The sequence below is a fragment of the Lonchura striata genome, chromosome 14 (assembly GCF_046129695.1).
Source record: "Lonchura striata isolate bLonStr1 chromosome 14, bLonStr1.mat, whole genome shotgun sequence".
NCBI classification, from domain to species: Eukaryota; Metazoa; Chordata; class Aves; order Passeriformes; family Estrildidae; genus Lonchura; species Lonchura striata.
Window position 1 is genome coordinate 18,290,643 of NC_134616.1, and position 68,418 is coordinate 18,359,060.

Sequence of the window (68,418 nt, forward strand, 5' to 3'; positions counted from 1 at the left end):
CACAGCCCTTTGTGGCTGCTGCTGGGCTCTGCTGGCTCTCGCTGTGCTTCCCAACACTCCTTCCTTTCATTGCCTCTCCCACTCCTCTGTTGGAAATGCAGGCGAGCCCAATGGGAAGAAATGAGGATGTTTGACTCAATTCAGAAGGCTGAATTATTTCTTTATTATAACTATGCTAAAATACATCAATATACTATATAAAAGGAGGATACTAAAACTACACACTACTTTCTCTGACTGTAACACAACTTGTGACCCTCTTTGAGAGCCTAGCCCCCGGTGGGTTGGATTGGATTGGATTGGATTGGATTGGATTGGATTGGATTGGATTGGATTGGGTTGGATTGGGTTGGATTGGATTGGATTGGATTGGATTGGATTGGATTGGATTGGATTGGATTGGATTGGATTGGATTGGGTTGGATTGGATTGGATTGGATTGGATTGGATTGGATTGGATTGGATTGGCCATCAGGCTCAAACAATCCTCACCGGAATCCAACCAAGCCATCACCCCAGGTAAACAATTCTCCAGACACATTCCACATGGGAAAAACAAGGAGCAGAAATAGAAATTGTTTTCTCTTTCATTTCTCTCTGTGCACCTCTATGAAGAATCTTGAGAGGGAGAGAAATGTGCTTGCCACACTCCCTGCATGCTGGCTCTGGGACAGCCCTGGGGACAGCGGTGGCCTCGGCCGTGTCACCGAGCCAAGGGGTGCAGCCAAGAGCTGCAGGCCAGAGGGGAGCACCACAGCACCACGTCCTGCCCCAGCTGGGCTTTCAACCTAAGCACACACCTGCAATGATAGCAATAAAACCACCCAAAACGCCAAAGAATTCCTCAAACCTCCCTGTTTAACCCTATTTTAGGAATCTATTTCCTGCCCTGACAGCCTGAGAGGACCTGCCTGCTCTGCCCAGCAGCCCTGGCACCCAGGCACCCGTTCCAGCCAGTTTTCCCTGGAATCAGTCCTAATAATAAAGATTCTGAGCACAGCCAGGGCTCTTCCCACACGCTCCCGGGCTGCCACACAAACAGCTGCACACGAGGAGAGCGGGGTGCTGGCACAGGGCGCTGGGATGCTCAGGGCCTGTCACCTCCATTACCCACACGGGCTGAAATCCTCTCCCTCAGCACGGGCAGGTCTGACAGGGGCGAGGGGACGGCAGAGGAGCAGACCCTGAGGCTGCTCCTCCAGCAAACCCTTCAGAATGCATTACGTTGTGTTTGCCCAGCTGACTGGGGTTATTTGAGTGCTCATAATTGCAGATTTTGCTGGGTAGTGGCAAGGACTTGGCACCTGGGAGAAAAGGGGCTTGGCTGATGATGGGCAGGCAGGTCAGCGGTGCCCTGTGTCACCCATCCCAGCCTCCCAGGCTGTACTGGGGCTAGGGATGGAGCAGACCCTCCTGTTGGTCACATTCCCCAGCCCAAACCACCACCAAGTCATCCCCACTTGGATTTTTTGAGCCGTATTCTTTGCTCATTCCCAGTCTATTACGTTTTTCAACTCTCAGTGGATTTTTTTTTTTTTTTTTTTAACTCAAGGCCTCCTTCAAGCTGATCACAAGGGAATGCTGAGTGCTTGTTTTTTAATATTCTGACAGGTGCTATTTTGCTATTTGCTTGTGATGATTCAGGACATTTGCATGTCTTTGTCCTTAATTAAAAAGCACTTCACCCTTGCTGCAGGGTCATGGAAGATTTTTCTTGATCTATTCGTTTTGGGGGACTTTTAATCAACATATCCACTCTGTAGACGCGGGTGCCTCTCTGAGAGGGGGGTGAAGCAGTGTGGAGAGGTGCGTGGGTGTAATTATGGCTTACTCTTTTTTTTTTTTTTTTTTGGGTTGGAGGGGAGAGAGAAGGGTGAATTTTACTGCAGTTGAAAGGCATTTTCTAACATCCTCCTGGAAGACAGGAGTCCCCTGTCCACCAAGCACATGGGCAATGACAAAGGCAAAATTTGCTGCAAAGGCTGGAGCTGGCAGAGCTGCCTGGGGAGTCAGCACTCTGCCTCCCTGACACAGGCTCTGGCCAGGAGCCTGCAGACAGACTGTCCCCCAGCCTGCAGCACCTTCTTTACACCCCACCCTGCTTGCACAGCCCCTGCTTGCTCAGCTCACCTCATCCCCGGGGCTGGGCATGTCCCTCTGCAGTGTGTGCCTGTGTGCCCTGTTTCCTGCACTGGGGTGTATTTGGAGCGTGCCATGGATGAAACTTGTCCTCCTCCAAACACGAGCGTTTTTTGCAAGGTGAAAAGGCAGCACCTTTGCCAGCAAGGCCTTTTTAAATGGCAGCACGTGTTGCCTTGGGCTGTCAGGGGGGCTAAAAGGGAGTTTGGAGGAGGGGATTCAGCAGCAGCAGCTCAGCCTGCAGTGACAAGTGCAGAGTCTGAAAGCAGCTCCCACTGTAGGACCCTCCCAGGCCTTAAGGGGGGATATGAGGGGAGGGGAGACCCCTCCATGGATGTCCCTTGTTTGGGGATGAGAGGGTGCTGGCATGGGGCTTTGGGGATGCTGCAAGGCAGCGGGCTGCAGAGGGGTGAGGCAGCCCTGCCAGGGAACAAGGGGCTGCTCTGCCCTGGCTCCTTGCCCTGATGATGGCACCTAGGCAGAGGCCATCAGGTAACCCCTTCCATCTCCCCAGGACAGGTAGTTTCTCTGCAGGTGTTCCCACTCAACTGGCTCACTTTTGCAGGTGGGGCAGTGGAAAGGGGCTGCAGACCCATCTGGAGCCCCTCCTGTGCTCTGTCTGACCCTCACCCCCACGGGGAAATGGGAACCAGGCTCTGCCTTGGGGACCTGAGCTTGCCAGGCCAAGAGACCGCAGGGAAGGAGTCAAACCCTGTGTGCTGAGATCCCATAACTGCTCTCTGATATTCCAGCCTTAACACTTCTGTCTCCTCCTAGAAAATACCAGACTGAAAAACAACTCCAGCAAGGCTCAGTGTTTATCTGTTCTGCTTTTCCAGGCTAGGGAGCACAGGCTCGTGGGAACCTTTGAAGATTATTTCTCTTCAATTTTCTGAAGAGCCTTCAGCCTCCTCTTGAATCTTTTTATTTTGCCTCCTTTCAACGCATCGGCCCGATTTCTCTGAGACTTAACAGCAATGAACAAGATTAAGATTGGAGCTTAGAGAGTATTAGGAGACGATCTCTCCTTCCCTGACGTGCTGGCAGTTGCCAGATCCTGGTGCCAGCATCCCTCTCCTGGAGAGGCTCTGTGTGCAGGGGTTTCTGCTCCGGTGCCTCTGGAAGCGCAGGAGCTGCAGGGCAGCGCCCGGTGTTGGCATCTCTGCACTTCAGCCACCACTGATTGCTGCTGGCAGAGGGGCTGGGATGGAGCTGGCAGCCAGAGGGGAGAGGGAAGGTGGGTGCTGGACACGGCAGCACTGCCTGGTGGTGGATGGGGTCTGGGTTTGCACACTTTTGGAAAGGAAAATCCCGGAGCAGGTACCTGGGTGTGGGTGGTTGTGCCCAGCAGCCACACAGCACAGCCCCGTGCAGCACAGGGTTGATGTAGGTCAGTGTTTCATGGGGGATCCTAGAGCTGAGGAACAGAGCAGTGCTGGCATTTCCCCATGAACTCCTGTGAGCCTGGGCTGAGGAGCAGCAGGGGCGCAGTGCTGGGGGAAAGGGTGCAGATGGCAGTGCCAGCAGTGGACACAGAGCAGCTGGATGGGCTCTGGGCTGGGGGCAGCTCTGCTCTGCCACGCACACAGGGTGGGAGTGGGACCACATGCTGATGGCAGGACCATGGGGGCTGCTGTGGGTTCAGCTGTGCTGCTGTGTCCCACCTGGGCTAAGAGGGCACAGGAGGAGAGGCAGTCCCACCGATCCCCCCATCTGGGAGTGGATAACAGCAGCACAGCACGTGCTCCCTTCTTCCTGCATGGATGATGCTTTGGGGCAGGGGTGCAAGAGGCTCTGCCAAGCTGCTCCAGAGAAAGAGAAGCCACTGCCCCTGCCCTGAGCCAGGTGTGCTGGGAGCCCACACGCTGGATGGGCAAAGTGCCTCTGGGTCTGCCAAGCCTGTTCTCAGCTGGTCACCTCCCTGCTGAGCTCTTGCTGATGAAGCCCTGTTGGGGCGGCACTCAGGGCCCACAGTGCCATGGTCCCAAGCACTGCCTCCCTGAAAACAACAAAAAACAGCCACTCCAAAATGTGTCCCTCGAGTTCTACCATTTGAGAGAGGAGGACATCTCCCTCTTTTGCACAGGAGACACTGGAGCTTCATGCAGGAGAAATTTAAAAAGCCTGGAAAATGCCTAAGAGCTCCCAAGAAGGAAAGAGGCGTGAAAAACTGGGCTTGCTGCAGGCAACCATCACAGAGCTTCAGAGTCAGTCCCATCACAGACAGCTCAGAACAGCTCCTGGGACCCCAGATCAGGCAGCACCTGCCACAGGAGGGACTGTGCGTGCCTCAGCTCGGGGAGGAAAGCTCCTTTCCCTGGTTTCTCCGCTTGTCAACAGTCCTGCATTATCCCCAGGCTGACAAAATGTCAAACCGCAGCGCCGGGCTGCATCAGCTGCGGGAGAGGGCTGTAATTGAACATCCACACTCGGACACAGATGAGCAACTCCCATTATTTACCGGTGTATAAACACCCCTGAGCCGGTGGAGAGAAAAGGCATTGAAATCCCCACGCCCCCGGGTGGAAATGCCGGCAGGTATTAACAGCAAGAGGCAGCTGTGCCTCCTGTCCCCTTGCCTCCAGCCCCTCGGGCCAGCGGGCGCTGCTGCCCCAGCTGTGCCCCAGGCTGCAGCAGGGCAGGGCCAGCAGAGCCACTGTGGGGTCTTGGTGGTCAGCACCACCTTCCACCCTGCTCTGAGTCCCAGCCTGTCCTCTGGAGAGCCCCAAGGTTTTCCCAGCTGTTGAGCAGCCCTGGAATCACTGTGCCAAGAACAGTTTGCATCCCAATGGCGGATTTTGTTGGATCCATGATCTTCCCAGCTGCTTTTCCCCTTCCCTGAACCATTGTGGCATGGGGTCACAAGGAACAGTGGATCTCCATCCAGAAGCAGCCACGTTTCTACAGTGGAGAGAAGCAGCTGTTCCTGTTCCTGCAGCTGCATGTCCCCAAAGTTTGTGTCAGCAGTTGCACAGTATTTAAAATAAGGATGGGAGTTATTCTGGGGTCTAAACTACCAGCTCATGGTCCTGTGCTGGACATATCACATCAGATGTACACATGCAAATTCAACTTGAAAAAAGTATTGAAATACCTGGTGCTCGGTTTGCTGAGATTTTTCCCTTTTTTCTGCCAAATGCTGCCAGTTCTCTTCCCCTTCCCAACCTTTCCCATGTACATTTTCTCTTTTTGTATTTCCATCCCTAGGAGAACTGTAATATGCTAAGCCCTGCACTGGGGAGGGTTTCAGAAAAGCAGATCCATAAAAGCACAGGAAATGGCACCTTTCCCATCCCCAGGGTGACAGCAAGAGCTCTTCTGACACACAGGATCAGATCACCTAGCATTTGGTGATCTCTTTCCACTAACAAACTAATTTTGAAGAGGGACTGCCTGCGATGGAAGGAAGTAGAGACTCCTTCAGGCCTGGCACAGCAGCAGAGGATGAAGGTAAAGTTCTCGCTCCCGTCAACGCTCTCAGCACCCCCGGGACAGCTTGCACCAGCTCCTGCTACGGCCTGGGCTGTCCTCCCACACCCTTCACTCTCCTTGGAAAATATTCACGTCACATTTGTTCAGGCTCCAAACACATTTTTTTAATCTGTCAGCACTGCAAGTTCACTCCAGCACCTAAAAACCGAACTGTGCCCTGTCTGCTTCATCTATCATTGCTGTCCATAAAGGTGGGGAGGCAGAGCCCAGCTCTTATTGATGTCATGTGAGCCCAGATACAGCATCTGCTGCTGTGCCTGGCGAGCCTGAAAAAGACAACACCAGGGTTATGTTGAACAAATGCCCTGGTAGAATAAACAAATGTTTCTCCTGTGCAGGACATGCCCCAAGCCAGGGAGCAGGGTCAAGCCTTATGCAAGGTTTCCATCCTCCGAGGTTTGCAGAGGGATCCTCAGCTGTCCTTCCCCACCTCATGCAGGTCTGTCAGAGTGCTCATCCTCACGGGTGCTGCTGCAGGAGAGTGACCAGCCCTGCCCTGTGCCTGTCCCTGGCCGAGGGGACAGGGCTTGGCCTGACCTGCGCTGCCCCCAGGGCACGCTCTGGCTCGGGGACAGCTCAAGGACCAGTTCAGTGCCAGGAGGACAGAGGACATCAAGGACAGTGGCTCTAGCTGTGCTCTGTCCTCAGCCAGATGACGTGGAGAGTGAGGGAGGAGGGGAGGGCGAGTTCACCTCCATGCAGCCCTTCAGAGCAGTCTGCTGCATGGCCCTGGCACTGCTGCCTGCCAGCGCCCTGGCAGCTCCTTGTCCCGGGGTGCCCAGCCCTGCCAGCAGTGCTCTCGGACCTGACTTGTTCCTGCAGAGCCCCGTGGGACCTGCCCTGCCTGGGGTCCTCCTCCTGCTGCAGGTGCTTCTCCACCCTTGGGAGAGACAGATCTGTCTGAGGGAGATCGTGCAAGTGCCAAGAGCCTTCTCAGAAACGAGCTCCTGAGCACTCTGGGATAATAATTTTCCCCAATTGTATCAGTTTTCCCTCTGATGTAGCCCAGAAGAAGAGCAGTCTCCTGAGGCAAGCAGTGACCAGCACTCTGCATGGGCAAGAGGTGGCAGAGCTTTGCCTCCTACCTTCCCCTGCTGCTCCAGCCTGAGCCCCAAACACACCCCCAGTGCAGGAGCAGGCCGCACACACCCCAGAAAGGGGCTCTGAGAGAGCACTGAGGGGTTTGGATGAGCCCAAGCTCATCCCTCCGAGAGCTCTGCCATCCTTGCAAGGTTTGGGATCCTTGGGCCAGGGCTGGAATTGCCTCCTTGTCTCCCAGAGCTAAATCCTGCAGTGAGGGCTGCACAACCAAACCCTCATTTGCTGTGGCAGCTTGGCCCCCCAGGCTCTGGGCTCATGAGGACTCTGTAAAGAATAGGTTTTATTAGTTTGCCAGTTAAACTGAAATACCAGAAAGGATAAGAAACATCTTGAATAAAACATTGCATCTCCTGTTTAAGTTTCAAATCCTATGACAGTAGACCTCAAAACAAATGTCTCTTCAAAGTGGAAAATAGGGCCTGCTCCCTCCCAAAACATAAGAGTAGGACATTTTGTCCTTCTCAGCATCTGGACTGAGGGTGGTTTTCCTGGTCAGAACCAATCACGGTGAATTTGAAATGGATTTCTCCCTGCTGGGCCTGTGCTGCTGACAAATAAGGTGTTTGCTTGAAAAGCAGTGCCCTTGCTCTCCAACACCATCAACAGGCTTCATTCTTGTCCTTGGTTCCAGGGAAAGACTCAGCACCAGTTACTAAATGAAACCCCTGGAAACGAAGAAGACCAGAGAGGAGAATTGCTTGGAAGCTCCTGGTGCACAAAATCTGCCTGGAAGGTGTCCCCAGCACAGCGGAATGAGGGGATGCTGTGACTGCCTAACATTTCCCAGCCCATCCCCTCTGCTCCGAGCACAGCCCTCCCGGATCGCTCAGTCCTCAAGCAGCAAACGGGGCAGTCAAAAGAAATCAGTCCTGTGAATTTCCCCACATACCACTTCACATCCTGCGTCTTGAGGGGGAGCTGAGAGCACATATATGAACCCCTGGATTTTCTGTGATCTGCTCACAACCAGAATCCTTGACAGCTCCATCTTCCCTGTAGCTATTCTTGCACCTTTCCCAACTTCAGCTTCATCTGGATCCCTGAAAAACTTCTGGAACAATCCATGGCTTTGAAGCTTAAAGAGCTCTTTCCACCTTCACTACTGCTTTGATATTCATTATTTACTCTTTTGACACGTGTTTCCTGTAAACTCTGCCATCCAGAGCTGGCTTCTTTGCCTGAAGTAAAGGCAACATCATCTGTAGCTGCTTCATTCCAGGGAAATGCCATCTCGGGGCCCTGATGGCTGCAGCTGCCTCTCGTGGCGTTGGGGCCGCTCAGATCTCACGCTCGAGGGCTTCAGGTGATCATTGCAGCAATCAGCAAGGGAGAGAGCCTCGGAAAAGCACCCAGGTGTGCCGCTGCTACTGCTGCTTGTGCTCCTGCGGCACCTCCATCGCCACCCGGACTGCCCCTGGCTGCGGGTGTGCCCGGGGAACGGGAATGTCCCACCTGAGCAAAGGAGGCAGCAGCACCACAGCGCTGCAGCCGGGGAGCGGAGCAGTGATCTTCCCCCTGCTCGTGAGACAGGCCCAGGAGTGAGAGGAGAGAGCTCTCAGCAAAAGGGATGGTCCCGCTCCAGCCCAGAGGAGCTGGATTTGCCATCAGAATCACCAGAGCTCCGGGAGATGCAGGGCCAGGCCTCTCTGGGGGCCAGCTGCTGCACCTCAGCCTGTAAATAAACAAGGGATATTCTTGGTACCTCGTGTGGGTCTGACAAACTTTGTTCTGAGCAGCTCTCACCCAAAGCTCCCCAGGAAGGAATCTGCTCCTCCTGTTTGCCGCTCGGATGTCAGTGAAGAAATGCCCGAGTGCAGCTTGGCGAAGCCTGAAGGCAAAGAGCGACAGGCTGGGAGCCCACCCGCGATCCCCAGCCATCCCACGCACCCTCCCGGCTCTTTTTGTGGGCAGCAGCCCCAACAGGTGGGAAAGGACCCTCTCCGGGCTGCATCTCGCCGGCAGCTCAGCCCAGCGGGGCCTGCCGCCTTGCGTAATTTAGCAATAATTACCCACTCTTTCTTTTTTTAGACAAACACCCCAACTGTTGTGCATGGGAAGGGAAGGAAAAAAAAAAAAAAAAAAAAAAAAAAAAGGCGAGTATTAAGAGAAATCGAACGCCTTGTTACGCAGAGGGGGAGCGGGAGCTGCTGGCAGCAGCTGACGATGCTCGCTCCCCGGCAGCGCGGCTCCGGCAGATGCGCGGGTGCCTCCCGCGCCCCCCCGGCGCTCAGCCCCGGGCTGCGGGGGAGGCCGGCCCTGCGCGGGGCGGCAGCGGCGGCTGCCGGCCCCTCCCCGCCGCGGGCCGCAGGAGAGATGCCCAAGTTTGCGGAGCGCGGCCGGCGGCGCGGCGGGGCCGGAGCGCGGCGCGGCGGGCAGCGGGGGGGCCCGGGGGCCGCCCCCGGCCCGGCCCCGCGCTGAGCCCCGCCGGGCGGCCGCACGGCCGCGCCTCGCAGAGATGCCCGGGACCGTGCTGCTGCTCTGCCTGGCCCTCGGGCCGCTCCTGCGCGCCAGGTGAGTCCCCCCGCCACCCCCGCCACCCGGGACGCCCCCTCCCCGCCTCAGTTTACCCGTCGGGGCAATGGGAGGGGAGGGCGTTGGAGTCGCAGCGCCTCTCCCCGCGCTCGCCAGCCCGGCTCCAGCGGGGATTTGGCACCTCCGTGCCCCCAGCTGCTCCTTGCAGCGGGTCCCGTCGCGCCTGCATGTCCTCTGCGCCCCGGGCTCCCTCCCGCAAGCCGGAATGGAGAGGACATCCCGTTTCCCACCCTGCCATCGCCCCCTGGCTAACCCTGCCGGGGAGCGAGCCCCTCCCGGGGGTGCCCGGAGCAGGACCGGAGGGAGCTCGGCACCTCCGGGGAGCCCCGTCCATCAGCGGGGCGTTTCCACGTGCAGTCGGGCTGGCTGGGAAGGAGCTTGCGTCCCCTTCCTTGCGCTCCATCCCGGGGCCCCCAACCCCCGCAGGGTGTGCAGCCTGGCAGCGGAGGGCAACGCGGGCTCCTGCCCTGCCCTGCTCTACAGGTTGGCCGCAGGTCGCGGCTCTGGGTGCCGGTGCCAGCCCGGTGCCAGCCCGGTGCCTGCCCGGTGCCCCCGGCGCGCTGGGCGAGGAGCGAGCGGAGGCAGGGGCGGGCAGGTGGCGGTGCTCTCCCAGGGCCAGCCGTTCGTAGCGCTTTTCTGTAAACAGCGATGAAAGGGCCCACGCACAAGGGGGTTTCAAGTTTCTTTTTCCTTTTTTTTTCTTTTTTCTTTTTTTTTTTTTTTACAATTCCTATCCCTGCTGATGAGTTTAATGGCTAGATGGGGAAAGAACATGTTGTCAGCAGATTGTTACCCCCAGGGCTTGGGGGAAGAGGGATTTTACTGGCTGAAGCTAATTGGCAGAATAAGCCGCCTTAAAGCCGATCAAATCCCATTACAGATGCAGTCAGGGACAGGGAGCATGAATCCTGCTACTAATGGTCTGCCCTGCCAATGCTTCCCGAGCCCGGGGCTAGGCACAAAGTCCATCCCTGCCATGGTCCTGCCTGGCTTGGCCTTCCCAGGGTCGAGGAGCAAGAGCTGCCCCACTGCTCGTGCCCTGACACCATCCTCTGCCGTGCCCTGACACAAAACCTCCGGGAGGAGATCCGTGCAGGTGCCAGGGGGCATTGGAGGGCTGAGAGGGGGATGGATCCGTGCTGGTCCCGGTTCCTGTGCCCCATGGTCCCTGCAGTGCATTGCCACGAGCCCTGCATTTCGAGAGGATGACTTGTAAGCTGCAAGATCACATGGAGGAGTAATTAAATCATGTATTCACATACCCTTGAGCAGGAATGTTCACCCCTTAGCTGGCCTGGCCTCTCTTCTGCCCAGTGCCTCAAGTCTGCCTCCACCCTGAGCCCTGCTTTGCCAGGAGCAGTGGCAGTGGATGTTGGGGGGTGGGCATGATGGAGTGGGAGAGGAATCCTGTGAGAGAAGAAAAAAGAGCAAGTTATATCAGGGGACTGCTGCATTTTTCTTGGATGCAGTTGTGGAGGGTGAATCTCCTCTTCCCTTTTCCTCACGGTGGGTGCTGGGGTGAGGAGCTCTGTGAACAGAGCTGTGTTTGAGAGCTCTTCTCCCGGTACAAGCAGCAAGACCCTTCCTCTGGCCCTGGAGCGGGCTGGATGCTTTTTGCCAGGTGATTCAGCACTCCCCAGAGGGTGCCCCAGCACAGAGTCTCCTTCACCAGCCTTTCCCAGGGCACTGCCTCGGCTGGGACCAGGGCAGCCAGCTCTGAGCCCTGAAGGCAGGATCCCTGCACAGCATCACACCAGAGGCTGGGCTTGGCAGGTGTTTGAAACCAGACCACTGGGGCTTCATGGAGTTGTTGTCAGAGGTAGGAAGACACGTGAAATGGGTAGGGGGCAGTTAGAGCTCCCCATCCTTAAATCCTCTGCCTACATCTAATTCAGAGCCATCTGCCTTGACACCCCAGTGCCTACAACCCTAGGAGGCATTGGGATGGGTGACTAGAAGGACACATTAGCATGTGGTAATTAGAATTGACCACAGCTTTTCAACCAAGGGAAATGTTATTCCTGCATTTTGCTGCTCCCTTTTCCTTGGGAGCAGGGAAGGCTTTCAGCTGTGTTTGCAGCAGGGCTGGATACAGCCTGGGGATCTGCACCTGTGCTGGGAGGGTCCTGCCTCGGGGCCACCACCAGCAGTGAGCAACAGTGGCTGTGCATCCCAGCCAAGCACCGCCAGCTGCCCCAGCAGGCAGGAGCAGAAGTGTCTTCAAGGGTTTGTGGCTCTCGTTGCTCATTCCCTCCTCCTGCCAAGGGAACACCTTGGCAGACAGCTTGGGCACTGGGGGAGGGAGCCAGTCACCAGCTCTTCAGGTGACTTTCCCCAGCAGGGCGTGTTCGGTGCCTCAGCCAAACAGGTGTCTGCTTGAGTAAGAGGGAATTAGGAGCCGGCTCTGTCCTGCTGGAATGCCACGGGCTGCCCAGGGAGAATTGTCCAACCTCATCCATACATGTGAGCACATCCGAAAGGACACCTCCCTGCCGTGCCAGCCTCCTGCTCGGGGCACCAGCAGGAGCTGCCATGGCCCCAGTCCTCTGTCAAGACCAGGGATCTCCTTGCAACGCCCCCAGTTCTGCCCTGCTGTCAGCCCCTGCCCACCTCCTCTCACACTGTGGCTGTGTCCCAGCCCCATGGCCCTGCTCTGAGGAGGGTGTTGTGGCATCTCGACGTGCAGAGGTGAGGAGACACGGCTCTGCCTTTCCCCCTGGCTGCACAGAGACATATGAGAGCTGGCTGTCCCCTGTCAGCAAGCCAGCCGCTCTGTGCCTGGAGATGGAGCTGCCAGGCCAGCGAGTGCTCACAGCACGGTGGGGATCTCTGCAGGGCTGCAGTGTGACATTTCCATTAGCAGCTGGAGGGGGCATGCACATGTCACCTTAACACCTCTTCTCTGCAATACATCTCGGCCTCTTCCCTTCTCTGTTTGAAGTGGGGCCACCAAGAAGAGAGACCAAGGAGGAGGTAGTGGCTTGCATGGGGTGGCATGAGAGTTGCACTCTTGACCAGCAAGGGCTGATGTGTGTGTGTGTGCACAGGCACTCAGAAAAAGCATATTTTCTCCAGCAAAAGCTGGCTTGCTTATGCTAAGATGGTTTAGTATGGTTTAGTAGACTCGGATTAGCTGCATTAGCAAAAAGCATATTTTTGGTGGTGCCCCTGCTTCTGTAATAGGGATGTGACTCCCTGGAAATGCTATCCCAAGCCTTGGTGTGTTAATCAGTGACACTAAGTGCGGGGAAACCAGAAGTCTGAGCAGGGTTAGCTCAGGGAGGGTTTGCTCAGCCCCCAAAGGGATGTTGCAGACTCTGCTGTAGCCTTACAGTTTCTCAGAGGACCAGGATTTTTGGCAGGGCAGGGGAATGTGCAGAGTTCAGTGCTGGCAGGTGACTTCAAGGAAGGTCAGGGGAACACGGAGAAAACATCTCAGTGTAGCTGCTCGCACTTTGCCCGAGGCAGCCTCCTTCCCCCAAAGCTCTGGCAGCGAGGGAAAGCAGTTCGGATTGCTCGTTGGATTGCTTCCCTCGCGCTGAGCTGCGCTGTGGGCGCCTGTCCCTCTTTGTTCCTGGCAGGAGCGGGGCCGGCCGCCGCTCTGAGCCCTGTGCCAGTCCGGGTGGGCTCCCGGCGGTGCCCTGTGCCTGCTGGCGCTGCCGAGCTCGCTGCGGGACGGGGAGCGCATCCTGCCGGCGCTGCTCAGCGCTCGCTGCTCCGGCTGGGCTGGAGGCAGCGCGGTCAGACGGAGCTGCGCGCTGACGGAGCGGCGCCCGGTGCGCGGCGGCAGGCGGGCACTGCGCGCACCCGGCCCGCAGAGCCGCGGGCGCGCCGAGGCTTCCACAGCCATTGTGAAAGCCACTTTTGCCCGGGGTTTTGGAAGACAGATCGCAGCGTGTCAATTGAGTAATGCTTTTTGGCCCCCTCCGAGTGCCTCCCGCGGCGCGGGAGGGAGATGGGGATGCGCGGTGCCCGACTGCACCTCGGAGCTGGAGGCTCCGGCCGGGAAGGGTCAGCACGGTGACAGCTCCCGCTGAGACACCCTCCCTGTCGCTGGAGAGGTGACACGCTGGCACGGCGGACGTCGAGGGGCTGTGCCGGCAGTGGGAGCATCTCTCCCACATACGGCTGTGGCATTCCGGGGACGGCCTCGTGAATGAGCTGCCCAGAGCCGCGGCAGGTGGTGAGAATTCCCCGGGTGACCGTGTGGACCTAATCTAATTAGACGGTTTAGGAAAACTCCCCTAGGAAAAGGGAGGAGTGCGAAGGGTTTAGAGAGGGCAGGTTTGAAAGGCAGCGAGAGAAGCTGTTGCTAAGTGGATCATGTCCAAAGGAGGATGGATATGAGCCTCCCTTGCCTGGCTTGGAACTGGGAGATTGGGAAGATGGGACATCCTTAAAGGGGAGCTCACACCACAGGCTGGGGAGGAAGGGTTGGCAAGTGTAGGGAATGGGTTGTGGCAGGTCTTGGCCTGGAGGCAGAGGAGTTTGCATAAGGCTTTAATTTCCAGGGATCTGTGCAGGGCAGATGGCTGGCTTCCTGGCATGCTGGACGTGCAGGATGCCTGCACAGTAGATTAGGAACTCTTTTCTCTGAAATGCATTTATTGCAAATGGCTTGCTCCCCAAAACCACTGTTTTGTCACTGTCTCTTTCCTCAGAAGAAGCCTGCTTCAGGTGTCAGCAGCAGGCAGAGTAGTGGAGGTATCTGAGGTTAACAGGCAGCTCTGGCAGCAGGAGCTGCTGGGTGGGATGAGCAGGAAGGCAGGGAAAGCAGGGACTGCCTCCCACACCTCAGGGATGAGCAGTGTGCCTCCAAAGGGAGCTAAGGAGGAGGTGAAGCACTCCATGCTAGTCTTTCCCACTGGTGGCAAGGCCCCTGCATGTCTGGTGACCCTGAAGTGAGCAAAGGTGACAGGTGAGTTGTGTCTTCATAGCAGTGTGGCTCAGAGGAGATCCCTGAGCTCCTCATGCTCTGCCTTTTAGCTGCGCTGCATCCTCCTCCTTTGGTATCTCTGAAACACAGCTGTGCCCCCGCTCCCAGGGAGTGCCAGAGAGCTGCCACAGCCATGTCCTGCCCTTTGTCTCTCCTCTCCAGGTGTGAGAGCACAGAGGAATACGATTACGATTACCTCAGCATCAATAAAACCTGGGTCCTCACACCCAAGGCACAGGAGACCGATGCCACGCAGATCCTCAACTCGCTGCTCAAGAACTATGACAACAAGCTGAGGCCTGACATTGGCAGTAAGTGTCCCCTGAAGCTCCCTGTGGCCGCAGGTGGTGACCTGGCCTGGCCATGTCTTGTGTTTTCCATGCTTTGGTGCCTGCTGGGGGTGGGATTTTTGTTGCAGCAGAGCCACGCTCATCCCAGACATTCCCCTTGTCTTCACCCCTCTGCCAATGCTCCTGGCCCAGCTGATGGTGCCTTTTTCTTGTCTTCCCAGTCAAGCCCACGTTCATCGATGTGGATATCTACGTGAACAGCATCGGGCCGGTGTCTGTCATCCAGATGGTGAGTGCTGCTGGCTGCAGGGCACGCTGTCCCCTCCCTGCCCGGGGACATGCCACTTGTGTCACGCTGCCTGCACCTGCTGGGAGGGTGCTGCTGGCATGAGTGGAGTTTCCTTTCTCTTGGTGGGAGGTGCTCTGGCCTGCTGGGAGCTGCAAAAAGACCTGAGCACCATCCCTGGTGAGGAGCGAGGTTCTCGAGGGCCCTGGGTGAGCTCACAGCCCCTCTGCTGTGGGGTGATGCTGCTCTTCGCTCTCTGCTGGCAAGGGGGGCAGACCCTTCTGCCTGGTGGCTTTGCCCTCTCCTCCCTGGGAGTGTGTGGGCACCAGGGTACTTAGGACAAGGTGGAACCAGGGCACTGTGAAGGAGGACTGAGAGAGGTACCTGGAGATGGTTTCCATGGCAGTGTGAAACTCGGGTGCCCAGGCCTGTAGTGCTGAGCAAGGGGAGCTTCAGCTCCAATGTTTCTTCTTCATAGTGTAGCACCTTAGAGAGATGCCTCCAGGACTGTGGCAATTTCTGCTCATGGCTCAGGACCCAGCAGTACCCCTCTGTACCAAGAGCTGTGAAAACACTTAACAGAGACACTTTGATCAGGAGAGCAACTGTTGACTGTTTAATTTTCACAGGAAACTTCCTTTATTATTATTATTATTTATTATTATTATTATTATTATTATTATTATTATTATTATTATTATTATTATTTTCCCTGCAAGGCCATCTTTTTTCCCTTTTCTAGCAAGGAACAAACCTGACTTCTGTCAGGTTTTGAAGGACTTCTCAAGCCCACTGGGCAGTGAGATCAAGGGGACAAAGGCAAGATACAGCCTGGACAATCTGGGGTTTTTTATTTCTCCCAATGCAAAACACAGCAGGAACAAAAACAGCCTCCCTAAACTGGGGAAAAAAAAACCAAAAACCCAAGTTCCTAGGATGGGCAAGTTATTTTTACTTTCCCAAGTACAAAATTTCCAAGGGACAAACGCCTCTGGGGATGGAGGGGTGGTACAGTAGCTGAGGTACCAGTTCCACTCCAAGGAGCATTTGGAAGCAGCCCTTCTGGCCACCACCGAGGACGTGGTGGATGTGCCCCCAGGCAGCTCCTGCTCAGCAGCCACCAGATGGGCACCGTGAGGGCACCAGCAGGAGCCAGCAGGGACGGCCTCGAGGCTCAGAATTTCCTTGCATTGCTCCAGCATGCCTGGCCTGGAGGAGAAGAGCCACAGCCCGAGCTGTGTGGGTGTCACCCCCTGCCACAAGCCCCTGCAGCCCACGGGGCGTGAGGCCAAAGTGACACGGGAGCAGTAGCTGGGTGTGCTCACCTCCAGGTGAGCCTGCAGGGAGAGCACCAGGCTCCTGTTACAGCTGGCTGCTCCACCTGCTTTGCACTGCCCAAGGACCCACACAAAACCCAGAGCATCCTTCAGAATAAAGGATTCTTTCTCATCCTTCTCATCCTTCTCTTTCCCTCTCATCTCTTCCCAGCACCCTTTTCCAGCCCTGCTGGAGGCTCTGCTCCCCTCGCTGTCACGGGAGCCCTGCAGAGCCATGCAGGTGCTAGCAGCAGAGAGTGGCTTCTAAAATCCAGTCTACATCCAGAGTTCATCTTTCCTCCTAAACAGGGATACTGCTGCTAGGCTGGTTTCCTAAGAAACACAGCTTATGCCATGGTGATGGGGATGTGGGAACGTACGTACGTCCATCCCAGCCTTTCAGGATTTTGGATCTGCTGGGCTAGCACCAGCCATAAATGGCTGCAGGTACAGGAGCTTCAAGCACATTCAGTATCTCTGGTATTTTTGGGAAAACAAGATGCCAGGCAGTGACAACAGCCACCCCCACCAAAGGGAAAAGCTGTTGTGTGAACTCAGCCCTTACTAGAGACCAGGAAATCATGTAGGGGAGCTCAACCCATGTGTTAGCTCTTTCAAAGAGTCAGCAGAAGCTTTTTCTCTTTGTGAAACGGGGCCCCACAGGTGCACAGGACCCCTGGGGTGGCTGGCACTTGGAGCTGCCAGCACCTGCAGGGCTGTGCTGGGGAAGCTGCAGCCATGGGGCTGCTCCACCCCTCTGCAGCCCTCCCACCTGAGGAAGGATTGCTGTTTGTGGGAACGGCCAGGAGCTGCTCGGGCAGGGAGGAGCCGGCTCAGTGTGGACAGTTTTGAGGGGTGCATCAGTCACAACTGGCTGTGCTGTCCCTCTGAAGTGCCTTGGTGCTGCCAGTCCAGGGGTTCCTGCAGGGTCCCAGCAGTCACCTGTGATGTTGAGACTCCTCCATATGACACCCAGGTAGACTCTCCAGGGATAACTCTCCTTCCTTGTTCCCTTAAGTAAATTCTTAACCTTGAACCTGTGATGCCCTTGAACTTTGAAACCTTTTCCCATGAGATTGAGGTAATATTAAAGGTACTGAGGGCAGCTAGACCAAGGTCTCAAAGCTTCAGATTTCTGCTGTCTGTACCCTGTGTACTTTCCCTGCTCATGGGAGAGGCTGCATCCTGCTCCGTGGTCTCCTGAAGCAAGAGGAAAGGGTAGTGGCAAAGCTGCCACAGTGTCACCTCTAGACTTGGCTGCTTCACCCAGTTGTTGGTGTTTGTTTGCTTTTCCATGCTGCTGAAGTGAATTAAGTCATTCTGTGGGTCGTGCCAGCCCCTGGCAGGCTGGCACCAAACACATGATGGATGGTCTTTGCTGGGACATGCCATTCCAACTCTGTCCCTGTTGATGCAGCTTCTCCCAGCCCGAGAACCTCTGCCCTCTCCCAGCTGCCAGGCCCAGCCCACGTGCCTCATCTTGCCTTTTTCCCATACACAACCTGAGGAAATGCACATTTCCAAGGGAAGGGAGTTAGAATTTGTCTCAGAGCTAGATCTCTCTTGAGCCCGTGGTGACATTTCACTCTGCCACAGATACAGAGGCTTGTGTAGGCTGGAAGGTCCACTGGAGGGGAAATGTCCCATTGATCTCTTTTAGGTGCATTGCCATGACAGTGCCTTACGTAAATATTTCTCTCTCACATCGGCTGTGTAGAAGACAAAAAACAAAGTTCACTTTTAAGAGACACAGCAGCACTACTGTGGTTGTTAGCTTGGACCACTGTGGCCTATAAATCTGCAGCTGAAGGCTGCAGCATGGCCTGACATGCTGCTGGAGTAGAAGGCTCCAACTTCAGCATCTGGTTTAAATCCTGTGAGCCCCTGCTTGCCCTCAAAGGGTTAATGTCTCCCTGCTGTCCTCATCCTGCTGGTGCTCTGTCAGGGATTGGAAGCTGGCCCTGGGTAGCCACTGCCCAGCCTCCAAATGACAAATCATGTCAGGATGCAAAACTGATTCCAGTCCTTAAAAATGAATAGGTGATTTGAAAATGCCCTGCGCTGGGTGTGAATTCTGCGTCTGCCTCATCAATCACTTGTCACAAATAACATTAACATTCAGGAGTCAGCAGAAGGTGGGCAGCTTTGGAGCGGGAAGAAATGTAAAGTGATTTCCTGATCTCTTTTGTACACCAGAATGGCAGTCTTGTCTCCAGTTTAGGTGGCTGAGCAGATTTTATTCTGAAAAATATTCAGAATATTCTATTCAGATTTTATTCTCTCTTCCCTGGGCAAGGATGCTCTGTGCTCTCCAAGCAAAACGTGGCAGTGACCAGAAGCAGAGCTAGAAGATGGTTCAAGGATAGGAGGTGGGACAGGGGGAAGAGTGGGACCATCAGGTCCCACAGCTCTTTATGCCAATCACTGCATGGACTGGGATTTCCTCCCCAAGGCCATGAATCTTTGGGTGGGATTGGGGCACTTGGCACTTCTCAGAGTGGTGGAAACCTGTGCTTACACCTTCAGGGGAAGGATGCACTGGACATGAGGCCCTTCAGAGCTGTGGCTGCCACTGAGCACTGGCCAGCAGCCCCTGGTGCCAAAGGAGTTATCACCCATAGTGCTGCAGCTTCCCCAGCTGTGGCTGGAGCTGGATGCAAAATTGGATTCCCATTCACACAGTGTTGAGGTGTCCCTGCTTTATCAGAAGCTCAGCCTGATGCAAAGACCCACCTTCCTTCTCCAAGCATGTTTGTGGGAAGAGGTGCCAGGGAGGAGACTTTGGGTTCAAATTTTTCACTGACTGGTTGTTTGCTGGAGGGATTTACTCCTGGTTTTGTTTTGTAATGGCTTTATTGTTATAGATTATAGCTTTAACTGGTGTCAAGGGCACCTAGAGCTTGGGATCACCTTCCTTTAGGGATGCCTAACTCTCAGGAAATGGTGCTGTAGAAGTAAGTGGGTGCCAGCTATTGGCGCTGAGTGTCTTTCAGTTCTGAGGATGTCCCTGAGTGTCCATGGGGGACAGCATGAGTGAGAGGGGCAGAAGTGCTTATGTTCTGAGCTCAGGGATGGAGCAAGGCTCACCCAGAGCTTCTCAGACTCCCCCAGAGCCCAGAGCTGAATGTTCTTTTCTTCCTTTCTTACACAAAACCAGGCGTGATGCTCGAGGAGCCAGAGACTGAGAGCACGGTACAGACACTGTGGTTGCCTCCTGGCAGAGGTGAATGGAGACATTTCAGTCATCCAGGGACGTGCCTTGGTCACCTGCTTCAGGTGTCTGGGATCAGAGGCTGAAGGGCTCTGGTTTGGGTGCTGAGGACTCGTCCTCTCTTTGCTGTGTGTGAGGAGATGCCCTTGTGTGCCAAATTTTGCAGCAAAACAGAATGACAGCTCTTCTGCTGGTGTTGTACACCACCTCAATCTCATTACTTAATGATAATAAAGATGGAAAGAGCAAAATTGGCCTCCATCGTTCACCAGGGGCCAAATTCTGCTGCCTCAGAAATGCCTGTGATTTCCAGCGGGGTTTCTGAGCTCCTATCTCAATTGTTACAGCAAATTGTTTTCTTATCTCTGCCTGTGAGTGGGGGGCTGGAACCTGAAGAAGGTGATATGTCCAAATACAAGTGTTGGCTTTTGCCCCCTTGCCTCTCTAGGAAGGAGAAGCTGCACGCTGTGAAATTCATAATGCTGTGCTTGGCTACATTAGTTACCGTGCAACACACTCACGAAATTGAGGTTGAAGCATGTATTTTCCCACATCTGGACTACTGCAGAAAGCATTTAATAGATTTGTACGTCGGGTGCATTTGTGGAAATCCTGTGAAAAAGGGGGAGGGAGGGAAGAGGGAAATGTCTATTCGCTATCAGCTGATGAATAATTAATTTACAAACATTGTCTTGTTAAATATAAATTAAATCCTCATTTGACACACTTTATAATTTAGAAGTATAAGCCCAGCATGAATGAAGAGAACCCCCCACTGACTCCTTTCATGTCAATCCCGAGGAGGCAGGGAGGGAGGCTTGGCTTTCAAAGTTAAAGCTGACAAGGGGCAGCGCTTAGGAAGGGGGCTGATGTGACAGAAGGAGCTTGGGGACCTTGGGCACTTCATCTCGGCTCGTGGGGAGACGGCTGGGTGGGTCAGGGAGGCAGCGGGTGTGTGCAGAGCCCTTCTCCAGGGATTGCTGGGGCGGCTGAGCGCCGGGTCGCGGGTCTGCAGCGCAGTCCCTGCCTCAGCGGCTGCCTGAGAGCGGCTCAGCTCCCCCAGCAGCAGCAGCAGAGACCCCCGAGAGGCCAGCAGGGCTCTGCAGGAGCTGAGCCACCCTTGCTGAGAGCCCTGGGCCAGCTGGAGGCTGGGGAAGCTCAGCCACATCCCAAAAAGTGCTCTCTGTTGGGAGGCAGCTGCTGTGACAGCCCCGCCGTCCCACTGCAAGGCTTGGGTTAATTCCCTCCTTTCTCCCTACAAGACGGGGAAACCAAGACCAGTAATAATTGTCTGGCTCTGAGGAGCACTTAAGTCTTGATTATACTTAGCTTTGGCTGCTTTGGAATAAGTAGGAAGGAAATGAATTGAAAATGGCACGCTGTTTAAAATGCCCGACTGTGTTCCTCTGGAGCACAAGATAAGCCTATAGGTAAAGGGAATTTGCTACCTCCCCCCTCCTTTCCTGATAATAATAGGTTCCAGCAGTTGCACAGCACTTCTCAACTGAAAGGACTTAAAAATCCTTCACAAATCATCTGTCTGGGAGGCAATAGCCCAGATGCACCCACTGTAGGGTGGATTGCAGTGCCTAAAGCACACTGCAGTGCTCTGCCAGGGGTGGCACGCTCCCCTTGGCCTGGCCATCGGCATGGCCCTGCTGAGCTCCTGCAGGACACACTCATGGGCTGGGCTGCCTGTTGGTCCCTGATAACCACGGGTATCACGGAATTGTAAAGTCTTGGGAAATGGGTATTGTTCACTAACAGCCCCAGCACTTTTTCTGGCTGTTATTTTCCATGGCTGAGTGATGGCTCAGAGCTGCCGGAGCCCATGCTGCATTTATTGCAAATGCACAAATGCTCATGTGCCTGGAGAGTGCTCACATCTCCTGATTCCCTGGTGTTCAGGAGCAGTCACTGTCCCTCACGCTGGTGTTCACACAGCAGTGAGGTCAGGTACAGGAAGGGCAGCAGCTCTCCTCATGAAAAGTTTGTCTTTCCCTATGAAACCCCCCCGGGCCACTGAGAAATGACACCAACCACGTGTGACTTGTGGGACAAACTACGGGCTGCAACAAAAGGTCTAATGAAATAATAAGTTGCTCCCATCCTAAACATAACCCAAGAGCTTCCAGAATCGTCAAAGTTTGCTTCCAAAATGGAAAAGAGCTGACTTATTCACGATGAATAATTCAGCCAGCTCCTTTTATTATCCAGAACATACACGAATCCCCTCCAGATATTTTCTGTGTGACATCCCTGTTGGTATTTTATTTACAGGCTGTGCAGAAAACTCAAGGAGTCTGTTATCAGGGAAGACGAGTGAAAAGCTGGAGGTTTGCATCTGAAATTTGGAGCTAAATAAAACATGAAATCTGGACAGTGGCCTCCTGGGGGCAGGGAAAGTGCTTTTCCTCGGAGACATTTCTGGAGAGCAAAGCCCTAAAGTTAATTAACATCTGTGCTGGCAGCCTGGTGCTAAATGGGGAATGTGGCTGTACTTAAAGGTTTCTTAAACCGCAGGCTCAGCCCTGGCACCCAGGTGCCTCCCGCAGCCGCAGCTGGGGCAGCCTCTGCCCTGGGGCAGCACGGGATAAATCAACATCCATAATGAAGTAATCGGCTCTTGTCAATCCCTTCACATTTCCTCCCATTTCCGCCCTTCTGCTGGCAGGAATGACTCAATCCCTCATTCATTCCGTGCCAGCCTTTGGAGAAAACTCGCATTTCTTCAGCTGGGCTGAATGCAGAAGGGATTTGTTCGCCGGGAACCTTTGCAGGCAGCTTGGGAAGGATGCTTCCAGTGGGTGCTTCCCAAGGAGCCGCTGTGCTCGCTGTACTTGGCCTGAGAGCATCAGTTCCTCACCCTTACCCACAGAAAAGCCTTCCTACAGTCTGGGGTCACAGCAGCTGCACCCTGTCCCCCTTTCCAGGGCTTCCTGCTTGTTAGAGGGCACAGTGACACTTTGCAGTGAGCAGGGTGTCCTCACTGGGGTCTGCCCCAGGCTGGAGGGGTGTCCCTGCCCTGGCCACCCTAGCTGCTGTCTCACAGCTTGGCAGGGCGTTAAGAGAGGCTCTGCTGTGATCCAGAGGCTGCGTTGGTGCATGCCCACTGCACTGGAGGGGATGCACAGCACGGCTGGTTACAGCTGCACTGGAGGGGATGCACAGCACGGCTGGTTACAGCTGCACTGGAGGGGATGCACAGCACGGCTGGTTACAGCTGCACTGGAGGGGATGCACAGCACGGCTGGTTACAGCACAGCACCCACAGGAGCTGCCCTGCACAGCCCCAAGCTGTGCCCATGGACAGGGCAGGGCCTGGGTGGGATGCAGCTGCTGATCTGTGCTCTGACCCTCATTGCATTGATTCTTCCAAGTCAAAGGGAGAGTGCTGCTGTGTCAGATTTGAAAGATATATGGACTCTGAGCTGTACCAATAGTTGTCACTCGGTGGGCTGAGTGATTTTTAAGGCAGAGTTGATTTATCTGAACTGAAGGCCTTAGATGTCCCTGCAGGAAGGGATGGGATATTTCAGGTGTGGGAGAATCAGGTCCAAGAGATGGTCAAAGGCCAGGGTTTGAGGCCAGGGTTTCTGGTCTAGGGCAAACAGCAGCATCATAGGAGAGATAGGCTCATTCTCCCCTCCCACTTGGGACAAATAGCCAGAATTCTTCAGCCTTTCCAAGGAGAAATGGGTACAGGGACAATCAAAACATTTACATTTAGTTTCATCAGATTGTTTTGATTTGCTCTTCATATGGTGATAAATTCTGTCCTGCATAAGTAAAGCAAGAAAATGAGTATTTGGAAATAAACGTCAAAGTGAAGTGCATCAACTAGATAAGGGTAAAATGAAATATTGTGTTAGCTCACTGAAGAAAAATTAAGTTTTTGAATGAAACTATAAGGTTGAGGTAATTCATTTTAGGATTTGACAATTTTAATTTATTTTGAGAAAAACACCTTTTTTTTTTTTTTTCCAGTAGAAATCAGCTCTATTTATTTCCTGCATTCCCAGATGAAACCATCCTACCATTTCCCTTAAAAGGCTGTTGTGAAATCTGCCTGCTATAAATGTGTCACAAAATGGAGACCATTTCTGAGAATTCGGTGGTTGTGGGTGACCACAATCAATATGTTTGAAGGACCTCTTCATGCCTCGGTGCTGAAAGCAGAATATTCTCATTATTGCATGCCATCTCCACACACAGGAAGGGTTTAATTGCCCGTGGTGCAAATTGGAAGTGAGAAGCCAGTGTGACTCTTCCTGGGGCTTTGCTTCTCACATCTTTTCAGATTGCCTGGGTGTGCCTGTGGCTGCAGCTGGGTGGGACATGGTCAGTGAGTGGGCAGGTGGGCACTGCAGCCACTTCACACCAGCACTGCCCCACCAGCTCCCAGTCCCCAGTTCCCACAGCCCACAGGGATCCTGCTGGCTGCTTGGGGCACTGGGGGTGGGGGAATAAAGGGCATGGTGGCTGGAGACCCTGGCATAAGCCTTGTGTGCCCATCCCCACGCCCAGAGAGCTTCGTGGTGAGGATTTGTGTGTTTGTTCCCCGACCTGCAGTTGGCCAGGAATGGCTCCAACCATCTGATCAGCTTTGTTCACCAGGGGAATTGCAGGTGGTGGTAAAGGCTCCCCCAGGCAGATGCCCGTGGGAGGTGTGAACCAAAACACTTGGGAGTGTGGGCGGGGGAACACCTTGTCTCCATGTGGCTGGGGAGCAGGGGAGGTCAGAGTGGGGATTCTCCAAATGTTGGAAGCTTTGTTTCTGACAGTTCCCCTCAATCAGCTTCTCTCTCCCTCCAAATCTGCCACCTGTGATGCCTCCCACACCAGTCTGTGGCCTTTAGTCTGTCATTCTCCTCCAGTCACCCAAAGCCACCTTGGTGGTGTTGTAAAGGCAAGGAGAGGAAGCAGAGCAGCAGGGTAGAGGAGTTGGGAAAAGCTTCAGGGAGTAAGGCTGGTTGTTGCTACAGCCATTGGAGTGAAGTTAAGATGATAACTGGGTGATCTTCATTTGGTTCTTGAAAAGAAAAGCTGAAGGCAGAGAGACCTGTAACATTCAAGATAAACCATTTCCTGCCATGACCCGGTTCCTCTCTCTGGGTCAGCAGGAGGAGGGATGAAATACCTTGGTATTACTGCTCTCACAAAAAGCCAAAGCCAAGTCCAGGTGCTGGCATTTGGTAGGGAGCAGTTAAAGATATGCTGTCCAGCTCCTGGGAACTTTGGACTAAGCCAAAGATCCCAAATTGTTTGCTTTCTTTCTGTGTATGATTCTGGGATATACAAGATACATCAGAGTATTTCTTACACCGCTGTGTAGAAAACTGAGCCTTTGCCTTTTTCACCACTTCCCAAAGATGTTCTGAAGTCATTGAGGGGAACTGGGGAAGTCAAGTGGTTGAGTCTCAAAGGAGGCATCTACAGCAGGCAGAGACTGTACAAAACAGTTGGGAGCTGGAAAAAAAGGCTGGGAATTCTTCCCTGGTTTCTGAGGAGAGTGGTTTGCATCCAGCAGGTGCCAGGGGAAGTGAGCAGCCCCCAGGAGCAGAGCTCAGCAGCCAGGGGTGGTGACCTGAGTGCCAAGTGGCCTCCTCCCCTGGCCTCAGGTGTGCCTGGAGAGGGGAATCAGCTGGCCTGGTAACCCTGCTGCAACTGCACTCCCCTGCTTTGCCCTCCCGGTACCCAACAGGGGAGGCAGAGAGAAATTGTTCTTTTTTTGTAACCTGATTCGTTTCTCCCAACTGCTTTCCACAGCCTGGTTGCTCCCTTGAAATCTCATTAGGGCTGGGCTGTGATTGTGTGGAGGCTTGAAAAGAAGAGCTGCAAAAGGAAAAACAAAATGAGGCAGAGAGAAGGAATATCAAGGAACTGGCAGGGCAGAAAGAGAGAGGTGCTAAAGCACAGCAAGGGGGCATGAGAGACAGCGTGAAACAGATTTCCTTGAAAGAGTTGGTGGAGCAGAGTATACTGTTCCCATCTCCTTCTTCACCTGGGGCCGGGAGAGAGCAGGGTCAGGAGTGAGGATCTCTGCAGAGGGCACAAACTGCTCCCCTTTGGTGAAACCAGAACTTTCTCAGATGTTTTGAATGTCCTTTTTTCACCTTGAGGGTGAGAATTAGACAGGGATTTATACAGGTGTTTTTTCTCCGGGCCAGTGCAGGCATTTCCTGCATGAGGGCATCCCAGGGACTTGGATGCACTGTGCTTTCTCAGACCCAGTTCTGGGCTCTGCTGGATCTTCCATGCTCTCAAGTGCTGCCAGCAGAGGAGGTTTGACAGAGCTCAGTGCTTCTGCCAGAGCAGGGCTGCAGCAGCTGCTCCCCCAGTCCTGGGCAGTACTGCACTGCCCAGCCCAGAGTTTCATTTTAGTCACAGTGGGTGGCACAGGAATGGGAGATACAATTAAAGAAATTCCAGCTTCTCATCTGAATCTTGTCAAGCTGTTCTGGGGGAGCAATCCCGGGGAGTTATTAATATGCAGTCAGAAGGTTTGCCTTCCAGCCCTTCCCAAGGAAATTTCCTTTTGTCTCCTCAGACACCCCTTGAGCCAGAGTGAAAAATATTCTCCTCCAATTATCCTATGTGCTTCCATTCTCACCTCTTCTCTTTCCCCACCTGCTTTCTTCATCTGCACAAAGTTCCTTTAACATTGTAGGGAGCAGTTAAGTATTTAGCAGTGATGTGTGGCATGAAGACAAGACTTTGGACAAACCTGGCTTTGCTTTGCCCAGGTATTTTCCAGAGATTGTGGAAACTGGGCTGCATCTTTATTTGCATCAGAAAGTGCTTCCAAGTGACTTTCCACCCAGGAAAGTCCTCCTGAGAGTGGAGGAAAAAAATCAAGCTAAAAGGAGGTGGCTCCTTCCTTAAGGTGCTTTGCATAATATTTCAGTGAAGTGTCCATTACCTTCCCCTTTAATCAATTCTGCCCCACCTGCATAGAGCATCCCGTGTCCACATCTCTGCCTTTTCTGTAATAACCTCATCAGGGACAGTGCAGACAGACTTGTGCTTCTGCAAAGCAGAGTCTGGCTGATGTCATGTCTCGCCTCAAGGACTTTCCTCAGTCCTCTGGGTAATGGCTTCTAACAGATGCTAAAACACACACGTGTAGGTCTTGTGCCCTGTGCCAGCCCATGTTCCCATGGAAAGCAGAATGGGCACCCTTGGGCTGCATGGGAGGAGATAATATCACTGCAGGGCAGGAAGGATGGCACAAAGAAACATCTCTGAAGAAAGATTTTGGGGTGCTTGGCTGTCAGGAGTGTAAAACCTGCCTTTCAGATGTCCCCACCTGCACATCCATGGCAGCAGGAAGGAGCAGAGGTGTGGGGGAACAGGCAGATGGGGCTCTCAGAAGGCAGCACAATTTTGAAAGCCCTGTCCAGTTCCCATCTGCCAGCTCCAGGGGTGAGCAAGCCGTGACTGGGGGACTTTGCAGTCGACAGAGCAGCATTTATAGCATGACTTGTTTGACAGCTCCTGGCACGAGCACAGGACATGGAGATGGTTTTTAATAGCATGTTTGTATTATAAAAAGAACCCTGTTTCAACTGAGAATCCCTGGACAGAGGTGAAAGACATTCAGGCAAGGACAACTCTGCCAGTGTTGCTGCAGAAGTGAAACAGATGGGAAGTTCAGTGTGTCACCTTGAAAACACAGATCATCACAGCTCTGCTCCTGCTGTCCTTGAGAGCTCCCCTGGTCACCCCAGCATCATGTCCAGAAATCTCTCTGGGGTCTGATTTCTAGAGAAGAGGACCTTGGATGTGGAATTAAATTCATATTTGCATTCTTTTCGTCTTTGTGTTGGAGAGACAGATCTTGCCCAGAGCAGGGCCATGGAGGTGGCCACAAGTGAGGTGTCCCACACTGCTAATGGCAGAGCTGGGAGAAGCCTGGCACTGCCAGCCAGTCCCTCAGTGGTGGGTGCCAGGCACAGCCCGTGCTGCTGGTACCTGTCCCCTCTGCTGGCTGCCCCGAGTGCTCCCCTGTGTCATGCCCAGCAGCACCTTCCTGCCCGCCAGCTGTGGGGACAAGAAGTGGTGCATTCAGATGCCAAGATTATTCTAAGATACAGTTATCTCATTTAGGTGATTTATTTAGTCCTGAAGGCATCTCCAGACTTTTTACTGTTGTTGAATGTGTTCCCTGGGACGTGGAGACACGTGTGGTACAACCCAGGATTTGTCTGAGATGTTTGCAGGCTGGGAGGGTGTGTGGGGTGTCCTGGAGAGGAAAATTCTCATCTGGGCAGGGCTGTGGGGGTGTGGACATGGTGAGCACACAGTGTCCTAACAACCCTTGAAAAAAAACCACCCCATTTCTGGGTCTCCTCCAAGAAAGAACTTCTGAGAATTTCCTGAATTGCAGCATCCCTAAGCCTGTGACATTTGCTTGGCTTGGCTGTGTGACTGACAGCAGGGACACATCACAGTCACGTCAGAGCACCTGAAATGCTGTCCCTGCTTCCCAGGAAAGCAGCCTGCTCTATTGGACTGCAGCAAGGGATTTGCGTGGAGGTGAAGAGGGAAGGGAGCCCTATGAGTAAAAACAAATATCAGAACAATGAAAGCTAGAAAGTGACTGTCTAAGATCTTAATCTCTCAGCCCCACTGTTATTTAGGATTTTTCACAGAATATTCTGAGCTGGAAAAGACTAAACTATCTCTGCAGCAGAGGAAAACTGAGGAAGATGTTTCCAGGTCTCTGAGCCCTCTGTTCAGAGGTTTTCTTGTTGCTGTTGAATACAAGTGAAGTTGCAAAAACCACGTTTAAATACTTCATTTTATCCTAATTTAGGAGGCCATCTATGACATGTTCATCTCATGGATTTGCTCCTCTCTTTGGCATTTGGCAGAAAGCTGAGCTCTTAACACAGAAAAAGCTCATAAATGGAACAGAGGAACCACAGGGTCTCAGCCCCTCTGAATCCCACTAATTGTACTCTTGAGAGGGGTCAGCTGAACTGAACACACAAGCTTGATAAAAGCCATTTGAAAAGGATGCTTTGGCAGAGCCCAGCTGTGTTTATTTGGTGTGTAAGGTAACCTGAAAACATGCACTGTTCGCTTCAAATCTTGTCACGCAAACCCTGTGAGTTTAAGCTGTTGTTCTGAAACTCAGTAGCCCTAAATTACATTTGCTCTGAACCCAGGGTGGAACTTGGTCCAGAGCAGAGTTCCTAAAGCCAAATCTGACAGGAAATATGGGCTGATTCCCCATCTGTGAGGGCAGAGCAGCAGAGATAACCCAAGGAGCAAGCCTCAGGGTAGGACACCAGGCCAGCTCCCAGCTCTCCTGTGCTGGGGACAGGCTGATTTCTGAACAAATCACTTTTCTTTTGGATTGGAAATGTTTGGGGTTTTCTTAGAAATGACTTTTCACACAGCAAGGTCATAGCTTTTGAAAAGCGAAAGGGTTTGAGAGCGCAATAAAATCTTTTTGTTGTTATTTTTTTCTTCCAATACGAAATATCCCTATCAGCTCCCCATCCTTTTATTTCTCACAAATGCTCTTTTACCACACACCATTCTTTCCATTAAATGTTTTCAGGTCATGCCTTTCTCTGGAACTGTGTTTCCAGCAGTGTCTGTGCTGCCCAGGTGAGGCAAGCCCGGGCTGATCAGGGATGTGCTGCAGTTCCAGGTGGTGACAGTGCCAAAGGGACTTGGACACACTGAGCCAGCAGAGGCAGCCCTGCAGGGCATCCCTGAGCACGGGAAAAACTCATGGGACAGTATTTAGGGTAGGCAGCCCTCTGGGTTTGCCTCATGGGGAGTTTGATTTATTATTTCATGACTGAAATTTGATGTAATATTGCATGTGTGCCAACATGTGTGTGCTACCCCACGTGTGATCCAAATGGTGTGGCCAAACTGTTAAAGCAATTCCTCCTTCCTTCGTTAGCTCCTTCTGTTAAAAGCACTAAAAATGCCTGTGCCTTCACAGAGAAGTTAACAACCTCCATGTGCTGCACAGCAGATGGTGCAGTAATGGTGGAGGCGTATTTTACAATAACCCTTTTCCACATGGAGAAATCGAGGCATTGAGAAGCCTCTTTCTGATGGCTGAGTGTCAGGGGCAGGGAAAAGCTACAGGGGTGCAGGAGGTGGAGAAACAGTGCCCTGAATTTTAGGGGCTGAGCTCATCCTGCTGAAGTCCAGCTACTCAGCTTTGATAGTGGACTCTCCCAAGGTCAGGAAGAGTGAGAGGCATTTCCAGGACACAACTTGGACTGCTTCATATTGAGATCCCCCTCCAGGAGTCCCTAACCCCCCCACTAAAGGCTGTAGGAAACTCATGGTCAAACACCTCCTGTTTAACCACCAGATGCCTACAGCTAAGTGGGATCTCAGTAATGCCCAGAGAGGGGTCTGAGCACCATCCCACAGCTGATCAGTGCAGAACCTCAGCCATGCAAGGTTCCTCAGCACCACTGGGCATTCCTGATGGGAATGGGTGCTGAATTCCTCAGGAGCTGTTGTGGTTTAACCCCGGTGGGCAGCTCAGCCACACAGCTGCTCACTCACTTGGCAGCATGGAGGAGGAAGCTGGACGGGTGAAAGTCCTCCCAAAGGCCAGAGCAGTTTTGTATAAATCTTGTCTCAGATTAATTCTGAAAGAAAATACATTTGTAAATGCCAGAATTTCCCAATGGGCTCCCTACAGAGAGGCAAGGGAGCCAGCTCAGCTCCTGAGTTCTGCCTCGTGAGTAGCTGTGCTAATAATAGCCACTGGAATGAGATCAAACCACAGGACAGTGACAATAACAGCTCAGACTTTTTAGAAGAGCTGAATGACTTGTGCACCACACCTTTTGCAAAGGCTGACTGTGAATGGCACAAGAGGAGCTCTTTAATGCTGATCCCTCCTGAAAATCTGGGCTTGACAACAAATGCTAAACCCCTGGGATAGCTGACCCTCCACTCTTCCAGAGTGTTAGCATTGATTATCCCAGACTTGAGTGCTGAATTTAAAGGCAGGACACAACTGAGCAACCACCCAGAAGTGAGATGTCACCAGTGACTCCAGTTGGGAGTTAAACACTGATAGTGACATCAAACATTAGTTTATCACTGCAGGTTTTGTTGCTTTCTCCTACACCAGAGATATTACTTAGGAGGAGCTGTGTAAACTCACATGAACTCAAATGGGGTGTGCAGTGATGGGGGAGAATATAGCAAATATTTTGCTGTTTTGGCCCCAACGCTGCACCAGTGCTACTTTTATTTCAGACTTTTACATGTCTCCATCACCACACACCCTATGTCCAAGCAGTACCCGGTGTGATCCAGCACATTCAGGTGCTGGGATGGGCTCTCCCAACCCCTGGGTCTGGGTGGTGGCCATGCCCGTGCACTTGGCCATGAGGGCTGCTGCTGTCCTTACCTCTGTGCCTGCTCGTGTCTGCTTCAAATGAACTCTGGAGGCAGAGCCAGCCCTCTGATCGTGCTGCACCCATCCCCATCACCCACTTAGACGTCCCTGAGGAGCCTGTCCCTGTCACCTTTGCTCATCCCCGTGTCCAACCAGGCTGAGGCACCAGAGAGTGCCCCGGCTGCCTGATGGCAAAAGCTCTTCCCTCAGCATCCCATGCCAATGCCAGGGACACGCTGGGGACCCGCTGTCCGAGGCAGTGCTGCAGCTACTCCAGCAGCACTGCAGGAGCCAGCTCGGAACCAGCAGCGAGGGCAGCGCGGGGGGATGTGCTGCAGTCATAAAAATTCCACCGAGATAAATCAATAGAGGGAGGAGGAGAGTGAGAGGGAGGGATGGCAAAGTCAGACTTTCCTCATCTCCGCACACAAAAGAGGGGGAGGCAATGGGGGTCATGCGGGTTCAACAGAAGTGAAAGGGACCAAAAGTCACGTCAGGAGCTACCAGGAGCAGGTGACTGACTGCAGCGTGCACTGGTGGAACTGGAGCTGGGGTCTGCTTCAGACAGCTGCTGACTGCCAGACTTGTTCCTGCATGGCATTAATTAGCACCTTCTCAGGCAGGCTGAAAAAGAGTTTAAGGAGCAAAGTGAATTGCAGCAGTGAGCAGCAGAGTGGTGGGCTAATGGTGTGGGCTACTGCCAGTCCAATCCAGGCAGGAGCTGCCTCTCAGAACTGCCAGTTATCCATGAGCTAGGACACACTCTCTTTCCAAAACTGGAGGTCCTTATTGTGGTGGAAAATATCTTTTCTGTCAGTGAAAGTCTCAGGATTTTTAACTGATTGCACCCAGAGCTGGGACCATGCAGCCCCCGCTTTCTTTTCTAATCTCCAGCAAGGAGTATCCACCCAAGGACCCAGAGTGCTCTGAGTTTTCATATGAACCCTTTGCAGTGTAAGTCCTGTAGCAAGGGATTTATGCACAGCACTATTATTGCTCTCTGTACCAATCAGGTGTGTGGAACAGGGCTGGGCTGTACCCCAATAAATAACAGAAAGAGCTGTTTGCTTGCCTTCTCTGCTGAGCTGCTGAGCAGCTTTCCCTGCCTGTGATTGAAAGGTGGAGCTGAACTTGAGGCTGGATTCAGCCAACGCGCACACTACCCCTTCACGCCTGTGCTTAAAAGGAGTATTGAGCTGTCTGCCAAGAGGAAGCCCAAGGTCTTGTTTGTGTGGTCCTGGTTTTCCAGGCAAGGGTCAGGCTCAGCCCAGCAGCAAACACAAAGTCTTTGACTCTTCCTAAGTGTGCCATGGATGTCCTGGCCGTGAGCTAATGGTGAGCCTGGAGAGGTGTCAGAGGCCACCAACACCTGCTCCCAGACTGAGAAAATAAATGTTGTGGCTGTGCCTGCCTGCAGACCCGAGGAGCAGGCTCTGCTTGGCCTGAATCCCTCTCAGAACATCCCATTCTTCCTCGTCCTTCCCAGGAATACACCATTGACATCTTCTTTGCCCAGACGTGGTACGACCGGCGCCTGCGGTTCAACAGCACCCTGAAGGCGCTGACGCTGAACACCAACATGGTGAGCCGCATCTGGATCCCTGACACCTTCTTCAGGAACTCCAAACGGGCTGATTCCCACTGGATAACCACTCCCAACCAGCTCCTCCGCATCTGGAATGATGGGAAAGTGCTCTACACTCTCAGGTACATCCAGCAGGGGGATGGAACAAAGAGGTGGTCAAGCGGTTCTCTAAACTAAAATCCTTTAACGTGTTGTCTTGGTCAGTCCAGCTGTTTTATTCTGTTAATAAACATTTGTTTATTTCTTTTATGGGCTCTTTGTTCCTATAACTTCTCACTTTCATAAATGGATCTTAAAAGTTGACTAAACAGAAGGGCTTTTTGAAGGTGAAACTTATATGTTTTTCCTCACCTTGAAAATATCCAAATAGATATTTTTGGTTTGGAATGTTCCTGCAAACAGGCTGATCTTCAGCAAATTAGTTCTCAAGGAAGTGAGAATGCCTCTGTCACATTTAGGTGTTGGAATCAAACCATCTTCACCAGCTCAAAATCTCTTTCTCTCTCTCCCCATGTCTCAGGCTGACAATCGAGGCTGAATGTCTGCTCCAGCTGCAGAATTTCCCAATGGACACTCACTCCTGCCCTCTGGTTTTTTCCAGTTGTAAGTATACATATTGCAAAGATAGCTTTGGAAGGCAAGCAGGGAAACCTTAGTACAGTGATACTTTTCTGGGGAAACCACCCTCCCTTTTAGCTACATTTTTTCATCTAATTTCTAAGGCACCCTTCCTGAGCCATTACCCTTCGTGACCTGAAGAATCTCCCACTCCTGGACTAGCAGGGGTCGTCAGGGGTTCACAACATCTCTGAGTTTCTCCTTAATTTGGGTGGATGGTTGGAGGAGATTATTTCACTGACCTTCTGGTCACTCCAGACATAACATGGATAAATTCTGGGGGACAAATGGCACCCGTCCTGCCTTGCATCTTCCCCCTTCTCCCACTCTCTGAGAGAGGTCTGGAAAAGTTTGCTCCAAAGGAGGGTTACTCAGACCTCCCCTCTCAGTCACTACTCATCCAGACTCTTCAGCAGAGAGGGCTTCTGATGTTATCACATCTCCTCTGGTAATTTTGCAGGCAGCATTTCTGCACCAAGAGATCCCTGTCCTCGTGCGTGGGTGGGCAATCTGATTTAATCATCTGAGCTCGGGTTCTCCTGCTTCCCCTGCCACTGAAGAGATGCAGCTCAGAGCTCTGAGGTGCTTCAGAAGGAGGCAGCATGCTGGGGAGATCTCATCCCTTCATCTCCCACCACTCCTCATCTTTGCTAATTAGTGGTGCATGCCGTACATGCTTGATAATTAGAAACACACTGTTAGTTAGCTGCCAAGCTCTTACTCCATCCTCCTCCAAGGGACTTTCTCCTAGGTCCCTGCTTCACAGCAGGCTTGTTTCTTTATCAAGAAAGCCAGAGGCAGGAGAAGCTGTGCTGCAGCCTGCAGGGCCAGGTTTTCTTCTCCATGCAAAGTGCACCCCTTCCTTTCCAAGATGGGCTCCCAGGGCAAGAGGTACAGGGAGCACACAGAGCAGCCAGAGCCATGCTGGCAGCTTTGTATTCCCAGTGTACTCATGGCTGGGATGGCACTCGTGAGGTGCCAGCTGCCCCAGAGAGCTAAAACCCTTAAAGATTTCAGGCTGGTGGAATCACAGAATCAAGGAAGAGTCAGGGCTGGAAGGGGCCTTTGGAGATCTTCTAGAACAGTCCCACTGGCAGGCAGCATCACCTAGAGCAGGTTACACAGGAATGCAGCCAGGTGGGGGTTTGAATACAGAGTTTTGACTCCAGAATCATGGGAGGGAGATCCACAACCTCCCTGAGCACCCTGTTCCATTGCCCTGCCACCCTCAAATGAGTTCTTCCTCAAAGCAGCAGAGCCCTCTTGGACCAGCCCACATCTCATTCCCAGAGTGCAGTCCTTAGAAAGGCTCTGTTTCTGGCAGTGCTTTCTTTCTGGCACTGCCTTCCCCATCCCCAGGATCTGAAGCAGCCCACGAGGGGAGATGCAGTCCCTACTCCCATTCCATGTGGGAATGCCTCAGGGAATCTGAGAAGACACCAAAACACCTGCCTGAAGGGTTTTTGCAGAACAGCTCTGGTGAGGTGCCCATGCTTTTGCAGTCAGGGTGGTGCCCAAGGTGGGGGTGCATGGCATACTGTTCCACTGATGGCCATGGCTGGATTTTCCCAGATGGATACCCTCGGGAGGAGATTGTCTATCGCTGGAGACGCTACTCCATCGAGGTCTCTGACCAGCGCACCTGGAGGCTCTACCAGTTCGACTTCACGGGGCTGAGGAACACCTCGGAAGTCCTCAGGACTGGGGCAGGTGAGGCAGGAGCACCACTGTGCTGGAGACCTGGTGGGAGGCAGAGCAGTGGGGAAGGAAAGTTACAGCAGCATGGTCAGACAATCAAGCTAAAAATGAAGGGATGGACCTTGGCTAGAGGCTACAGAAGTGATAGGGATGAAGGGTGAGAGGAAGATGGAGTAAGGAGAGACCAGAACCACTGACATCTGTGAACTGTGGGGTGACAATGCTGATGTGAATGAAGCTATCCCTAACTGAAAGGTCAGTAGGGAGAGGAGAGGCAACTTAAATCCCTTCTTGTTGCAGTGTGTGTATGCTGTGCAACCTCTGGGTGATGCTTATGATTGGAACGGGGGCTGGAGAAATCAGAACTTGCAGGTCTCTATCTTTCCTTCTGTAAGCTCATGTCAGGCTGATGAACACCTGAACTGTGCTTTAAGAGACAGGGACAAGGCTGCATGTGTGAAGAAATTAAATAATGGAAGCCCTTCAGCTCTTCCTCCTCCTCATAATAGCTCACATCCCCTTTCCTTCCCACAGACAACTGAGGAAAGCCTCTGGATTCCTGAAGGTGGGCTGAGCTCATACTTTTAAGCCCTCTGAAATAGCAAGGAGCAGTGCTTATTCCACTCTGCAGGAAGCTGCTGCTCTCAAAAGTGGCAGCCAGGGTAGAAAGGCAGCACAAACTGGGACAAGAAGTGAAAGTGTCTTGAATGCACCAGTGGCCCTCTGATGTTTGTAATTCTCTTTTTTTTGGTAATTGCTTGCAAGCTCCATCTTAACCCCAGAGCTGTCAGGTGGCTTTCTTCCAATACTCACTGTGAGCCCCTGAAAGAAGAAAGAACCATCACTGTAAGTTGCCAAATGAGCAATTAGGATGTACAACACCACATGCCTTTTCCAGAGGCAGAACCAGACTCTCAGTGGAAGTGATTGAAGGACACCTCCTTTGTCACAGCTCAGGTAGCTTGTTAGCAAGCCAGGCCATGCAGCCTGTTCCAGCCAAAGAGCTTCTATAGAAAAGAAAGCCTGGCAGCAATCAGCTGAAGATAAATGCTGTCTGCAGTTCCTTCCCTGAAACTTTTCCAAACTGTGTGCTTTTCAGTGTCCTTAGCCAGGCCAGTACGAATGCAGCCTGGTGGCCATATGGACAGCCAGGCAAACAGCCAGCTGGGCAACCACAAAGTCAGCTCTTAAAATTAGTCACAAAGACATCAAGCGGGACAGCTACAGAGCCAGCCATGTAGCCACAGAATCCACTAGTAAGAAAACCAGTGAGTCACCAAACCTACTCAGCCAGCTGTGTGAAGTTAACAATCTGGGCAGCTACCAAACCAGATGGACAGGCACTTAAAGCAATGAAAAAGCCTCATCAAAAACTCCAGATTCTGAAATTTTGCTGATTTTTGTGCTTTAGGAAACCTCACATTGTGATGCCAATGTCTTTTGATTTTTCCTAGGGGAGTATATGGTGATGACAGTTTCTTTTGACCTAAGCAGACGTATGGGTTACTTTGCCATTCAGACCTACATTCCCTGCATCCTGACTGTTGTTCTTTCCTGGGTTTCCTTCTGGATCAAGAGAGACTCTACGCCAGCCAGGACATCTCTGGGTAAGAGACAGGATGATGCATGTCTGATGCTTGTCAAACTCTGCCAGGCAAGCAGACTGGCAGTGTCGGACTACAAAATCTCCTGAAGCACTTTGCCATTTTCCAGCATTTTTGAGCTTACGAGAGAGCATGCCACTCCTCCAGCTTCCTGTGTGTGCAACACTCTACAGCTCAACCAAATCTCCAGCTGTGCTGGCTTGGGTTGCTGGCTTACCTCAGGAGAGCACCTCACTCTCATAGCTTCATCTGAAACCCAAGCACAGCTGCTTCCAAGCTGACAATGGGATGTCCTCATGTACCAAAAGGGAGAGAGAAGGACTGAGCTGTGGCATTACAGTGCTGCCCAAAGGGTTCCTGTCACATGCACATTTTCCATGTTTCCTCACAACTTTTCAAGGCTTCTGGGTAGGGCTGCTGACAGGAAGGTTGTAGGGTTAATGGGCAAAGTTGCTTGGCTGCATCCACAGAGCAGGCTGAAAGTTCTGTAGGTACAGCCTTTTTCTGTCAGTCACCCCACAGGACCCAGAGTGACAACAGCTCTGCCTATTGTTTAGATTTTCTCAGCAAACTGGAGTGGCTTCTTGAGGCAGGAGAAACGCTTCTGATGATTGAATGTTGTTCTGATGGGTGCTGGGGACATCTTTGCAGTCTTTAGTTCTTTTTGGCTGTATCTGCATTTTGCAGCAAGCTGTGATTACCAGCACTGTCCTTCCTATCAGCCCTGCTGACTTTGCATTTAATTGGAGGTAGCATTCCCAGCCCTGCCTGCAGGTCTCTGTGGGGATGGAGAGGAGAGGAGGGGACATCAGCTATTCAGAGCCCATCCATGATGGCCATGTCTCCCCAACTCCCTCTCAAAATTAATTAGTTTGGTGCTCATGGAGGGAGGAGGAGGGCGTCATTTCCAATGAAGGTGAAGGTTTGCCATAGTCTGTGGCTGGTAAATAAATGAACAGCAAGAGGAAAATGTGCATGGCTCTAGTGACTGTCTCAAAAAACAAAGGCAAGTTTCCCTAGGAGAGGGGCCCCTCTCTATGAGAAGGGACTACAGCCCATGAACAATAATGGATTCTCTCCACAGCCCCTGTTGTACTTAATAGAAATGATCCCCAGCACATTTTGAACCTGCCAGCCTACATTAGGGAGGTATAAACTGGACCAGTTCCACTGGCACTTCAAAAACATGGGAAGCCACATCACACCTGCTAATGCAAATACAATGGGAAAGCATGGAAATCTTTTGCCACGCTCACCCCCAGAGCCACTGAGGTGACCTCAGACAAGGGTGGTAGGTGGATGTAGGTGGATGCTAGAGGAGAAACAGGTGGACTTCTGCTTCTTCCCCACATCCTGAAAATCAGTGGGTGAGATCACAGTACCAAGTCCTGTAGCTGATCCTTTGTTGGCTCCTGACACTTCATCTCTGGAAGCAGAAACACGAGCATTGCTGCTCCTGCAAAAACAATTCCAAGCCCCACTCGTGTCAAAAGAAATTCCTTATCACCTCCTACGCACTTGCCCTCTGCATCAAGGAATGCATAGATTGTGAACAGTTGTCTCTGAAGAATAGCCAGGAGCAGATTGAAAGTTTATGGAATCAGACCATGGAAATAAAGGGAACCTTGGGATTGGTATCTACTGCAGGACAGCTGATGACCAGGGAGCAGAACAGCACTGGCAGATTTTTCAGGACATTTTCCAAAGAGCACAAGGGCTCTCAATACCCAGGTGTAAGAAATCAGGAAAGGAAGGCAAGAGACCAGCATGGATGTGTCAAGAGCTTCTGGTCAGACTAAAGGGTGGAAAGGAAATGCACAGGCAGTGGAAGCAGGGCAGATATCCTGGAAGGAGTACAGGGACACTGCCCAGTTGTGTAGGGATGGGGCTCGGGATGCAGAAGATACTAACACAGGCTTCTCTGGGTTTGCCAGCCAGGAAAGGAAGATCAAAGCAAGTTGAATACAACTGGCAAACTAGTTAAACAAGGATGAGAAGAAGGCTGAGGTACTTTTTTGCCTCAGTCTTCACTGGCAGCCTCTCTCCCCACGTTCCACAGTGGGTGGACTGCAAGACAGGGACTGGAGCAGCAAAGTCCCTCTCATTGCAAGAGAAGATCAGCTTTGAGACCACTTGAAGAACCCAAACATCCATAAGTCTATGGGACCTGACAAGATAGATCTCAGTGCATGTTTGATGTGGTTTCCAAGCCACTCTCCATGATACTTGAAAAGTCATGGTAGTAACCAGAAAAGGGGAAACATTGCACCCATTTTTTCAAAGGGTAGAAAGGAGGACCCCAGGAACTACAGACCTGTCAGACCTCTGTGCCTGGGAAGATCGTGGAACAGATCCTTCTAGAAGGTGTGATGAGGCACATGGAGGACAGGAGGTGAGGGAAGCCCTGCCTGACCAACCCAGCCTCATGTAGAGTCTTGAGTTTCCTGCTCGTTTACCAGTCCACATTGATGATCTGTGTGATCACACACTTTTGAACATCTTTTTCATAGAGCGTTGTCAAAGGGTTCCTCAAGACCAGAGTCTGAGTAGAGCCAAAATGGGGCCAGGCAATCAGAGCAGAGGGAAAATGGGGTGTTCTGAGGCGTGGATGTGTGTAGAAGACAGATGTATTCCTTGTCAGAACTTGAGCCAGCTGTCTTCTCTCTTAGGTATCACAACTGTGCTCACCATGACCACCCTGAGCACCATTTCCCGCAAGCACCTCCCCCGTGTTTCCTACATCACAGCCATGGACCTCTTTGTCTCTGTGTGCTTCATCTTCGTCTTCGCTGCTCTCATGGAGTACGCCACGCTCAACTACCTGGTGGGAAACAAGAAACCACTGGAGCACAGCCACAGGAGAGCCAGGCTGGTAGGTCAGAGGGGCCAGCAGAGGTGGGTGCTGTTACAACCCCAAACTATATAGAGATATCCTTCCTGAGCCTGCATTGGAAACTGCTGATGTGGTTTTAGGGCCTGACCCACACTGAGTTCACCCAGTCTTCAGACCACTCTGTGTGCTGGGTCTGAGAGGTGAGACACAACCAGAAAAAGCAGCTGAGGCTCCCTCCAAACAAGGAAGCTCCTGTCAGAGCCAGGTGTCCTGTTCTGATAAGCTCTCTTCAGAATTGCTGCAGAGCTTATCAGAACAGTTTGGGATGACTCACATGACTGAATGTAAATGCCACTTTAAGACACTTGTATCAGTTTGATCTCTGGATTACAGAAGTATCTTAGGTCACAGAGATGCAGAAACTGACTTTTCTTTGTAGTCTCAGAAGACCTCCTGAGTGTGAGGATAGTGAGCCCACGGTGGTCATCATTCTCTTAATCCTCATCCTTTATCATGAGATCTGCCCTAGCTCTTGGCAGGTACTTCTGACACATGAGCTGAAAGAGGCCTCTGACCTGGGGCAGAACCGAAACAGAAAAAGACATATCTCTTCTGAGCCAGGCTCATTTCCCAGCACATCCCCCCCACCCTCCTATCCCAGGGTGGACAGAGCTCTTCCATGAGGCTCATGATGGGCCACATACAGCCTCTCCCCAGCTCTTCTCCAGTAACAGGCAGCAGGCAGCAGACACGTCTGGGCTGTGTGCTGTGTCTTTAGCTGAGCTCAGGGAAACGAGGGAAGAGGCCAGAACAGATCCAGCAGGTCGTGTTTCTGCACTGACTGTTATTGGCACAGATGGGCAATCAGTGCAATCAGACCTTTGCTGAGCAGGGCTGTGCCCTGGGGTGCCAGGGAGAACACTCACAGTCATGCAGGGAGCTGCCAGTTCCCCAAACATGGTGATTCACAACCAGGTGCAGAGACTGGGGATGATCAGTCATCCCTCTCCACTGAACTGCACATCAGATCATGATCTGATCTCTTGCCAGCTGGGTGGGGGCAGGTGTCCAGAACATGTTTTGTTGCCTTTTCCTCCCCTTTAACCTGCCTGCCTCTCCCCTCGCAGCCACCTGCAGGTGCACAGGTGATGCCAACCTTCACCACCATCAACATCAACCACATCATGCACTGGCCCCCGGAGATAGAGGAGGATGAGGATGACGAGCCTGGCTCCCCGTGCCTGGAGGGGAAGGAGTGTGAGAGGTTCTTCTGCTGCATCGAGGACTGTCAGACGGGAATGTGGCGGGAGGGGAGGGTCCGCATCCACATATCCCGCCTGGACTCCTACTCCCGTGTCTTCTTCCCCACCGCCTTCCTGCTCTTCAACATCGTCTACTGGATCGCCTATCTCTATCTCTAGCCCTTCTTCATCCTCAGCTGGAATGGACAGGGCACCAGCAAGAGGGGCTTCTCAAGGAGCACAGAGAACAGCATCTCTCCTGTTGTAGTCAGCTGTCAGTCTGAGCAACCCGACCTGGTGATTCCCTCTTCTGCGCTCTCATCTCTTCTGAGAAGAACAAAACAGCTTTTTTTTTTAGCCTTCTAACATATCTTTTTAGAGAATCTACCCTTCCCCAGTCAACCCTCTCTCCAACACCACCAGCATTGTACTCCTTGTAAGATTACCCAAAAACATCCTATTCCCATCTCAAGCATTAGGGATTTTGTCAAAAAAAGAAACAAACCTTAATGCATTTCATTTTTCCATCCTACTCCAAAATTTCAAGGGAAGTGATGGCAAATGGGAGTTTTCTGCACAGTTATTAAGACTGCAAAGAAATAAAATTTATCTTACGACTTCTGCACCACTTCAACCAGAGCAGACTTTGTGGACTGCTAGAAGCTTGGAAAGGTCAGAAGGAAATAGTGTGGAAAAGGACAGCAGTGCGGCTTTCCCACAGTAGCTGGGTTTGGCTGAAACATTTTGGGCCTGCCCAGACATCTGATGGTGGCACTGAGGAGGATGGAGTTGCTGCAAGCCGCCCCCAGCTCCCTGCAGAGTGTCTCAGAAGCATTCCTCACGGATCACTCCAGGACAGCCACCCACTGAGGTACTGCTGACTCCCGTCCCACGGCGATGAGGAGCACTTCCCAGGCTGGAAGGGCCCTCCTGCCTTCCAGAGCAGACTCTTCAGGGCCCACAGTGACTTCTGCTGTGTGACCAGGACTCGGAGCAGGCTTTGCAGTTGGGCATAGCCAAAAGAAGGGGGAAGACCCTGTGAGAAGGGCCAGAAGAAGCCTCCTGAGCCTGTTGTGAGACAGTTCTCTTTGGCCTGTCTCACATGGGCTGTGAATCACAGCGGGACAGTGCTGTCCCACGCAGTGACACTCGTTGATGCCATCAGATCAGTGTTGGGTGGTCGGTGCCAACCTGCGGAAGGGGTGTAGGAAAGGGAACACACAGCTTCCAGTGCATTCCTGCAGCTCAGATGTGTTCCCTTCTTTATTTTTCCCATAATTGCAGAAAACAAGAGTTTTCACTCTAAGTGATGACCCCTCCCGGTTGCCATCATCACTTGGCCTGTTTCCTCACAAAATCGGGACGTGGAGTGAGGTGTCCTTGATGGATTTTAAGAAGGACAAATGTAGTGAGATGGTCCCATCTTAAAGAGATGGAGAAATGCATAACACAGTTTCAGCTGGGGAGAAACTGCTTGATAAAGAAGAGGAAACTCAGGCCCAAGGTCCATAATGTGTCAACTGGCTGCCTCCCCATTTACACCAGCTGCTGATGCAGCCCACAGCATGACTGTGAAAAGCAGTGGGCCATTAATAGTTACTTACTGTGTAAATTAGAAACAAAAAAGATCTTTTTTTAAAAACAGCATGTTTTAGAAAAAAATTAGGACTTTAAAGGCTTGTCGGGAGAAGAAAGCCGGCATGGCTGCAGAGGAAAAGTTAGGAAAAGCTGGCTCACAGAACAGCTAACAGAGGCAGGAGGTTTTACGTATTCTTGGAGAGCAATTTGGTCTGGTTTAAAGACCGATTTTGACATTGTTAAATCTGATCTGAATAATGAAGTGTCATGTTTAATTCATTCCCAAATGCAGCCTTACCTGGGTTCCAGATGAACAGCTAGAGCATCTTATTAAGTATACAATAGTACAACACTCAGCTAAGTATAACCTAATGGGGTCAGACCAGCAGAGCTCTGAACGGGGAAATTGTGCCTGTCTAACCTGTTACAGTTCTTTTAAAATACCAAGGAAGAGATAAAGGTTACTCAGAAGCATAATTTGCTTAGCTCCTCCGACAGCTTTTGAAAGGGAGGAAAGAAATTGTGGCGGGCGGTTCTAACTGAGGAAATTGATTTAGCAAAAGAATTATTAAGGAGGTTCTAATTAGAGGAAATTAACTGGGGGGGGGGGGGGGAAGAATTGTTAAGGAGGCTCTAATTAGAGGAAATTAATGTTTAGAGAGAAAGACACAGAGAGGGAGAAGTCTAAGAAAAGAATCAAAACAACTTGCAGACAAGGGAAGCTGCTGGGTGACAGTGCCGACTCCCAGCCAAGCTGGCTGATGTTCTGCTCCCAGTAGCAAAGTGTTATTAGATGTAGCAACAGAAAAACCTCCTATGACTCAGCCCTACACCGACAGGGAGCTGGATTAAACAGGGTCCTGTGATCTCTTTGGGGAGCCAAAAGGAAAGTGCATCCTAGATTAAAAGTGGCTCACACTAGAGACTGAGTGAAGCACGGCCTCGCATTTGGGAAGGAGCTGTCGGGGCTGCGTGGGAGGGGACGCCCCGGTGGCAAGCCAGGGTCTGTGCCAGATGCCTCCTCGACAGGATGGTGGCTTGAAAGGTGTGCAGGCTGCGCTGAGCACAGGGAGCAAAATGTGGAAGGGGAGCAGCTGAGAAAGGGAGGGTGGAAGGGAAAAATGAACAGCCCTGCGCAATGGAGCCCCAACAGCTGCAATCTGCTGTAGCTTCAAAGCTCTCGGTGAACACATATGATTGTCATGGGCACTGGAGAACAGACTTCAGCCCCCAGAGCAGCAACTTGTTGAAATTAGACCTTTTACAAAATCAGCCAGGAGAGAAACAGGGTGTACGAAAACCTAAGAGGACAAAGTAGACTTGAAAGACTGTAAGATTTCACCAAAAAAAAAGATAAAGCCAACACACACCTAGGTAATTTAACCAATGATGGAGGATTTGACAGAGGAAAATAGTCTAGCGTGGGCTGCAGCACAAGGAAGCTTATTACTAAGGCTGGGGAAGGAGGAGGGAGGGGGCTTTTTGGCTTAGGGAAGTCTGTGCCCATCATCCATAGCACAATAAATAAAGGCATGCACATATTCAATCATGTTTTTAATTTTCTATAGTATCAAAAAAAAAAAAAAAAAAAAAGGGGTAAGCTAAGAAAAGCCAAAAAGAAAAATCTGCCATTCTTTTGGAATTACTTTGCAAGGCTCCAGCTTACTTGTAAAATGGTTTTCCAGCTGTCAGGAGGGAGCTCAGAGATGTCCAGTAGTTGTGAGCTGCCCTGCTCAGCATGGCCCTGGGAGTGGAGCCCTTCCATGCCCTCCTAGGCTGGCATTAGACACGGACCAAGCCATGGGGCTGAGCTGTGCTGCTCTGGGCAGGGAGGACAGCGGCACCAGGGCTGCTGCAAAGCACTCCGTGCTGTGCTGCCTCCTCCTCTCATGGAGGTTTCAACACCTCCCCTTCCCAGGAATTTGATGGAGGAGATTTATGCTGCCAGCCTCACCAGCCACGTGGGCACTGGGCATCCCTCACCTCCTGCCTCCCCTTCCCAGGGACCAGAAGTCCCATTCCCAGCCCTGCACATCCCCCTGCCTGGTGAAGGCAAACACACCCCAGGGCAGCAGGACTGGGGCAGTGACCTGTCCCTCTGTGCTGGGCACTGTGAGGCCACTCCTCAGCTCCTGGGGTCAGCTTTGGAAGGGGCTGGAGCACAAGCCTGATGAGGGGAAGCTGAGGGAGCTGGGAAAGGGGCTCAGCCTGGAGAAAGGGAGGCTCAGGGGAGACCTTACTGCTCTACAACTCCCTGACAGGGGGGTGTGATGAGGCGTGGGTCGGTGTCTTCTCCCAGATGACAAGAAACAGGATAAGAGAAAACATACTCTAGTTGTGCCAGGGCAGGTTTAGGTTGGATATTGGGGAAAAATTCTTCATTGGAAGGGTGGGCAGGCTGTGGAACAGGCTGCCCAGGGAAGTGGTGGAGTCACCATCCCTGGGGCTGTTTAAAAGATGTGGAGATATGGCACCTGGGGAGATGGTTTAATGGAGTTCTTGGCAGTGTTAGATTTACATTTGGACACAATGATCATAAAAGGTCTTTTCCAACCGAAATGATTCTGTGATTCTATCACTCCACTAACCTCATATCTAATGATGGGGACTGGAAATTATGATCTCAGCATTCATGTCTTGTGGCCTTTGTTTGGAATATAAAAGGAAATCAGGAAAAAGGTTGATTTTTCATTTCTCTGCCTCAAATTCCTATTCTTCCCCTCCAAATTATGCCGCATAAGGAACCATTTTTAGCCTGTATGCTCTTCAGGACAGGGGTTTTTGTTACTGTGTGTTTGTACAGGGGCTGGCACTCTGGGGCTTGGTCCTTAACTGACATTTCTGGATGCTTCTTATTATACATAATAAACAACATTATACACTGCCCATCCTTACCACTGTCTAGCTACACCTTGTAAGAAGGGTAAAAATGGTCCCCTGCCCCTCTCATGATGGGGTTAATTTATTTATTTCCAGAGAAAACTATCTTGTTGGAAGGTAGGGAAAAATGTCACTGATATTTTTGATGGGTGGTGGGTAGTTTTGGGTTTATTGTTTTTCCTTAAGAAAGACAGAAGTTGCTTCAAGTCAGTGCTGCTCAGGAGCAGTCTCTGCCATTTAAAGTCAGTATTTGTAAAGCAGAAAGCCTTGCTTGTTCCCCTCAGTCTGCTGGCATTGTAAATAAAATAACTGATGTTTCCCCCAGTGTCTTGGGGTGGAGGGGGTTTGGCATTAATATTTGGTGGAGTTTATTTCTATATTTCCATTCATGCTGGTGACTTTTGGAGCTATCATAACCCAAAGGACAGCCCCAGCTCTGGAGAAGGCCTCGCTCAAGAGCCGCCCTCTTGTCCCTGAGCCCACACAGCCACATCTGCAGCACTTTAACCTTTTAATCATTTTATCCCCCTTTGTTCCCCACTTTTGAGTGCCAGTGGAGGTGATGTTATTTACCACTGAGGCACAGGGGGAAGGTGCTGCTTTCTGAGTGCCCTGGGGCAGAGCCCCTGGCTCGGCACCAGCCCACAAATGGAGCACCTCCACCTCTCCCTGGCACACCGTGTGTCCCTCCAAGATTTAGCAGCGCCCAAAATGTTAAAAACATGAGGTCATGAAGGGGGAGGGAAGGGGAGAAGGGAAAGTTATATTAAGTAGTTACTTTTTATATTCCTAATATACATTCATTATAATTTGTCTTCCTCTTAATGCATCGGATTTGTAGGCCTTGGGAAGATTGAATTTAAGGAGAATGAGAGTGGCTAGAAATGTTCCAAGCTGTGTGCCTCAGGGAGACAGGAACATTTCTGCCTGCATGGGATGGGAGAGGAGCTGCCTCCCCATCACCCAGAGGCACCCACAGCCTCTGGCAGCCCGTGCGGGGCAGGAGGTCCCTGCTCTGAAGGGCTGGGGTGGAACACGCCTCGTTCCCAGCCTTGCCATCAATCAAAGGGGTGAGGAAACCCAGGGGAAATACACAATTGCCTGCAGACCTCCAATTGGGAAAAAAAAAAAAAAAAGAAAAAAGATTTTTTTTTAAAGGATTGTACATGAGAAAATTGACTCAATTTCTGTCAGAAGGATTCTCAGGCCTTTCAGGTTGGTTTTCTGTTGCTGTTGATGCTTGACACGGTTTTGCCCCTCTCTACTTGTTTTTTTCCCTTTCTACCCACATCTTCAGAAAAAGCAAATACTAGAGTCTGGGCCCTCTCTGTCCCAGCCACACTTCTGTGACAGTGAGAACAATGCAGGATGGAGGAGCTGGGCAGCCTCAGCAGCTGCTCTGCACAGGTCGGCATAGCAACATCTCCAGGGAGAGCGCTCCATGGGGTAATTTCCATCCGCTTTAAAGCCCACTTGGGCTGCTGGAGTGGTATGAAAGGGACTCAGAAAAAGCCTGTTAATTAGGATTAGAAGCTTCAGGAACATCAAGCCACAGTGCTCTGAGCTGAGCCCTTTATCTAAGAGAACTCAAGGCTCTTGACTACCCCCTTCACAAGGCACAGCATACTGTGTGTCAAGGCAGGCAACTTTGAAATCAGATGGCAGAGCCATCTTTGAGGGAAGGGCCCTACCCTACCCTGGCTGCTGAATGGCTCTGCAGCCTCTCTCCTTTGTTCACACCACCTTTGCTGGGCTCAAGAGGCACAGACCCATCTTATCAACACCAGTTGAATGTGGTGTGAAACCCACAGGGCGTGTGCTGGGTGCCCCTGGGTGAGGTTTTGGGATGATGCACATGCCATGAATGTCTGAAGATCCCCAAGAGAAGGTGGACAGGAGGTGGCAGCCATGGGTGTCACCATGCTCTTTCATGGGCAGGGACATTTTCACAGCTCCTGGGATATGACTTTTATTCAGCTGCCATAAGGTTCCTGCCTTTCATCATTCTGCTGCATGAAAGGCCCAAGGAAGGTGATAAGTCTGTAAAAATGAAACCCATCTTTGCAGCCGCCTTTATCACACACATAGGCAAAAACAGGCTGCAGGGAAAGGTTGAGTCATTGCCAGGCTGCCATTGGGCTGATTTGCATCTCTGGAGTGTTACTGACCTTGACAAACCTCCTCGGGAACTTTTGCTGCCACCTCCCCTTGCCAAATGTGTGGTGAAACACAGATGTCTCCCTCACATTATTCTGCTTCTCTGGGTGTTCTCATCTCCTCAGGGTAAAACACTACCTGAATCAGAGATGAGCTGAAGGCAGAACTGCCCATCTGGGACTGGAGTACCAGTTTCCTGCTATACATCCCTATTCCTGGAGAAATAACTTTAGGTCTGGTCAAAAAATACCCGTGGCAGCAATTCAGTCCTTCACTGCAAGGACTGAATTCAGTGCTTCACTTCAAGGACTGAATCTTCAACTGCAATCTGGTTTTCAAGATGATGCAGCCCAGGCCTGCTGGCAGCCACACTCTCAGCTGTGCCCATCACAAAGGAAAAAGTCCTTTGCCATATAGACTGCTGGACCAGGTTCAGGCAGCTCTGAAACATATTTTAAGGCAGAAAGGGGCCTATAGTGTCCTCCTATACTAGCCACAGAAAATCCCAGTAACCTCTAACCTCAAAGAATATATATATATATATATATATATATATATATATATATATATATATATATATCAGCAGAGCCTCACCAGGCCAGAAAGATAGGGAGTCTCTGCCCAAGAGTTTACAGTCAGCATCTTGAAAATGCTCAGTATCTGCTGTGGTCCTTGCCATGAGGACATTCCATGAGGACATCCTTCACCAACCAGCCCCTCTGTCACAGCCAGACCTCCCCAGCATCCAACAGAGATCAGGAGCTCAGGAAAGGAAGTCAAGACAACCTGTGAGAAGGAAAAGCTGTACTAAGGATTTGTAGTGAGCCAGAACTGTCACAACTCAAAATAACAGGTACAATAACAATTCTAGGTGACTGAATTTCTTGAGTATGATCACACATTGGCCAAAGAGGTAGGAACACAGAACTGAAGAATAGTTTGGGTTAGGAGGAATCTTTGAATTCAATCTAATCCAACCTCCCTGCAATGAGCAGGGAAATGTTCATCTAGATCAGATTGCTCAGAGCCTCAGAACCTGACCTTGGATTTCTCAGAGATGGGGCTTCTACCTGAGCAGCCTATGCCAGGTTTTCACCACTCTCATTATATTAAAAAAAAAAATTGTCCTTGTGTCCAGGCTGAACTTACCATCTTTTAGTTTAAAGCCATTACTCCTTGTCCCATTTTGGCACTAAGCCAAAGAGCAGAAGGAACTGCACAGCCCCTGTAGCCCCTCTGCCCAGCACCACTGGGATATTAAAGCCTAACAGCCGAGTGGAGGAACATGCTGAGTTCACTCAGGCATTTCTCATTAGTTTCCCGTGACTTCTCAATATCCTGCTACTCAATATATTCATCTGGCAGCAAATTAGAGATGAGGGAAAAACGTCTCTCCCTAAGTCATCCAGAGAACACAAAACGACGAAGCAAAATCATAACAGACAGGGAAACGTCTTGTGAGTCATCATCTTCCCTCCTTCTCTCCTTCCCTCCTTCCCTCCTTTCCTCCTTCCCCTCTCCTTTTGCAGCACTGCTGATAGACCCAGCACTGCTGATTGCTCCATGAAGCCTGGAACCAGAAGGTACCATTCCTGCCTTTTTTGCTTTCATTTCACATAAGAGAAGGAAGAAAGCAGCAACTGGATCTTTGTGTCTCTCTAGTTCAGACACTTTGTACATGCTCTGCTGAGATTGATGGCCCAGTTATGCCAAATCCATGACATAAATTAACTGTCCCTTTCCCATCATGCCCAGTAAGAGCTTACCCACCCACCATCCCCAAAAAAGAAACACCAAACCAACAAAAGAAACAACCCAAACACATGGATTCATCAAAGAGAACACCAGAGCTGTTGTGATCAGTGCAGAACAATCCAGGGGTGCTACACATAAAAGGTAGGAAAATGGTCTCATGTCTGTAGAACAAAGAAAATGTTTTTGTCAAATCTTCAGCTCTGTGTGTTCAAACTGCAAGGCAATTTCTGTGGCATTGGTTTTGCTGTATCCTACCATATATTTCAAATTATAGCTTGATCATCAACTTTCACTGTTCAAAAAGAAAGATAAAAATTTGCTGTAGGCTGCTGTATTTTAAAGAACCATTTCTGATTTTTTTGGTCAAATTTTCAGAACAAATACATTTGTCCTTGAGATGCTTTTTATTTGATCTGCATTGATATTCACAAAGTAACCCACTTCTCCCTGGCTGAAGGGACTGAAATGTTTGCGACAGACTTCAGATAAGCCATTAATAAATGTTGCTGGGTTTAGGGGTTATAGGGTCACCATTCCTTGTGGACCTATAGGTGGCCAACATTCCTACAGTATTCAGGGCCTGAATTCAAATTTGCTGCCAGTGTACATGTATATAGTAAGGGAAAACCTTGGCAGGTTGAAACTATCCCCATTTTTCATTAGTTAAAGCAATAGAAATCTCTAGCTTGGAACTCTTGGAATCCAAAAGTGAAGAAAACTGAGTCCACATACACCATCCCACCTGTGAAAAGAGGGACAAAGAGAAGTGAGGTCTTGGCATGGCACTGTAAGAAGGGATGAACTCAGCTCATCCCTGGAGTCTGCCACCTCCTTTCTGCTCTGTGACTCCTTACACTGAGGCTGCTGTCCTTGCAAACTGCAAAATCTGTATTAAGTGATGTGCAAAAACCACCCAAAGACAGAGGAGGTTGATCACCCTGTTTGCTCCCTAAGCCACATCCAGACACAAAAACACTTTTTGACACCAGGTACCTCTTGCAGTGACAGCTTTCACCTGCTGATTGTCCCAGCTCCTCTCCAGGGGGGGTGGTTTTTCTGCTGAGTCTTGAAAATACCAAGCCAGGAGGAGAGACCTGGCGTGCTGGAGCTCTGGAGTATATGGCCGTGCTGGCTTTTACCACCTTTGGCCAGCCAGAGGTCCAGGCTCTCCAGGAGCACTGTCCCAAGGGAGCAGAAATTCATTTGGCTGATGCATGAGCTTGCAGGAAGAAGGAAGAAAAGCAGGATGTGACTTCAGGAGAAGTTTTACTCCAAAAGGCAGCTGATGAATGCAGGTAAGGCACCTGACCTCACATGTAGTTCATGACTTTGGATGGAACAAGCATGGGGGAGGGGGGAAATATCCAAAAATAATATAGATTTTCGGCCACCTAAAAATGTATCAGAACAGAAACAACTTCTCACTGTGATCAGATTCTAGAGCAAAGCCAGAGCTCTCCTCAGAAGATCAGATTCTTTGTTGGTGGCCTAAAACAGCCTCTGTGAGGATAAAGCACCTCCCTTTCAAGGAATTAAAAAGCCTCCTGACCCCAAGCCACCCATAGCAGCTTGCTGTAACATTTCCCAGACCCAGGCCTGGCCCTACACAGGTCTCCTTCCCCAGCAGTCCTACTGTTCTCCCTCACTGACCCCAGAAAATGACATTATACCCATGCTGCATTCAGACATCCTGCTACAGATGACCCCTAAGGGGTCTCACATGAAGAGGAAATAAATAGACTGAGGCACTTTGCTTTTCCTCTATTCAGTCCAGGGCAGCCAGGACACAGCCAAGCTTTTCCTGAACCCTGAAATAAGAGAAGGTCCCTGGCAGGACCCACATCTTCTCATCTCAGGGATTGCTTCTTGTATGGGCAGATTATTATACTGCACATTTTATCTTAGCTATAACTGGAAAAAGTAATCACAGCAAATGCAACAGCTCAGAAGGAATCAGAGTAGGATTAGACATTCATATGAATAAGAATAGCTTCTGCACTTTGACTTGCTGTGATAAAAATAATAAGAACCTCGGTTTTCACACTCCAGGGCAGAAAAATGATCTCTGAACAAGGTGTTGGAAATAAATTCCCTCTCACAACAGTAGTCCTCAACTGCCCAGGCCACAGCACAGGATCTGGGGATGTGTGGTGTCTGGCTGGAAGCCCCTGGGCTTGTTCAGGAGCGGCTGCAGCCACAAGAGCATGAGATGGGTTGCAGTTATCAGAAGGAAATGAAGCAAGGCCATCGCTCCCTTTTCTCTTTGCATTTCCTTGCTAAATCCCAGTCCACACCAAATGAAGCCCAGTGAGTTTGTGCACTGGATTCCAGGGATCTCCTCACTTTCTCTGGCATGTTTCTCTGCAGAGATGGATCACTGGCACCCCTCGCCTCCTCCTCCCCCCGGGCCGAGCCCTTAAGTGGTAATGGCCTTAGCTGATTAATAAACTGGCTTGAGACTGCTGATCTCTTTGGACCATTAAACCTTTCCCCAGCGACTCGTCATTAATCCCTCCAAAAATCCTCCTAGATGAGGTTGTTGTTAGCACCATCAATCCTTTTTAAGGCCTTGGTTTGCAGCGGAAAGGAGCAGGGCAGTCCAGGAAAGGTGCATTTGTCAGGGGAGCCATCTGTTCCCAGGCTGCAGGCAGCTAAGGCACAGCTCAGTGCCTGCACCAGGTGAGGGCTGTCCCTGTGCAGCAGGCACCAGGCATCTGCGGGGTAAGGAAGGCCAGGAGCATTTTTTTCCTAATTGCAGCACCTTTGGCTGGGGCCAGAAGGCTCCAGCACACGTGGCTACCAATGAGTTCCTGCTGGTATCTGCAGAGATGCTGTCCTGACTTGTAAGATCAGCATGTATTCTATTGCCGTCTGTTGGAGGTTGGGCAGCTTTCTTGTCTCTCCCAAGAACAATGTCTCCCTCTGGGGAGATATCTTCTGTTAATGGGCTATTGAATGGCTCACTGCATGACTGGTAAAGTTACATCATCCCATTGTGAGATGCTCCACCCAGAGGGAGGAGCCAAGCAGCCCTACCTGCATAAAATCAGCATTTTTTGGGACATCAGAGCAGCCCTTCACTGGATTCCCAGAGGAGCAGCTTCTTCTCTGCTGGATTCCCAGAGGAAGACCAGGGTCATCTATTCCATCACCAGACCTTCAGAGAAAACTATGCCCTTCTACATTTCATCTGCCACTCCAGGAGGAGCAGCCACCATTTAACTGGACTATTCCCAACACCCTGACTCCTCAGGGTGTCAGGTTTCTGACTCTATCACTGGTTTTGTTTGTACTAATTACATTTTTAAAATTTTTTATTTAGTTTTTCTCCTAGTAAAGAACTGTTATTCCCATTCCCAATCTTTGCTTGAGAACCTTTCAATTTTGAACTTGTGGTAATTCATAGGGAGGGGTTTTACCTTTTCCATTTCACAGGAGGCTCTTGCCTTCCTTCACAGACTCCTGTCTTTTCAAACCAAGACAGATGCTTTCAAATAAACAGGTCTGGGACAGCAACCACCCACAGCACTGCTACCTACAGACCTCAGCAAGCCCCCTTGTCTTAGCTCCCCTTTCTAATTATTAAAACAGCCACATCTTCAGCCAGAAGACTTGATTTGCCTCAATGTTGACTCTGGAAAGTGGAATTTCAACCACCCCTGCCACTTTCAGCCTCTTCCCTCACTGTCAGCACACTAGCCCTGATTATCTTTCTTTAGCTCTGCCAGGACTTCTTCACATCCTTAAATCTCATTACTTTGAGGGGCTTGGAAGGAGGATGGTGGCAGTGCAGGTGCTGAACTGTCCCCACCATTGATGGTGGCCGCATGGAAATCACATCTGCAGAGCCACAGCCCAGTGTTTCTGCATTTTAACCTAAAAACTCACAGCTATTTTTTCCCTCCCCTGTGTCTGAAAAGTTGCAACTTTTGAACTCTGAGTTTTATGTCCGTGTGAGCTTTTCAAATGAATGTTTTAAGATCAGGTTTTATAGATATGAGGTCGCATAAGCCTGTCAGCTGGAACCAAGCCACAGCTGTGGCTGCACAGAGAGCAAAGCGTGCCCCAGTCTGGTGTGTGCTCCTGCTATTGCACTGCTGCTAAGGATCCACTGCAGTGTCACAGAGGGCGAGGGAGGAGGGAGGGATGATGGGGCCACAAAAACTGGACAGCAGTTTCCTTCTGGAGTGGTCACAGAGGGCGAGGGAGGAGGGAGGGATGATGGGGCCACAAAAACTGGACAGCAGTTTCCTTCTGGAGCCAGCTGTGTGAGGGATGGCTGCCCAGCGCTCAGGCAACAACACAGAAAACAGCTGCAGAGCTTCCTTTGTGGCTTGATTTAGCCACAATGCCATTGCTCCAAAGCACGCCCAAGAGGGGCAGGGAGAGGGAAAGCCCCTGGCACTGGCACAGCTTGGAAAAGGATTTCTCCATGCTTGGCCAAAGAGCTGAGCAGTGCTGTGCTCCTGATCAGGCTTGCCATGTCTCTGTGCTTCACTTGCCAGCTGTAATTTGGAAATGACCGTGTCAGTTCCATGATGTTGGAGTTCTGAATGTTGAGAATTTTAGATTTTCTGTGCTAACAAATTCTAACTCCCAAGAAAACACTACATTTGAACTAAAACCATAGAGAAAACTTCCAAAATTAATTAATAACACTAAGATTACAAGTGTGTAGTTAATTAAAAGTGTGTAATATTACAAAGTAGAAAACTTAAAGTTTTAGTATATATGAATATATATAAAACTAAAATAAAAGTTTTAAAGCAGTAACTAATCCTTCTTCTTCACCTGCTTCTTCATAATTTTAAGTAATATTTTGTAGCTAAACAAAAAAGTCCACATTACAAACTTTAGGTAATTAATTATTAAATTAAAAATAAAGATAATTTAAGTATAATTTCTTAAATAATTTAACCTTTAAAAACCTGCTAAAAATAGTAAACCATTTTATGACTTACTAGTAAAATACTATAAAACTCACAACTTATAAATAAAAAATACTAAGCACCTAAATCTAAACACAAACTGTCATCTCAAAGACCTTCAATCCCAATCTCAACCAAAAAAAACCCAAACAAAAAAATGAACCAAATGACAAAAAAAAACAAAACAAAAAAAAAAAAAAAAAAAATGCCACAAAACAAAAACAATGACAAAAAAAAAAGAACACAAAAAAAAAACCTAACACTGTTCTTTCAGTGTGAGATGAGCCTTTTTCTACCACAGAACACATCTGACCATTAAGCACAACCTCTGCACATCCTCACCAGAGGCTGGAACTGTCTCTTCACTGCCAGCACAGCCCATGTCCTGCATGAATGAAGCACAGATGGAGGTGAACAGGAATTTTCAGAGGCCGTGGTGGCTTTGGCAGTGATTTGGCTGGTGCTGAGCACACCACGTGTAGCCAGCAACAGCTGGACTCCACAGGGGAAAAAAGGAAACAACCACACACACATGCAAAAATCATCAGTCAGGCTCCTTTTAAATGATTAATGCAGTACACAGAGAAAGGCTTTTCAGCTCTCAAATCTTCACATGATTGATTATATAAACCTTAACTCCTTGCAGCTACTGAGGACCCGTGTTTGTTTGTGGGCATTAACAGCTGCTGTGGTGTTATCACCAGAGCAGAGAGTGAGGATCCCAGGGGGAAACAGAGGAAATCCCAAATTGCTCAAGTCATTTAAACATTCAGGGAGATAAAACACTGCAGAGAGGTTCTGGAGTGAGCAGTGCTCGAGGGAGGGAGGGGTTACAGCCACCACAAAAGTCATTTCTGCTCTCTTGGGTCCATACAATTAATTATGGTTATTAATTATTTATGATGTTACATAAGTAATAATTAGTGCAATAATCACCTCAGCCACTGAAATTGTAGAATCACAGAATTATTTTGGCTGGGAGGGACCTTAAAGATGATCTAGTCCAACCCCTCTGTCATGGACAGGGACACTTTTCACCAGACCAGGATGTTCCAAGCCCCATCCAACCTGGCCTTGAACATTTCCAGGGATGGAGCAGCCACAGCTTCTCTGGACACCCTGTGCCAGGGCCTCCGACACTCACAGGGAAAAATTCCTTTCTCAAATCTAACCTAAACCTACCCTCCTTCTATTTAAAGCCATTACCCCTTGTCCCATCACTAAAAATCCTTGTTCAAATTCCCTCTCAAGCTCTTTTGGAGCCCCTTTAGTCTCCCTTGAGGCTTCCCTTCTCCAGGCTGACCAGCGTGGTCCTACTGCCCTGCTCCCCACCCCTCTCTTGGGCATTTCTCTGGGGAGAACTTCCCTGTGACTCCAAATTCATCCCCAGAGGATGGCTTCCCCAAATCCTTTGCCCATTTCTGTGCTGGTGACTCCCAGGGGCTGTCCCCGCAGCGCTCACATTTGCAGATTTCTCCCTCTCTTCTCCCTGGCTGTGGACATCATGGCCCAAGCGACATCTGAGAATGGGGAGCATTGCACTGATCTGAGAGGTTTTGTTTCATTTTAGGGCTTCACAAGCAATTACCTTCCTCAGTGAGGAGTGACCACACAGAGGTCACTTCCCATCCCAGCCTTGCACCTCCATCAGGTAAAGCAGGAGGGCAGGAATGCTCCAAACCCCTCCAGCCCCTCTCCTATCGATCCCATCAACTGGCACCTCGTGCACGAGGATTCAACTCCACCAAAAGTTAACATCTTTTGCAATGCCCACACTCTGAAGAAACACCAGCCAGCTCACACCATCAAAGAAACAACACTGAAACCCAGGAGCCAGCTCTTCTTCTCCACATGCAGCCTCTCCCCAGCTGCTGCTCCAGCACCCGGCCCTGGGGCTGACCCCGCAGGTGACACTGTCCAGCCTCCTGGGGACCTGCGTAATGGGCAAGTGTCAGAGATTAGAGACAAGAGCAGCAGCTGCAATAGAAAAGCAAACTGAATAATTAAAGAGAGGAGCTGCTCCTTGCAGAGAACAAAATGAAAGAGTTGTGTGATTTGAGCAGAAGTGACCTTTACACTTCATTACAAGGAGGTGGCGTCCTTCTGGGGTTATTAATATTTCCGGCTGAATTAGCTTGGGTTAAAAATGGCTCAAAGGAATGAAGAAGGAGAGGAAGAGTGAACAAAAATATATCATTCTGTCTTTTCCCCCTCCTCTTTGCTTCTTACTTGTCTTTTTTTTTTTTTTTAATTTGTTGACTTGAAAGCAGAAGGGGCTGAGTGGCCATCAGGAACGAGACTTCATGAGAAACAGGGAGAGCTGCAGAGTGAGCTGGCTCAGGGATCTTCCCTGCACCCTGGCTGTGCTTCAGAAGAAGCCTGTGGTGCCTCTGTGGCTGTTTGCACATTCACACCCAGGGCACAGAGGGGCTTGTCACCCACCGAGCTGCAGAGATGTCACAGAAGTGACATTCAGGTGGCTTTGAGCCAGCAGTGGAGCTCAGCCCACATGGAGTCAGTAGGATCTTCTAGAGCTGACATGCTCCTGTGGCTACTGCTCACCACCCTGTGGGCCAGCTCGTTCCCCTTGCCACAAAACATCAGTGAGGAAACGGACAACCCTGCTCAGCACATTTTAACCCACCCTGACCGAGGGACACACAAACACCCTCCCTCCCAACCAGAGACAGAGCCAAAGCCTCCGTTAAGGCTATCTGGGCAGAGGGCAGACCACAGATTCCTGCAGAAAACAGAATCCTGTCGTTTCATCCAGAAGTTCATACACACACGGGAGAGGACCTTCACCTCAGCACGTCCCAGCAGGTGCAGCCCCACAGAGCCCCACGGAAGCCTGACTGCCAACACGGTCCCAAAGCACTGGGCAAATTTAATGAGTAAAGTTAAGCTCAGCAACCCGAACTAAATCCAAGCTGCAATTTTGCTGCTCAGAGCCTGGAGGTGAACACAGTTGTGCTTTTTGCAACGATCACTCAGTCTCATTTTAGTCCCATCACTGAGATGCAAAAGTGTCGTTACCTCGATTACACAGCCAGACACCTGCTTGTTTCTCCACAAGCCTGGCCTGAACAATTTCTTTTACTGCCTCTCTCTGCCCAGCAATAACAGGCATCAGGAAAACCCACCAGAGGGGAGAGAAACATAAAAGCAGGTGCACGTCAATAAGGAGGCAGGGTGCTGTGCTGGAGCCTGCAATCACTCCCGGGGCTGCATTGTTACACAGGGCTCCTTCCCCACCATCCTTCCCACCCTCCCAGCAGGTCCCCTTCCCCTGCTCCACTTGTGGAGGGGGCTCTTGCACATGTAATGCAAAAACACAAATCAAATAAGGACCGAGGTTTTTGAAGTGATCATGAAATGGACACGGTGGCAGCTGCTTCTCCTCCAGTGGCTGCTGAATCACAGCCCCTCACTTATTTATAGGCCTCCCCCTGGGTGCTTGCAGGCAGTTCAGTGACAAATGCCAAGGAACATCCACCCTCACCCCACAAGGTGTTGTTATCCTGGCTGCAAAGGAGATGCAGAGCGAGGAAGCAGCGCCCTGCCAGCTGTGCCAGACGGGGGGAGGCAGGCAGAGCACCAAGACACTTCACCCACCAGGCAGTGCCTCCAGCACCATCCCCTGAGAGCTGCTCCCAGCACACGCTCCCACCCTCCAGGGGGTAGCTCATGTCCATTGCTAATCCCCACAGCTTTTGATGCCATCCTCACTCTGCCAAAGGGCAACACTCCCACAGTACTGACCACAGGAAAGAGGACAGTGGTGCACAAAGCAGATTTATCTGGGTTCTGAACCAATTCCAGGATGCTGATGCTCCAGAGGGAGAAGCAGAAGTAGATGCTGAGACCTCAAGTTTTCCCCTTATTGCTGGAGGCTATTGCACATGGGCCAGGCATTGAACAGTTCCAAGGGCAAGAGAGGGGAAAATTCAGACTTGCTATGGCCCTGGTGCTAGGAAAAGGCATGAGTGTGAGAGGGAGGAAAAGGCTGAATCTTCCCCAGGCTGGGTCAGGGAGGTAGGAATGCCTCTCAGGGAAAGCAAAGGTGAACAGTACCACCTGGTTCTGTCCTCAATAGCATCCCTCCCAGGTGATCTCCACCAGGGCTCTGCTCCAGAGGGAGGAAATCATTTCCTTTGCCATAGTGCCAGGGAGCTCTCTCTGGGTGCATCCACAAACTCTGTACAGCTGAAAAAAGCAGGAGTCAAGCAGCAGGATCTCCATTATCAGAGATGATTCACAGGCCACAGAGATCACAGCTTGCCTTGTAGATGTCACTGGGACCTGGCAGTCCAGGAAAAGCATCTTATTTATAAACTGGGACGAATTATGACTGTTGAGGTATAGCCCACACGGGAGCTGCTGCCTGCTTTGTGGAATAGAATGACTCTTTAAATGATACGTGAGGCTGCAGGACCCCTCCCCAGGGCTCTCCAGCTGGGAAAGGGCCCCCTGGCAGGTGTGCAGAGCCCAGTTTCTCACAGCCAGACCAGGGCTTTCATAGGCTTCCTGGTGTTAGTTACACTGCTGTAGCTGGTTTTAATTCAGGTCATCATTCATAGATTAAATCTGAAGTGGCTCTTTGGACTAGACTTGTTTTCTGTGAAAACTGTCACATAGGCTGAAAAAGCAATGGGATTTACAGGGAACAGCCAGGGACTTGCTCTGGTGCAATTCCAGGTGGCCCCAGGAAAGGCAGGGAGCTGCTCTGCGAGGGAAGCTGGGATTGCTGTGGAGTTTCTGGGATGAAAATCCCTGAGGTCTGATTTAGGGCTGGGCACACAGTGAGGCTAACAGGACCACTGATAAAGTCTCTGCCTTGATTCTTCACTTTCATGATGTTTATAAGTACACAGTGCCAGGTCTAGGTGGAATTAGCTGATGGCATAAAATGTTTTTGAAGCATGAGCTGGAGTCAGACAGACATAAAGGTCATTTAGGCTTTGTTTTCTTTGTTTCAACTTTCTTTAGCCAAGCCCATGACTGATCTGAAAGGACAAAAGGCAGCAGCAGTCCCACACACCTGGCTGAGATCCACTGAGAAATACAGCTGTGGAGCAGTGGGGAGAGAAAGAGGAAAGAGTTGGGAATTGAAGAGGTGCAGAAGACTCCTTGCTAATCTCAACAAGCAAGTCCCACTTCAACTCCACTAACACAGAAAGCAGTAACAGCAGTAGCTCATCCTCTGAATACTGTGACACGAAATTTATCTTCTTTCATTGCTTTCACAGCAATTTTGCACTGTGTTTGATAGCTGATGTGCATATCCAAATTCATGCAGCCCCACCACCCCTCTCCCTCTGCCTACTCACGCTCACCCACGCTCTTCTGCGTGTGACTCAGGATGAAAAGGGATTTGCAAAGATGCAGGGAACGTTTACAAGCCACCCACCGCTTCACCCCCAGCCTGGATGGCCACATCAGCATGTCCAGGTTGCATTTGGAGGCAAATCCCAGGGACAGGCTTTCCTTCTGTCCCCTGCACAGTCAGGCACGGAGCACAGCTGCACAGCTCTGCCGCAGTGTTTGTTGCTGGCTGGGCATGGCAAGGCTGGGCTTGCTTTAAAGCATGGCTAATTTCCCAACTTCCAGCACAATGCCTTGTCCAGGTGTGGGTCACTGCAGCAGACCCAGAGTCCTCCCCTCACCATAGGAGGTCACTCGGTCACCCTGCAGTGTAGGAGGGTGGGAGATATTTGCAAAACAGCCCCAGCCTGCCCCGTTGAGGAGCACAGAAAAATGGGATTGTGTGGAAGTCTGTGGCTTCTTCTGGGCTGGTTGGGCTCGCTGTGGAGGCTTGAGCCTGTGAATTCTCCAGTAAAATCTCTGCAGCGTGGGGGCACTGGGGCAGGTCCCACCAGCACAAAACCAGCAGCAAAAACAATCCCCCAGCAGCAGCTGCCAGGGACTGACAGGGGACAAACGAACCAGATCTGGGTGACAAACCAAAGGCAGTCTCCCCCCTAACACTGGTGCTGAGAAGCCATGCAGGGGAGTGTGTCAGCACTAACATCATCCTGTTTCCATGGAGACCAGATTAACAGAACTGTCGAGAGAAACTGCACTCCTAATCTCTCCCAGAGAAAAGAGCTTGCTGATACAAGAGACTTTCAAACATCTTTAATCCAAATTCAGGGTTTTCCTTTCCATGTTCCTTCTAATCCTTCTAGAGGTTGCCAGCCCCTCTCAGCCCCGAGCAGAGCACAATGACATCAAACAGTGCAGGCACCCACGGCCTCTGCAGTCCCTTGCTAATGTAAAATTTGTTAAATCACTCTCCAAAATTTGGCTCTCTTAAAAAAAGCAATTTTAGCAGGCCATCATGTGCAAGGGTCCTAAAAAATGATGTCTTCATTGGTGCACTCAGCCTATTTTCTGGAGATGGAATTAGACCCTGAGGGCAGAGATGGAGGCACCTTCTTCCATCAATAAAAAGGTGCAGGTCCTGCTCTCTGCATTGCTTGAGACACTTTCCATTGACTTTTTTCTCCTGAACTTTTGTCTCTCCTGTGGAGCACCCCAGATAAAATCAGGTCCTACAAGAACACTGGATAATTTACCCACTGGAATGGCTCACTGCAATTGCACAGCCTAACCTAAGGATTTAGAGAATAGTTTGGATTGGAAGGAACCTTAAAGACCATTTGGTCCAACTTCCCTGCCATGGGCAGGGACACTTCCCACTCTCCCAGGTTGCTCCAAGCCCCATCCAGCCTGGCCTTGGACACTTCCAGGGATCCAGGGGCAGCCACAGCTTCTCTGGGAATCTGTGCCAGGCCCTCACCACTCACACGGGAAGAATTCCTTCCCAATATCTGATCTAAATCTACCCTCCTTCAGTTTAAGGTTATTCCTTGTCAGAAATGCCTCTCCAGCTCTCTTTCTCTCCCCCTCCAGACCCCAAATTTACTCCTATTTTGGGAAGAAGGAGCACAGTTACTCTGTTCTCTACTTCTACCAGTAGATTTACAATCTACTCTACAATTAAATCTCTACAGTAGATTGAAGCACAGCAGAACAAGGCTGGCTTCCTCTCCAGATCTTTTTGGCTTGGACTGTCCTTTTCTTGGTGGACAATTCATATCTCCATATGCTTCAGGTGTTCCCATGCCTGCCCTGCCCCATCCAAGGCAGGCATCCACATTTTCAAACCACCAGGCAGGGCCTTTGCCAAACAGCTTTTGTGGATTTTTGTTCCCCACAGTGGGATTCCTGCTGATTAAGCCTCCTGTACCTCTCTAAGTCTCCAGACAGGTGGGACACTGCCCACAGCCCTTTGTGCTGGCCATTGAGGGCACACTGAGCACTCCACATGTGGCTCATAAAGCTCTCCAGCTGTGCTGAGTCAGAGCCATTTGGAACATCTCTGCCTGCTAAGCTGAGCAAGGCATCAAAGGCTCTGCCACCTTCCTGTTGCTTCCAGAAGTTAAAAGAAATTTGACTCCTTGCTTTTCCTTGCCTTTACCCCAAAACATTGTCAGGAGGATCGTGACATGGTTTGACAGTGCCAGAATGATGGGGAGGGAGTCAGTGTGACTGGGAAAGTACAGTTCAATCTCAATTTCCTTGCTGCTCACCTTGCCAGAGGGCTTGGCAATGTTCTGCAGGTTTGGAGGCAGAGCTGAGGCTTTGCACAGCCCTGCCCCAGAGGCCTGGAGCTTGTAACTCAGCTGTACCACAGCATCTCACCTACATCAGCCCTCTGGCCCTTGCCAGCACCTGTGTGTGCTGCTGCCTTGGCACACAGTACACATGCAGGCCTGAAGCTCCCCAGAAGCTCTGAAACAGGCCCAGCGTGGCTCTGAAAGGCCAGGCTGAGGCACAGCTGTGTCCTACAGCTGTGGGCAATGAAGGGTTAGCTGCTCTCCAGGCTCTGCAGGCACAGCTCTGAAGCATCAGGCTATTTCTGCTCAGCAGGTCTGATTTCAGATGAGAGCTCTGCTGTGGGATAGAGCTGGCATGTGGGATAAGAGCGAATAAAATTATACTCAGGGTATTTTGGTGCAGGGTTTCTACACCTACTTCCATTGTCCTCCTGTGACTGAAGGCTCCATCTGGTTTGTTCATGGCTGAAGGACAGCAGAAGGGGAAACAAGGGTTAAGTTACAGCAGGGTGCTGTAAATGTTGTGTTTTTAATACCTGCAGCTGCAAGAGACTGAGCTTTTGGTGGTTTGGGATTTTTTTTTATATGTTTGTTTTTTAATTTTATTATTCTTTTTGGCTGGGTTTGGGTTTTTTATTGTTGGGTTTTTTGGGGGGGATTTTTTGGGTGTTTTTTTGTTGGTTTGGTCTGGATTTTGTGGTTTGTTTTTTTGCTTGTTTGATTTGTTTTTCGTTGAGTTTTTTGTTGTTGCTGTTCGTTGTCCATATATCAGCCCCTGGGCTCTGCCTTGTATCCACAGCCACTCTTGGCCAGGACTTTGATCTCCTCCATCCCACCCAGCTCTCTGAACAAACGATGCCCAGAAAAGAAGACAAAACTGCAGAATGTTGTTTTTATCATTAGAATTATTCATGTCAGAAGCAAACAGGTTGCTGTGTCCCCACCACAGCCATGCATAGCGGCGCAGTGACCACAAGCAGGGACATCCAGGGCGATGCTCTGCTGGGGCCAGCACAGCCCTGGCTGTGCCCGGGGGGTGTCAGAGGAGGGCGGGGGGCAGCAGGGGTGGGGACAGAGCTGAGGCCATGTAAGAGGCCATCTGAAGACCCTCACTCATTTGCCTGCCGATTGCCACGAGCAGGAACTCCCTTCCCCCGCTGCAGTTCCAGCTTGGAGAAGGCAACAGTGCAGGTGCAGCCGCTGCACCGTCACAGCAGCTGCTCCCAACGAGGCCCGGCAAGAACTTCACAAGGAGTTGGCGACGACCCAACACGGACCCAGCACAGGGCAGCTGCTGCAATGCCTACTTCACTCTCCACCTTTAAGCCAAATGAACTTTTGGGGTGACCCTGGTGGTCTCTCACTGCAGACCCCTCATTTGCCTCACTACCACCGTGACAGACGGAGATCAAGAACCCTGTCCCCAAGGACTGAGGCTGAGACCCCTACCACAGGGAGGGGGTGGGAGAATGACATGACCTCTTCTTCTCCAGTAACTCCAATGGACTTATTCTTCACTGTGTTTGTCCTGCCTGGATGGTTTTCAGTAGATTCACCTGTTCCCCCCACAGCAATTTCAGTAGACTCTCATTGTTCTGCATGTTCCCCCCTTTTCCCTCTGTGGACTACAACTGGACCCCTGGGTTGGGCAGGATTTTGGAGACTCTCCCCAACACAACAAGATGGATCCCCATGGTCCGGACCAGTGAGGACCTCACCTGTGTTGGCAGCTATTCCCATCCCCCCTTCTCACTCTCTCTCTCTATCCTTTTTATTTCTTTTCTGACCACACTATCACATTTACTGTTTTGGCCCCTAATAAAGGTGCATTTTCTGTGATTAAACTGATAGTCCCCTGCTGTTTGTCTTTTGCACTTTGGGGTCGGCTAAGGAACCATCACGACACCCCGCTGATCGTGACAGGCCAGCACAGGGGTGGCGGGGATGTCACCGCCTTCGTCCCCACACTGGGGCACCTTTGTGCCACACGGGGGGACAGCAAGGGGGACAGCGAGGGGACTCCACTGAGCCACCCCGCTGTCGGGATGATGAGGCTCCAGTGGGAGCTGTCACAAAGCCACCATGCCTCGTTTCTGCTGGCGGGCAGGAGCTCAGCCACGGCCAGGCAAAGCAAGGGGAGGGAAGCGGGGAGGAGAGGGGACGGCTGAGATAAATAGGTATAGCTTGAGGATAATAAAGGAGGACAGCTGGCCTAGAAAACTCGAGAGATGAATCGGCAAGGGAATAAAAAATAATCCTGAAATTAATTCCAAAGCGTGAGGTTCCTGCTGAGCCCGCAGGAGAAAGGCACCTGGTGGCACCCACCTCATCTGTGGTGCCAGGCATTCCTGTGGCCAGCACAGCCACGGCAGGCAGCTGCCACAGCCTGTGAGAAATGGATTTATGAGGGATTTTTAAAATCTGATAGAAAGTTTACATCGTTTTGTACATATGTATGCAAACACCGAGATAAGGTGTGCTGACTTAGGAATAGCAATGGCATTGTTCAGAGAGAGATGAACTAGAAAAATGTTTCAACAAGTTTCAAAATATGGCCTTGCAAAAAGACCAGATATTTTGGGAAATTAGAACTGTGAAAGATGCATTGTAGCAGGAACACATGGCGTAAAAATATAGGTGAGTGTTGTTAGAAGAATTAGCAGCCTTGTGTAGCAAAAGCAAATAAGGTGAAAAGCATTTATAAGGTATTGTAAGCAGGAAATGGGTTGACTTCTGATAGAATGGCATCTAGTTTTACATCTCTTATGTTTTACCCTTCATGGAGATTGATAAAGGAATTAAATCTTTTAAAGCACCTCTCAGTGGCCCCATCTCTGAAAATCTGGGAAAACTAACAAGAGCCCTTCCCAGCAGCAGGGTTAAAGCCATGTAAAAGCAGGTGGCTGTCCCCAGGAGCAGGGGGCCTGCTTGGCAGGACAGGGGTGGCTGCTCAAGCCCCAGCACAGACCCACCAACCCAGCCCTGCCACGTCTCTGGTGCCTGGGGGATGCAGCTGGAACTGAAGGGACCTGTCTTTGCTTCCCTATTCCAGTCCTTTCCTTACCTCGTCATTATTTGAGACTCCAAACCCCAACAGAGGAGCTGGACAAGCATCCCTGGACTGCCTTGGGGCAGCACTAAACCCCTCAGAGCTCTGTGGAGGCCAGAGATGAGGGCTTGACACCCTCCCAGTTGGGCCAGTGGCTGCACAAAGCAGCAGCACTCAGCAAAGCTAAAGAAAATCTCATCATTCAAGTTCTGTGATGCACAACAGCACGAGATGTAGGAAGGTTCATTAACCTTTGCAGTAGTGTGGGAATCCAGGGCTTCCCTCTGGCTGCCCTGGCAGGTCTGGGACCCTGGCAGGGCTCAGGAACCCCCTGGACAGAGCCCCCAGAGACACTGGCTGTGATCTCTGTCCATGGAAAAGAGTTTTCAGTCTTACAGGATCAATTACAAGCTCTGAGTGTTTGATATCAGTAATAATTAAGTGTGGCACGGGTGCAAAAGTAAAATTTCAGGATTATAGATTAGGGGTTCAAAGGGGACAAGATGGAGGAAATTGGGTGTGCCTTGTCCTTTTTCTCCTTCTTCATGCCCTCCATGTTTCACTGTGGTGTTGGCATTTTTCTGTTGGTTCAGGCTGGGGACACACTGTCCAACGTAGGTGACAGATATTGGCACGTTCTTGTAAATCCAGCCCAGGGAGTTTCTGGTATTTAATGTTTGTAACATCCCACTGAGGGCAGAGCCCCACACGCTGCCCTGCAGGACAGAGCTGGGCAGGGCAGCAGAACATGTGAGAGATAAACAGAATAAACAACCTGGAAACCAGCACAGACCAATTATGGCTTCTTCTTTGGCAGCGGGGCTGACAGACAGAGACTTTCTACAATCTCAGAATCATCAATACCTCAGATTCCGGCACAGTAACAAAGACACCCAAAAATGCACCCTGCTGACCTGAGCAGGATCTCACAGGAGCTCTGTGGCCCAGGCAGAGACAAATCTCTCAGCTCAGCATTTTTCCCTGTGCACATGAAGGTGGCACAGAAACACACAGCACTGGTATGTTCACAGGTGGTATCAGCAAGCAAAGTTTCCCAAAGCTCTGAGGCCGTGGAATTGCTTAAGAGGATGTGGCAAATTGCCCAATTATTCTTATTCTACCCGGTGCCTCTGCACCCCACGTTTCCTCCCTCCCCTTCTCTAAGTTTTGTAAATCAGAAAATAGTTGCCTTTTTTTTTTTTTCCCTCTCAAAAACAGCTGGCACAGGATTTCTCAGCAGTTCAGCAGGGATGAAGATATTATATCTGGGCTGGATAATCCTGTGTGGGCAGGGAGAAGAAAATGGGGGGAGCAGCAGTGGGATCCCAGTGGCTGCAAAGGCTGCACTCACAGGTGATGGTTTGAATTCATCCCAGCAAGCCAGCACAGGCCCCGAGTACAAATCACATCCCATTTCCAGCTCCTCAAATGGCTTTATTGAGTAATAAATCATCTGGCTGAAGCATTCGCACTCTCACAGTTACCTTATTCAGTGCTGAGAAGTTAAAACCTTCCTGCCAAGGCCAGCAGGCTGGGGAGAGTCAAATATCCAAATCCCCTCAGAGCTCAGCAGTGAAAAACAAAACAAAATAAATGCCAAAGCCCACAAGAGAGAAAACAAGTCCCTGAACTGTAGATCACCTGCACATCTCCATTTGTTCAGCTGTTTTTCTCCAGATGATGCAGTGGGCCAAGGAGTCATCTGGTATCATCAGAGGGGCAAACAAGCCTGGCCACTGTCAAATCCAATGCTGGTGTGCACACACAGGCAGCAGGGCTCAGCTCCCAGCCCTTGGCTCTCTTTGCAGCTGTTTAAAGCTTGGTTTTGTCCCTCAGATGCCAGGTTTAAGCCCCAGAATGGCAGCTTTTCTTTGAATTTACGACACAGGCAGAAGTCTTCAATGCCACCAGAAGGACTGAGGGACTTAAAGTTCATTAATTTTTGTCAGATCAGGGTTATTCTTCTGTAAAGAGTTTGTAGAAATTTGGATACAAACACATTAAAGATGCAGCACACCCAGTCTGGACAGCCAGGTGGGTCTGGGTTCTCTTTTGTGCTCTGCACTACCAGCTCACACCCTAACCTGCAAACAACAATAACCACAGCATCTGTTCCTCCACCTCCCAGCCCACCCCTCCCCTATTCCCCCACTCCAGACCTGGAGGGCACCAGGCAGAGCGAGTATAATGCCAATTCCTGCACTGGTTTAGTGCTGGGGATGTCTCAGTGTCCCCTCTCAGCTTGATGTTAGCTAACACTGACCCTAAAGCCACTGAACATAAATTCACCCCATCCCAACTCATGGCAAGTGAGATGAAGCAACAGAGCACGGAGAGTCTCAGCTAGGGGAGGAAAAATGGAGCAGAACAGGAGAAAAGATGACTTAAAATCCTGCAGTGCACCTCAACTCAGAGACTATCACACCCTGTGTTGCAGGAGAAGAGTCAGGGATCACTGAGGCAGATCTGAGCTGGAAGTTAATTTACTGAGTGGGGAGTAGGCTGATAAATAAGATAACATGTCAGATTTGCTGATCCCTTAATACCCACACATCCACTCATAGCTCTTATACTTTGATATAAGCTGTAATTTGGCATATAAACAGAAGTATAATGAACACAAAACAACAATGATTAACAAGACTACAGTTAGGTGCAAGATTTAATTTATAGCTGTGGTGGCTGTTGGTGACCGCCTGAGCAGATTTTCTCACTAGTGATGTTTTCCATCCTTCTTCACTTTTGCTGTGATGTGGTGGGTTGTGGCTGCATAGCTAAAGTTGCATCCCATAACTTTAATAAAATTACAGATGCAGGAATTGAGGGATTGTGCATAGTCTCTATAAATAGAGAAGCACAAAGGGCTCTCATGCAAACACATCCATTCCCAGCACAGCCAAGTACAGTCTCAGAGGTCTCTCTGGGATGTATTTCAAAATGACAAACATTTTGTTCAGTGTCAAGACAAATGTCTTGGGTCTTAGCAGTATTACATTCACAAATAAATCCTTGTTGTTTCTGCACAACACATGTGGCAGCAGTGACAGTTTGCCATTTGTTCCTGTTTTGCTGAGCCCATACTCCAGGTTTTAACAGAGTACAATTCCATGTTCATTCAATCCCAATGTAATGATTGGGTCTATAGAATGATGTAGGCTGGAAAACACCTCTAAAATTATCAGTTCCAGTCATTAAACGTTGCATGCAGTTAAGAGCCTTAAATATTGCATAGAGTTAAGATAAAAATCATCAACTCCAGCCATTAAGCATTGTATAGAGTTAAGATAAAAGCTGTACCCTACTTCTGGTGTGGCCGTAAGTGAAATTTAGTAGATACCACCAAAACAGGAAATGCTTTTTGAATTAAAATAAATATTTTTAAAATACTTTTTGAGTTGAAATTACCCAAATTACCTTTTGAAACTCAGTGGGTAAAATGCCCTCATCACTTTCCCTTTTTGCTGGAGGGGATTGCACCTGCAACTGAGCTTGGATACAGCTGAGAGCAATGGAAACATGATTCTGGGTGATGCCAACTGCATTTACAGTTAGGTGGGGATCCTTTCCAATAATTCTTTGCTATTTAGACAACATACCAGCCAGGAGACATTGACCAGTTCCTAATGCCAACAAAGAAGATTTTAACAGGTGCTCTTGCTCATACAAAGCACTTGTTGCCAAGCTTAATTTATTTGCCAAAACTTCAGCATGCATGCTGTTTATTTAATACTCCTAATCCTGTTCCTGGGATGCCAGTCACACCTCTCCTGGCTCGTTTTGGAGAAGGGAAGGTTCAGCTGTGCAAGCCTGTGAGCAGCCCTGTGCAGATGGATTTAGGGATGATAAGCAGGTAGGTTTAAGTGCAGAGATCTTAACCTGCAGTGACAGTTCCACAGGCCTGAGGCTTCATAATGGATTAAGGATCACTTGTTGCTAGCCTGTCTTTTTAATACCATTGGGCTCAATTTCAGAAATCTGTGGAGTTAAGATTGCAACAGGTCCAAGAAGTAGTAGGATACATCGTAGGGTAGTTTTTGCTGTGTTGATATAAACAATCCTAGTTTAAATTAAATCTCCAAGACAAACAGATAAATGATAAATGACATCTGATACTATTTCTCTTCCTGTGTCATCTTCTTATGTAACAGTCATTGAGCAGCTACCAGCCCGGT

General features: G+C 50.6%; 1 protein-coding gene across 1 annotated transcript; it reads left to right on the forward strand.

Annotated features, from left to right (window-relative positions):
* The first annotated feature begins 9,130 nt into the window (after positions 1-9,130).
* LOC110472627 (gamma-aminobutyric acid receptor subunit gamma-4) lies at positions 9,131-45,060 on the forward strand. Its single transcript, XM_021534474.2, has 9 exons — positions 9,131-9,243; positions 14,363-14,511; positions 14,712-14,779; positions 32,185-32,405; positions 32,804-32,886; positions 34,474-34,611; positions 36,054-36,206; positions 38,873-39,075; positions 40,164-45,060. Exons 1-9 carry the CDS (start codon positions 9,188-9,190, stop codon positions 40,455-40,457), a joined length of 1,365 nt encoding a protein of 454 aa, XP_021390149.1. The 5' UTR covers positions 9,131-9,187; the 3' UTR covers positions 40,458-45,060.
* Positions 45,061-68,418: the final 23,358 nt, after the last annotated feature.

Coding starts and splice junctions, on each gene's coding strand:
- LOC110472627 (XM_021534474.2), top strand. CDS start 9,188: ATGCCCGGGACCGTGCTGCTGCTCTGCCTGGCCCTCGGGCCGCTCCTG. Junction 14,780..32,184: donor CGGTGTCTGTCATCCAGATG/GTGAGTGCTGCT, acceptor CGTCCTTCCCAG/GAATACACCATTGACATCTT. Junction 36,207..38,872: donor GCCAGCCAGGACATCTCTGG/GTAAGAGACAGG, acceptor CTTCTCTCTTAG/GTATCACAACTGTGCTCACC.